This window comes from Rhopalosiphum padi, chromosome 1 (genome assembly GCF_020882245.1).
Source record: "Rhopalosiphum padi isolate XX-2018 chromosome 1, ASM2088224v1, whole genome shotgun sequence".
Classification (NCBI taxonomy): domain Eukaryota; kingdom Metazoa; phylum Arthropoda; class Insecta; order Hemiptera; family Aphididae; genus Rhopalosiphum; species Rhopalosiphum padi.
Window position 1 is genome coordinate 73087243 of NC_083597.1, and position 72089 is coordinate 73159331.

Consider the following 72089-nt stretch of genomic DNA (forward strand, 5'->3'; position numbering starts at 1 on the left):
CTCAGAATTTATAATACGAAATATGTAGAAACTTGCTCATTTTTTTTTTTATCATATCCGAGAAATCTACATTCAATATAATAAATTATGTATTTACTTAAAATTCACGCCCTAATTATTATTATAAGTTTATCGTTTATAATTTATACAAACGGGTTTTTCTGAGAATTTTAGGATCGCATCAGTCGTGGTTGCGTGATGGTTAGGTCGGCGGGCGGCGAGCAAATATCGCGGTTCATCGAATGTTTAATAATAGTAGTAATAATAATAATTATAATAATAATTATATGATTACGTTTATTATTATTATAAATTATAATAATAATAATAAGCATAATAGTCGTCGTCGTGCGCGCATAACATAAATAACATAATACAATAATCGCGTGGCAATTCATATATTTTCAGAAGACGTAAAACCGCGGCTAGTTTATGTATACAGCGTACGACGACGACGACGACGATATACATTTTGATCCCAGGCCATAAACCACGAGAAATTTCGCAGAGATTAAGCGGACCGACGGCGGTGGTACACACTATTTATTTAACATGTATATAATAACGACATTATAGCCGACTCCCTCCCCTCCCCAACCACACTTATACAAGTCCGGCTCTCGAACGTTCCCCATTGTTATGGATATATTATTATTATTATTATTATGACACCGTCGCCATCGCCGCTTGGCGCATTCGTCCGCTAAGCTATGTCCCGAGGCTATAGGAGTTATGAACGGTTAGCTCACTGTGTTTAAAAACGAAAATAATTTTCGGTCAAAAACTGTTGTATAGAAATGTTGAAAATCTAAATTTCGTCCGAGAACATATTTTTTGTGCACCTCTTTCTTGAGTAATATCCACTGCATGGTCGTGAATACATACAATTAAATTATTTATGGAAAAAAAGGATTTTTTTATATTTATTAATAAATTAAAATTAAGTATATAACACACAAGTGCATAGGATGTGATATATTATAGGATATATAAATAGTTTTCAGTTTTCACTATTTACAATAACATATTATTGATAGACTGTGATTGTTATTGAACAGCCACTAATACCATATTTATATTACGGAAATAAATGTCTATGCTTTTATACAAGTTTGCGTTTAAGATATAGTAAAAATTAATATATATATATTTATTTATCAACTTATTTATCTCTAGTTGTGGAGTATCACAATTTTAATTTCTTCTTTTTTTTATGTAATTGTATAATCTACGTATGTAAGTTAATGATAAATTTACTTCTTGATTAAATCAAATTGCACGTGAAACATCAATGAAATTATAATCATAAAATAAACTTTATTGTGGTTATTTAAAAAGATTTTTTACTTTTTAGCATTTGAGCGATGTGGTAGATGTATTGATTTTATAATGGCATGTGTTGATTATCATCATCTTTGGATAGTAAAAATGCTTCAATTTTTAACTTTGGTGGTTGTTTCTGGTAGTAAATGAGATCTTGTTAGTATTTTTGGGGGTTAAATGTAAAATTCTTAGTATTTTTCAAAATAATCGTGAAAAAACAAAGAATACAATTAGAAAAAGTGAAAATATTATGTGAAACCAGTATTTGACAAATTTGGTTTGGTTTTGTTGTTGTAAGTAATGCAAATATAAATAAACCTAAGTAGAGTTTATAAGTATATTGTCATTACCTGAACATGACAACATTTTTGAAAATATATTTTGGATGTTTTTGATGTAGTTAAATTTACAAATTATTATAATTTTTAAATAAAAATTAATAAAACTTTTTATATTATTATTTTTTTATATATATCTAGAATTTTAAAATTTAATAAGATTGCTGCACATTTGTTTCCTACTTAAAACAAAAATAAAAAGTTTACCTGAAAGTCGTATTAATATTTATGACTTTTTAAAGTTTGTAAGACAATATTAGATATTGACCTGTATAAGAACTATTTCTCGTCAAACTGTGTTTGTTGTCATTTAAAAATATATATCCGTAGATACTAAGAATTTTACAAAATATTAAATTAGTTATTTATGATTTTCTACACAGCATAATTTTCTAGGTATGATGAAATATACTTATTAATATAGGCTGATAAATGTCTCCGCTCAATTTAGTTTTTTATTATCATATGATAATATCATTCTAATTTAAAATATTCATTACAATTATTATACAGTATAGCGGACCTACTTGTGCATATTTTTTTAAACTATAATTAAAAACTGTTTTTAACTAAAGTGAAGAGGCGCAAATATTCAAAATTCTTTAGGAAGAGGTTAAAGGGTGAGGGTTAGGCTTTTTAACCTAAGGATAGTTTTAGGAGAGTGTATTTTTTGAGAAGGGTTGTTAAAATTTGTGGCGACTAAGCCCCTAATCATTCCTCCCAATTGGTGCACATATATTACATGTCACAAATATATACATATGTTTTTATATGAATGGCCATGTTATAGGTACCTGAAAACACTCCTTCTCTGAAGTGTTATGTTTTTTTTTATAAATTTCAGCGACCTATAGTATAGTCAGATAGAGGATCAATGCCATATCTATATATTTATTTATAGTCACAGGTCGTTTGTTAAAACTATCCTATCGGCGTCGAGTACTTTAATATTAATAATAAATTTGATTTTAATTTTCCATGCAGTTTTTAAGTGATTGCGATGGCTTGACGAATGGTATAGTATACGTTAATAAATGGAATAATTGTCTGAATAGATTATCACCCGCCACGGGTTTAAGCGACAATTATTTATATTATTATATATTATTATACCTATTCGTCGTCGGCTATGTGTATTGTTTTTATTATTATTGCATTTCTTATGTTCATCGGCGAAGTAAAATTAAAATGACTTACCTGCGTCGTCTTTGTCTGTTTCTGACTTATTGTCTAAGTCGTTGACAAATGCAGAACACATCTTTCGCACGCATCCCTCATCGTTAGAGATTCAGGCCTTTGTATAAATATTTCAAGTCTTGTCCACAATTACTGGCCTTTCTCTCCATTTACGCATAGAAGTTCTAAACTAATGTATTAGTTGGTTCACACGTACAACGGATAATGGTCGTAATCCGTAAAACGAATAATAATAATAATAATAATATGGTGCACCACCTGTACGACCATCGGTTGCAGACGACTGAAAAGTGAAAACCGATGCGAAATTTAAAATACGCGTAAAAAAGAATAATGATGATGATAATGATGATGACGATGTCCATAATGATAGCTGACTCTTAAATATATGACAACCGATATAATAGGTAGGAAATGTTATTATCAGCGAATGGTTCGCCTATACAATACGATTTTTATACGTACCACTGTCACAATGATGTTTTTCGGTTGACTTTTATAGCTGAAAAATAAAATGCTAAGGCGTGAAAAAAATAATAATATAACTGCAGTGATACACAAATACTTTTTTTTTCATTTTTTTTTTTTTGTTTTTTTTTATTAACTAGAATCGTTTATTAATGAAACAATGTAAAAAAAAAAAAGTTCACATGATATTGCTCATTATTATTGCCAAGAGGACATAATATTATATGTCGTTGTTATTATCATTATTACAATATACATATTAGACCGTCGTACAATATAATATTATTATTATCTATCGTACACACGTCGTGATACAATATTACAAACGATTTATTACATAATTCTATAGGTAGCGATCATTTTCTGTAAACGACATTGCAACTGCGGCATGTAAATATAATATAATAACAATGTTACGGATATACCTAAGCAGTTTTTTTTTTTAAATTATCGTTTTACAATACAATAATAATATTATATAATACGTATACATACGTTATATTATAATAGTAGAGGCATCAGCTCAAAACTTACAAACACAATATTGTTTTTGTATACATACACACTTTATACGTACCAAAACGCATCACAGATTATTATTATAATTATTTTTTTTTGATCAAAGAGTCGGATCTATTTTGTTTTAAAAAACGTTATTTTCCTAAACTGTACCCCATTCAATAATACGGTGTGCTATGTTGTTTACGATGGTGCTATTCAAACACTATTATACTCATATAATACTCATCGATTACTATCGCGATTTATTGTTATTAAATGTGATTTACAGTGTCGAAATTAACAGGATATTTTTCATCAGTAACTTAAACCGTCGTATTTCTATTAAAAGCGAATCCAAAGTATTTTAGATTTCCCAAGAATCTAAAAAAAAACGGGTGTTGATGCGACCTTTTATCGATGTTACCATACGTTCATCTTTTTCATAATTTAAGTGTGTACGTTTTTTCTTTATTTACTCTAGCCTGTTTAGGTCGGCTAGGTGAGCTATTAATAAATTGATATGACTTATAATAATTCTGAAACGAGTATGTATACGTCTTATATAATTTAATATGATTTTATTATTGTTATTTATTTTTTTGAATACAAGCGATAAAATAATATACAATTTATATAAAAAATAAAAAAAAACATTGAAAACCTACGATAATAATAAATTACAAGAATAAACACGTAAAAAATAAGGGGTAGAAAAAAAACACTTAAAACAAACGTAAAATGAGAATGGAAGTAATATAATATCTAACAATATTATAAAATCGTATATAATAATTACACGTGGCGCGCGTGTGTCGTACTTATATTTATTATTATATCATGATACACGCACGCCGATAAATTTAAAAACTATTGGATGTAAAGGACTAGATTAATTAAATTCTAGATGTTAATGACTAGACAAGTAAATGACTAGATGAGAATGACTAGACGAGTAAATGACTAGATGTTAATGACTAGACGAGTAAATGATTAGATGTTAATGACTAGACGAGTAAATGACTAGATTTAAATGAATATTTTTTAGGACGCGCGAGAAATGTCGTTAGAATAAGACTAAGACCGTAACAGATTTTATAATATTATATTATAAATACAATAAGCTAAAAAGCTGCACAAATTTATTGTCCTAACAATAATTTTTAGCAATTTCGAAGCTATAATAATTATTTAACATTTTTTACGAGTGGTACCGAAGACTGTCATTTAGAATATTGCCATCACCCGGGGTTATTACGGAGATATATTTTTAAGCTATGAGTTAGAAGACGACTGAAGGGCTTGCTACTAAAATCAGATGTAACCTGAAACTTTTTGGAATAATTAAAAACTCTTTTATGATTTTTAATTCGATGAAAGATGCTGGAAATATTGTATAGAACCTGTTGGTTTCAACTGTTTTCTATAAACATTTAAAAAAAAACCTAATGAACTTAAATCGTCATGTTCTTATTTGAAGAATTTTTTCCAACGTTTTCATCTTTTTTTTTTTATTGAATAATTATTCATTTAATTTTTAATGGAACAAAACTATATTTTACATTAACCAAGTAGTAGAATATGCATGTACGTATACGAATTATATTTGCTAATTATTGTGTTAAAATGTATTATAATTTGCAGTAATAAAAAGTAAACCAGATAAGTCTATTTACTGAGAAAACAATATTTGTACGTATAACGGATTAATCTGGTTGCTGCACCAACCTGTTGAGTATTTTTTCTTTGTTTTTTATTCCGTAAAAAAAGCGTATTTCAAAATAATTAGTGGAAGTGTTAGATTTTTTGCAGCATTCTATTATTCGTCTAATGCTCGTGAAATCGAGGGGATTAATAAAATAGTATGTAGTACATGATATTACGGCATTCGATACGAATAAATAATTTATTTTTATATTCGTTACATTTCATTATCTATAACTATGTTTTTATTTCGCCGAGAAGTTTTGCGTGACTCATAAGTTATTCAGTGGGAAACATTCAGGCTATTGCGCATCGGTCGTCCAATTGGACGAACATTATTTCGACAAAAATGACAGCCTCGTAATAGCAGCAAGTTTTGATGACGCGCGTCGGCGTTTTCGGTAAGTCCGCACTCGACATAGATATCTCCTCCAGGCGCATAGTCTATAACAATATAGAGGTACCTACGGTGTACGCCAAGTTATTGTCGTTCGGTTTTCGCGCGTCCTATGAGATTTAAAAAAAAAACTAATAAAATAATAATATTGTGATTCCGCGCGCGCGAAATCCAACCGTCGTTGGCGAAAATTAATTATTATTGTTCTTATAATATTTAACGATCGTGTTGTTTCATTTTGTTCTATTTAAAGATCGTTTTATCGTCGTCTCTTCGTTCGTCAGTGGATCAAATGCGCGCGCATAAAAGGAGGGGAACGTTTGTATTTGTATACAATAATAAATTATTTAGTCGCTAAAGACTATCTTAATATAAACCCTACGACCGCGATCAGCGGCACTATCGTCACAAGTATATGTAATACGAATTACAAATACCTATACGACTAAAGCGTGACTTAAAAACTAATGTATATTCAAATAAAAAATAAATAAATCGGCAAAAACCCGCTAGAAAAAATTACGTTAAAAAAAATTCTTAAATACGTCTAATTATAATAATAATAATAATAATAATAGTAATAATATTTATGATGGCGGTGGCGGTGTGACAATAAGCATCGTAATGAGGCTAGTCATAGTACGACGCGATTACTCACGATACAATAATATGATAAACATTACAGCTAAAACGGATATGAACGTATTTTGTTCTCGTTCACAAATCAGTACGATATATTATCTCATAAGAATAATAATAATAGTAATAATATTATATCGTTGCGTTATACAAAACTAAACATTTAAAATTTTATTGAGCATTACAAATCGTGGTTATATAAATGGTTTATAATATTATAGTCTCATAGATCATGTTCCGAAACCCTATCTATTAGTTAAACGTTAAATAATATAATCAATAATGATGATAATGATGACGATGATAATAATAAGTTATTACCACATACACTGCGCAATGTCAAATTGGTAAATACGCGCCGCGCCTAAATCTATATTTTCTTACGTAAATGCGTAGTGATTATTATATTATTATTATAATACTAAATTTATATACAGAGTACAATGATTAAACGGTAAAGCAAATACAACGTATACACATAATAATATAATAATATGTATTTGTGTATACGTATATTATAATATGTGAATTGATATCATATTAATACGTTTAGTACGATAATAATATTATTATATAAATTAAACTACTACCAAGAATAAAATACTAAAAAATACGATTCATCTCTCTCTCTCTACGTTTTAAATTAATAATAACATTATGATAATATTGCCAAAGTTATAATAATAATATATTATTTATATTATTATTATTATAAGTCTTTCTATATACGCCAACGCGTAGCGAGCACACCGTGCCGTACCTAAAAAATATTGGAAGCTTCGTGTGTATACTATTGCGCGCGTTTAATCCTAAAATACAAAATATAATGATAACGCGGTAACTTAGAATACCTAACATTATATCGTATAATATATAAAAATGTCTAATGATATATAAAAGTATTGCGATACTGTCGATCGCCGTGGTACGGATGGTCGTCGGAAACGATTTTCTGAAATCTCGAGATGAACATAATATTATTGCAATGTTGTGGCGTGATGATATTAGGATCAGCAGCGTATAAGCTCGGAATTGAAGAGAAATCATCTGTCATCGACCGAGACGGTATCAACACATGGAATAACTGACTTAAGACTTAAAATCTGTTAAAATATATTATGCAGTTACAAGGATTATAATAGTATATTATATTAGTTGCTTACTATTGTGCGGAATTAAATGCTGTAAAAAAAAAAAAAATATATAAAATAATAATAACAATGAAATACAATTCGACGCAATAAAAATGCATAATATGTACCTATGCGCTTGGATTTTCAGGAAAAAGTACTTGAAAAAAATAATTTGAAACAAAAAGTAGTTTTTTTATTGTGGTATTTGTACCACGACCATCGTACAACGTAGTGCTGGATGACGCTGCGAACGTCACTGACGGGAATTCAATTTCTAGACTGAAGTAATAATAATAATAATAATAGTAATAATAATTATGATAATAGAATATCGTCTCCGGAAACAATAACGTTGCGGCGGTTGCAGGTTTTAGACCTTTATTGGCCATATTCGATAACGAATATTTTGGTGTGCGATTAACGATCGGATCATTAATTCGGATGAGACACTGATACTGAACCACGGAGCATAATAACAATTAGTCTGAATCGTCGACCAAAGTCGTGCATTTCGTAAACGTCTTTTTAACGACGTCCCTCGTCGCCCGTCGTGTGATTTCGCTGAACGCCACACTTAGAAATAATACGGGCTCGAAATGATATCATTAAAAAAGCCGTTTTTTACAGATTTTCAAAAATTTATTTCGTGGTGTAAAATACTACTTTCATTATTAAGAATACGCAACCGCGTGTAGAAATAAATCCGATTTTTCATGTGACGGCCACCTACAATTTTCAGATAATCATCTCAACAGCGGGAAAGGACGGACCTACCTACCTAACTATTATTCACTATAATCTATACATATTATGTTTATACTCAGCCTTTGATTAAATTTAAAAATGGTAAAATTTATAATATTATGTATAATCACTCTAAAATACACTATCGTAAAAGTTTATAAGTAATAAAAATTTTGCTAAATAAACGCGTTTTCGTATTTTTTTATTATTTTTTTTTTTTTGAAACTTAAGTGTAAAAATCAAATTAAAATCTCTTTCGATATAGTACGAAAATCATTCAAACCATCAGTTAAAATTTTAAAATACTTGTTTAATCCAAAATCACAGCCTGCTAATGTATTATTCAATCCTATTTTGTCGTGTTCAAACAATGTAATGTAATAATGAAATATTTGTACATAATTTTGGTTGGTTTTTTTAGTTAAATTAATGTCCACAGAGTGGTATTATAATGATGATGACGCTAATCATATATTTTTATAATAATATATAGAAGTTTTATCGAAATACTACGACTTACTAAGTATACTTTTACCACGTGCGCGAACATAATTTTAAAAAACTTCTCCGTTAGATTTCAATTTTCAACTATCGAGCAATACACAAAATATATTATTACACCAAACGGTTTTTAAACATTCATCGCGCGTCTAATATTATGTAAAGGTTTGTATAAAAAGTAAAACGAAAAAAAAACATGATATATTTGTATTACGTATGTTCACCTTGCAATATTTGAGCAAATATTTTCCTGAATATCATATAACAATATTATTGAATTGTTACATAATATCCGCCCAATAGTCAAAAACCAAAAACGGCTCGAAAAGCATAGTAATATTATTGAAAAAAAAAGTCTATTAAAATCATATCGTTGTATCATTGGTCGAGCGCGATCGCTGTCGTACGGACATGTAATAATTCATATCAATCTGATAATATAATATTATTAAAGTCGTCGCCGTCGTCGTCAAACCGTAAAAATTGTCGTAGAAAAAAAAACCGTGTAATAAACATACACACGATGGGGATCGGCATATTATATAAAATCAATATGACGATGAGAAAAAAAAAACGTTTCTCTAAAAATATACTATCAGCCTAACACTGTTTAATGTTTACAAAACATTAATATTATTGCTTGTTTGAAAACACACACTAGTCTACCTATATATTATTATTTATAATATTATTATTACGATATTGGCGAACCGGTAAATAAATTGCGCGCGCTCGGAGGTACTGCTAGGCACAGGCTGTGGTGATGATGATGATGATGATAATAATAATAATATTGCGTTATCTTATAAACTAGGCGATAATACTGCTATCAACTATAGTAATATATAATAATAAAAAATACGTGAAACCTATCCTCATACACATGCCTATTATATATGTCCTTAATAATAATATTAAGTACCGTTACGTCGATACATTAAAAACTAAATTTACAATAATATCGTAGTCGTATCGCTACCATTACAATAATAATAAAAAATAATAATATAATTATTTTATATTTGGTGTCACAGTTGTCTGTTCCGTGTCTTTCGGGGGGTGATAGAAAATAATGAAAATAAAAATTGAAAAAAATCGTCAAAATCGTTTACGTTATTTATTAAACGTGTTTTTTTTACTTCGGAGGCGGCGGCGGCTGCTCCGTCGATCGTCGTCGTCGGTGTCATTAGTCCGACAACACTTGGATCTCGTCGGCGGCGTCGGCGACTGCGGCGGCGGCGAACCGTATGACCGACGTCCGCCGGGGCGTCTGCTGCTGCGGCGCCGCTCGACGACGTTATCCGTCCCGGGTGGCCGTGTCCCGGTCGTCCTGCTGCTGCGGCTGTTGCGGCGACGACGGTGACGACGGCGACGGTGAAGCGGCGGCGACCGCGGCCGCCGGCGCGCAGCCCGCCTCCAGGTGCTTGTTCAGGTACGACTTGAGCGCGAACGACTTGCGGCACCAGTGGCACGCGAAGTTTTTGTCGCCCGAGTGGGTCATCATGTGCGCGCGCAGGTTGGACCGGTCCGCGAACGCTTTGCCGCACTGCGCGCACGCGTACGGCTTCTCGCCGGTGTGCGACCTCAGGTGGCCCTGCAACAGCCACGGCCGGCTGAACATCTTGCCGCATACGCCGCATGCGTGCGACAGCTTGTGCGTGAGCAGGTGCATGGCGAGCGCGGGCATGCTGACGTACGCTTTGCCGCACGCGTTGCACCGCTTTGCCGACTGCGAGTCCAGGCTCCGGTGTGTCTGCTTGTGCCGCGACAAGTTCGACGACGTCGCGTAGTGCTTGCCGCAATCCGTGCACGTGTAACGGGCTGTGGTGTAGCACATAGATAAGGACAGAGAAACACATACGAGTTAGTTATTTTATATTTTGTCATAAACTCGTAACACAATTGTAGGTATTATACGGGCCAAACGTTCACACAGCATTTTTCGTTCAACAATACGTTTATTCACATTCTGAATGCTGGCATTTTTAAATATGAATTTAAATATTTTCAAAATGTTGACACTGTTTTTCTAAAAGTAGTGCACTACGTATACAGACTAGGAGTTCAAAGGAGGATGCCTTTTTTACGGAAAATTATATTTAATAGATTGTAGTTTTTTATTATTATTATATTTACTCGTATATGTACCCATAAAATTCCCTAATTCGACATTTTAACGAGTTGTTTTTAAGTTATTAAGATATTTGTATAATAATACATTAAAAATAATAAAAAAAAATTAAAATATGTGTGATAAAGAATAAAATATTTATTATAATTGGACCATTTTTATATATTATAAACATTGATAAATAGTTAATATAATTTACTAAAATTATTGTTAATTTTCCATAATGATTTCAAAAGTTTGACGCATAACTATGAGAAATATCGGTTTTGGTTTGGCAAAGGTGATAATAAGGCGTTATATAATTTCAAAACGTTTTATTACAAGTGTGAAGAAAACTATTACGATTTAAATATGCTCATAACTCAGTTATATAAAATAGACCAATTTTTTCTTGGGTTTTTCCTTGGTAAAAAAAAAATGGATTCAGGTCTACTGATTCATGCGAATGAAAAATTTAACTATAAATAATACCTACACTGGAGTCAGGCATCTCCCACGCACCGTCGCTTGCAGCGTATAACAGACACAGAGCTCGTAATCGGATGATATTTTTTCGCATAAATAATAATGAGAGTAAACATTTTTAAAACCATGGAGAATACCATTGTATACTACCAGAGAAAATTAATGTGGTGGAAAAATAAAAAGAAAAAAGTCGCAGGGAAAATTATTAACATAATAATATATTATTATATTATGTGCGCCACGGCCGACGAGAGGTTGAGAGTGAGAGAGAGAAAGATAGTTCGTGACTCGGTGTAGCAGGATGGATTGGAAACCGGGTGGAAAAAAAACAATTGATACGGCGTGGATCTTTACATAAAATATAATAATACATATTATGTGGCGCGAAATGACGAGTAGAAAAAAACCCTCAAAGAGTTCGACGTCAAAAGAAATACGCGTAACCCCGGTATAAATCTTAACGCCCTAGGTATAATTTAAAGGCAAATGTGATTAAAGAACTCCGTGGCCCGACGGTGGTAGCGGATTCGACACCGAGTCGAATCGGAAGTATAAAGTTCCACTTACAAAAATAACGATTGTATAGTCTAAACGATTTATCATTTATTATTATTTCGATATGGCTCGCGGTAAAATCGACGACCACGAACGGTGTGCGTGTTATACGCCCAATATTTATTATTATAATTATAGTCCAACCGACCATAATGCACTATAGGTAGAACGATTATTATTATTACAAAACGTTCATGAACCGGAATGTTTCTCATTTTATCCGTTCACCCCCACCCGAAACATTTTAAATTTGTAATAACAACTTGTACAAACAATAATTTTATGTTGTTCCATTCGCACACACACTCACAGCAGCTATAGCGATGTAAAATTTGTGCACCCAGATGTTAACGATGTTGATACAATATTTATAATCTTTTTATATTTTGAGCTCAGTTAATAATAATATTATCTTAATCGTTGTAATGAAAACCACTTAACCTACGTATTAAATAAATGTATTAATGTTTCAAAGCAAGCTAAAAATTGATTAATTTAAGATGTCTTTTATTTTTTATTTATTTGTTTTCAAAAATATAAGAAATATATTATCTGGAAATTTTTTTTTTAAATTTTAATCGTTTTTACGATTTTACAATGCTAGGTTTATTTTCAGTATTAAACCTAAAATAATAATACGTTAATAACGTAGCTGTATGATTGGAGATGCAATCGATTACGGTGGACGTTCGTGCAGTGGCCAAGGAAAATAACCACACCAAAAACGACGTAGAAAAACTCAATACTATTAATATTATTATATTACATTTTGTATCCCGTGATGGGATATGAAATTATCGAGTTTCCGAAATATTCGTGACCGCTCCATACACGTCCAAGGATCATCGTTTTTTCCAACTTATATATTATGAAAATATTTTGATGATGATGATAATAATAATAATTATTATAATTTGTAATGGTATAATAACAAATGATAATTCTCGCTATCCTCTTGATTTAATATAATTACGTATTGTTATATTATCAAAACAAATTGGGGCTCTAGATTGGCAGAAAACGTAAAAATAGTTGATAGATGAATCGATGTCAAATTATTTTTATCTACTTCATCTTTTGAGAGAACAATTTTGATCAATTGATAAAAATTAAAAATAATTTTGAATGATGTCCTCATGTTTTTGACAAATATTTAAACACCACCGCGATTGTCTATATATAGGTATATAGGACCGATTGCGTTAGAGTCTCTCGACAGAGCGCACTAAATAAATTAAAAAAAAATTAATAAGATTTCGATATAAATATAGTTTGAAAAGTAAAATCATAATATAATAGTCTGTGCAGTATGACTTCTCTCTATATTCGTTCCATTTTGCGCTTCTATTAATCACGCAGAGTAAAAATTTGAACTCTAAAATTTCAAATCCTTTACGTATAGGAACTGTATTTTTTGCAACTATTAAATTTTAATATTATTACATTTAGCTGTTTTTAATATAAAATTATGATTTTTAAATTATACTCGATCGGGCCATGTAAATATTTTCAAAACAAATGTACTCAATACTATCAACTTTAGAGTGTGGGTTGTGTTTACTGATTAAATTACAAGTTCTGGTTGATCCATATAAATTTAAATCCATAAAATATAGTAAATGATTATTTACCTCGCGAGACAAATTGAAATTTAAAGAATCACTATGTACTCGTAATATTATACAGTTTGAACCAAAAACTAAAATGGGAATTCATCGATTCGATCACCGAATTTGAATAAAATTACTGTATCAAATACGCGGAATACGATGTTTTCAATTACAGTAGTCGAAATGGCGTACAGTTAGTCTTTGCTAGTCAGTTGAATATTTTAATACTCTCTCCCTCTCTTTCTCTCTCTCTCTCTCACCCCTACTCTTTCTCTCTCTCTACCTCTTTAGACAACGATGTGCCTTTCCATCAACTCAAACGGCGAAAAGCCATTGGTTTGTTTTTGATATTTAACGATCGACGGTCGGTTGTCAGATCAGTGATGCTCATTTTGTGACCCGAATACAAATAGACATATTTAATTCCCTGGAAATAAATGTATCCCGATTCCTTCACCTTGGTTCACAAAATGCTATTTATAATTATTTAATTTATTTAAATTATTATTTAACAACATTTCAGCTATGAAATATTACTATGTTCTATAAAATTACAAATTAACAATATTAAATTTGACTTTATAATGATATAATAATAATAATTTAAAATTCAATACTTTTTGAGATCAAAAATGCATGTTAGTGGATTAAAATAATAATCTATACTAAGAAAATGTCCAAAACTCACTCATTCATCAACTCTCAGATCAAATTCAGTTAAACTGCTGGATTTAGATACTTGACATTTTGGTGATAAATATCTGTTATAGTATAGGAATGGAATAAGATGATATGAAAAAATTTAAAAATATTTGCATATTAGCTTACACAGGAATTTTGTTATTGAAATTTAAAATATTTTGTATAAATATAAAGTTTGCTAGTTATAGAAAATGTAGTCATTAATAGTTACCACACAACTTTTGAAAATGACTTTTTAGCTGTTGAAAATCGATTATTATTATTATTATTTATTATTTGTTGTTTTTTTTTATGTATATCTTGTGTATCACCAATGAAAGATATTTAGAATTTAGACAATTAATTATTATGATTTATAAATGTAACACAGATATATTTAGTTTTCTGTTTGTTTATCAAAGGCTTCGAAATGGTTCAACCAATTTGGATGAAGTTTTTACATATATTGAATTATTTGATAAATAAAGTTATTATTATGATTAAATACATAAATATGTATTTGATATTTAATCAAGACAACTTAAATAACTATGTTAAACATGTGTGCAGTTTACATTTAATAAAGTTTTAGACTGGCATAATTTATATGTCACAGACAATGCCATGAAAATTAATTAAAAAAATGTATCGACTACAGATTAACTTTATTCAAATCCGTAGTTTTTGAAAGATTTTCATAAAATGTATATAAATATATTTAGTATAGTACGTATAGTCGTATATGTTTATGAAAGGTAACTTTTTATTACTTATTTTTCAATTTCCAACTCATAAATGTCGAATATCACATAGCTGTTTCAAATACTGCTTCGAGTGTCCCCACGTTTCTCATTTTTAATTTTTATCTCGGAGGGAAGAGGTTATATTGTGTTTAATTTTACGGTTTTTCGGTGACGTGTTTAAATAATTTTATGTTTTTTTTCACAAAGTTGTTAAATTATGAAAATTATAGTATATTATAATATTATGTAAACAATTGCATTTCATTCGAAAACTGTGACGGACGAAACCGGTAAATTCAGACAGTATATTATTGTTAACAGACGGGCCTAGTAAAATAAGTAAAATGCATAAATAAATTTCGTATAGGTATCAAAATAAAATATAAACAATTGAATTCCGAAATCAATAGGTTAGAGTTTATGACTTTTTTTTATGTAAAACACGTAAGACGCACTCGGGTAATATATATTCAGTTATAACAACGACCGAAAACGCAGTATTTCCTATCTATACTGCGTACCTACGTGGGCTATTGCCATCGGGACGTGAAAAATGAATAGAGGTCACAATTGGCTACCGTAATCGGGCGATCCCTACCCTCCCGACCGATTACCACACAACGGTTTCCCGAAATTCATGTTGAACGAGAGGCGTGCATGCGCTTATATACGTGTTGTACATTATATTATTATATTATTGTATATATCGTATATATATAAATATATGATATATTATACGCACAACATGCATGTCATATGCGCCGTGCGCATAATGATATGCGGACAAAAAAAAATCGATAGTCCGCTGCGGTAATACAACGGACATCGCGACGACTACGGAGGTGTTGCGCGCTAAAAACGTCTCGGGGCCGCGCCCGGCTGCCACTGCGTATATATTTATACTGGAAAACGATATTAAGGGTATAATACGCGCGGATAAGGTCGCAAAGTTCGTTAGCGGAAAACGAAAACAAACTCTGGTGTTTTTTTTTTTTATTGGGAAACTTTTAATCGCGCGCGAAATGCGAATGCCGTCCCCAAACGCACGATCCCTTGTTTTCGACATAGAAATGGAAATAGGTTATGCACTTAATATTACGAAGTATTAAGCCTCACGTCGTTTCCGATAATAGTCCAAAGACACGGGCATCGACTAGGACTAGTGAAAAATTCAAAGCCGAGTCAAAAGTTAATCGTTTCAACTTTTAATTTATAACTGATTAGTCGATTTTGTAATAATATACTTAATAACTTGAAAGTTTAAGCATCAATTTTACATGACTTGGTTTTTCCCCCGTTTATTTGAAAAATAACACGTTGAGTTAAAATCATCTGTATACGTCATACACTCATACTATCTATACATATATAAGAACTGTAGTTAAAATTAATGAGTTTTTAAAATTTTTTTTTATGTTTAATCACTCTATACACGATGGTTTTAAGTAAAAATGAACACATAAAATATATTTCTCGCTTTAATATTATATAAGTTAATACAAACGCATAATTTCCAAAGCGTATGACGATTCTAAATAATAGTCTAGAATGCAATAAACATATATAATATGATATATTTGTAACAAATTTTGTTTAACTATTATTTACAAAAATAGTATGTTCCTCAATCACTATATCCACGTGACATCTCGGTAGATGATAGTTTAAAAAAAACAATTACATTATATTATTAACTTATTTTTAACCGACTTGATTTAATTGTTTTCTATATATTAAATTAAATATATTATTTCTTAACTTTTAATTTAGGACTTAAAGTTCTTAACCGTAACTAAGCTTAACTTTCTCAATTTAGTTTTCATGATTAGATTTTTCACCTTTAGATAATACAATATACGTTAATAAGGTTCTAGGAGTATCGCCTTATATTAAGTAGGTATTATAGGTCCCAGGCATGTACAAGTAATAAATTGCGATCCACGAAAATATTTTTAAAATAAAAATGTAAAATAATTCATCTCTGATAGCTCATACGTTTTACCAAGATCTCTAATATAATAAGGAGATATTTTCGTTTTTATTTTTTTTCAAACCGATCCTCTTTCTATTGTAATTTATGCGATATTCTCTGAAATCAAATTGGCATTCTTGCGTTTCCGCTCGCACCGCGGAATTAATTAAAAAAAATTCACTGCGACATTCCGACGTTTAACGCCGTCCGATTCCTCGTCAGTCACCGTTCGTATATTATTAAATTAATAAATTAATAAAATATTACAATCGAATATCGTTTCAGATATTATTATTATTTCTTTACGGTAGATTCTGTATGTACGCGAATCGCACCGAAGCACTGTTGATGAACGGTTTTTTCCTTCATATAATATATCGTATTTGTTGACGTTATACGTATATAATATAATAATAATATGAGTACAACTCTATAAGCGACGGTACGAAGGGGCCGCCGGCTCACACCGGTGCGCTGAATTATTGAAATTTTGCCGAGACAGGTCAATTTAATATACATGAAACGCGGCGACGGTAGCGGGCGGTTCAATTAATTATATCGCGAGCATATAACACGAGCTATCGTATATTATATGATATATATATATATATATATATATATACATATAATATTATAACGCACTCGGGTGCTGCCGGCGAAGAACGCGAATTATTCATGCACGGCGCCGACGAATTTCGAATGCTTTGATTAATAATGAAATAACTGAAACAGCGCACACACGCCTATACGGGTTACGAGTGTTATATACCGTGCGCGGTAATAATACCTAATACAAATGTGATGTGTTCGAGTCGGCAGTTCAACAAGTATTGTACGAAATAATGTATAACGTCACATTTCACGCGAATATCATTATTATATTAATCATCGTTACTACACGGTGTGCGAGTATACAATAGATTGTTATTGTTATTATAACTAAGACGGTGATGAAATATTGAGAAAACGCGATTTTTAGTTAAGTCCGTGAATTTCCATGGAGTATTGAAACCAAACTAGGAGACTTCTTTTTGGCTGACATTGAGCGGTTTGGACCCTATTTAGTTCGGTAGACAACATTTTTGAATAATATACGTGATGCTATAAGTTTTCGAAATATGCGGAAATCAAATAATTATATACATTTTTAATGTAATCATTTTAACACTGGAAGTCAGTAATTTTAACTCGATTATACAATGGATTTACGTTAATTATTTCAAAATTATTTCATCACAGTCATAAAACAATATATTTTTTTTCTATGTGGAAACTGGCAACAAATTGGCTAAGTACGAATATACTACACAATTACACAACTTTTTCTCAAATTTGCTTCTTCTCGATTTTAAAAAATATGAAGTCAATCAATTAAATAACAGTGGTATAAATTATTGTAAATGTTTAACTTAAAATAAGACCATTAATAAATTGTATTAAAATAAATATATTTAAGTCACGTTTTAAATAAAATTATATATAGGTATTCGACGAATTCAAATCATTAAATTTGTTTTTTTGCTTTATTTTTTATTGAATTATTTTTATCAATTAGCTAGCGTAATTGTATTTCTGGATGTATATTGTATAACAATAATATTCGTATTAAACGATTTCATAAAAATATTTTATACATTAAATAAAAAGTAAAAGCCCGTAATATTATGCTAATTATCGTAAATCAGACGCACAGGAAAAAACCATTCATATGATTGGGTTGTAACGATTTTTAATCTTTATCGGCCACACGCAATAAATTCGGATAAATCAATATAATACCCATACCTATACTAAATAAAATACAATAATTAAAATTAGTATTCTAACATTGTATGCATAATACATAAACAAGAACACAATATTTTATTTTAGTGTTAACGTTCCGCGTCAAATTATAATATTAATTATTTGGAAATAACTTTTGATTTGCACACGAATTAATGGAATATTTAAATTATAGATATGAGTATATGACGTAAATGATGGCATACAAATAGGGCGTGTCTGTTTATGTAGGTTTTATTTATATTATAGTTAAATTAAAGTATTATAAAATAATCATAAAGTCAGGGCTTTGGGCCCGGAAACGGTTCAGGTGTTTAAACACCAGAATACATAATTTTAACAAACGTTTAGGTGTTTATAACTGTTATTATCCGGGTTAATACGGATTAATATCGGCAGTGTTTAATAGTTAGGTTAAAACCAAAATAATTATAATAATAATAAGAGTAATCAGATAGGTGTAAATACTTATATACCACGAGAAATATTTTTATTAGCTTACTTAGCGTGTTGAGAATATTTTCGTCTAACTTATTTATCAAATATGATTGTCCCTTAATAATTATTGGTTGTTTGATTTTTTTTTCCGGAACGGTTACGAGTTCGGGTTAATTCGGTTGCAAATAATATATTCATACATAAAGTCATGCTATTACTATAATACCTAAATCCTAAGTCCATTCGAGAGTTTTGATTTTGACAATATTATTATACACTGACCTTTGTTGCCGGAGTTGCATCCAACCACGACCTGGGTGGTTGTGGTGGTAGTAGTGGTGGAGGTCGACCGACGGTGTTCCGCGGTCGTCGTCTTGCCGGTCTTGACGTTCAAGTCTCTGGACAGCAACGGATCGTACGCACCACCGTCGCTCCTCTCGATTACGTAATCGATCAGGCTGTAGACGGTGGTGGTAGCCGTGGCCGTGGCCACCACGACGGCCGAGGCGTTCGAAGTCCCACTTCCCGCGTCCGCTGGTATGTTTTCAGCATCCGACGAATACTCTGAAGCGGGCGGTGTAAGCGGCGCGGCCGATACAGCGGCGGACACGTACACGAATTGCGGAGACGCTGGGCACCCATCACCTACACCCGAGCCTAGAGGTGTCTCGGGTGGTGTAGGTGCGGCGATGGTCACAGTACTCGGAGGCGGCAGTGGCGGCAACGATCTGTGCGAGTAGGCAAACAACCAAAACGTTTAACGATATTATTTGTGTAAACACATAAGCAAAGCAGTGTAGTTATAAGTGGCCGCAGTGTTGTAGTGATAAAATATTGAAATATGTCATGTGAAGTATTAAATTTTGAAATAACTTTACATCGTAGTATGGAATAGTAGTCGTTAAGCAAAAATACGTTATAGAAATATTTGTTTATAATACTTTGGAGGACATCATTGTAAAATTATGTTTACGGTATATTTTGGTACAGAAATATTTATGGATTCCTATGTAGAAAAAGGTTGGTATACGAATTTCAGAAGTGATATATTTTTATAATTATTAACTTTTTAAAAGGACTTCAAATTAATACGACTATGGGTCCGAATGACAAACTTTAGTATTTTGTAAGATGATATTATATCATAGTAGAATACACTTTTTGTTTATTACGAAAAAAATGTTTCTACTAAGAATTAAATGATTTTGAAAATGTATATGAATTTACAAAAATGTGATAAAAAATCAAATTTGATTCATTATTTGTGAAACACCCTGTATAATACTATACGCTAAATCTTATAATTTGTCACATTTGAGTTGTGTTAATCACAAAAAAAACACCTACCACTGTAGATTCAGCAAGAAATTGTATCTACTCAACAATCTCGTATCCGTATTATAATGAAAAATCTAGATTATTTGGATTACATGAACGATTATTTTATTATTATTGTACTATATAATTTTGCGTCCGATATTCAAGATTAAGCTTTAATTTTATTTTTATTTTTCCAGTCGTTTTCGAGTTCGAGGAAATACGTTACACCGTATTTTTGATATCATTATATCTACTGAAATAAATCCCCTTAGTTTATTCAAAACGCAATTCCAGCCGTTTCATAATGGTATATATTATTTTCTCCGACAATTTTTCCAAGAAGCATCACAGACGTTTTTTTCCGCATGGAACATTACAACGTTTATATTATTATGATATTTTATAAAACAAATTATATATTATTACTACTACGAAAGTCAGTCGGTGCGTGTATAAACCTACCAAATTCTTTTATTTTTTATTATTTTTAATCATCATAACATTAAATTAACGAGTTAACGAATTTTATAATATATGCTATTTTTAAATATTGTTATTTACATATTATATCTAAATACTCGTCTATTTTTATATAACATATTAGTTTTAAAGCATACATTGAATTATAAATAGTAAATGTTTAAGACTATAACACCTAGCGAGCTAGCATAGATTAACAATATTAATTGTCATATTGTAACTATATAATATGTATGTAATAACTTTTATAATAATCATTTATTTTTAAATTTAACTATCATAATATTAAATTGTTAATAATAAATAGGGGACGGATTTAAATTCTCTAAAAACCAGAAAAATACCTTAAAAAATACCATTTAATGTACTTATAATAGAATTATTTTTTAAAATGTTGTAAAAATTAATTTTAATATTCAAAATATTCTTATTCTTATTAATTATTATTCGTATAACTACATGTATTTATATATTATATACATAAGTGTCTACTGTCTACAAGTCAACAATAATTTCGTCTGAAAAACCGTATTATAATAGTGGCGACGGCGTCATAAATATCAGATCGGTAAAAATATAACAAATAATAAAAATAGAAGACGACAAGGCAAAGTAAATAACAATATAATTATTATAATTTTAAAATTAATTTAATAAAATTTTTAAAAAAAATTCTCTAAAAAGTAATAAAATCTTAAGAATGCAAAAAATGCAATATAAAAGTTATGTTTTATAATTTCTTTGTGCTTGAAAAGCAATGTTTTTGGACATTATTTATTATTACGTTCAAATCCGTTCCATAATAATATATAATTATATTTATATTATATTTTATGAACAAAATAGTTAATGGCATATTTAATCATAATATATTTATTTTATTATATTACATAGGTATAAATCATCACGTAAAAAATATTTAAACGAAAGAGAAATCATTGATTTTTGACCAGAGACTCATTGTAAAATAATACAATTCATAGACTAAAGAAGAAAAAAAAATTATGAGGCTGTTATTGTACTCAACCCCCGCACAGACGTTCTTACATCTACGGCATACGCGATTTACCTAATAGGTGGATTCTTTCTTTATTTTAATACTTTTACGGTTAGTTTTCTTTCAACAACGGACACTATTTTTATTCCATTATCGCTTGGGGACGATTAAAAAAAAAAAAACAAAAACCACATCTGTCTTTGCAAAAGTTTTAAAGTTACCACAATGGGGAGTGAGTTTAACACGAAAGAATATGAAACCGACTGGAGTAAAGAGTATTATTGTCACAAATTTTTGTGGGTATGGTGAAATTCGTGTCGAAACGAAACTTTTTAACTGAGTTATTTCGATTTCAAAGAAGCCTTTCGTCGCGCCTCGTAAAATTCTCGCTACCACAATAATAATAATAATTTCAAAGAATTGTTTTAATTCAGAAGTTACTAGTCTTTACAAAATAAATTCTATGCGTTTTTTTTAAAAGGTTGTTTTTAAAATATTATTATTATATTTATTTTATTTTTATTTTATTTTATTAAACAATCGTATTGACTTGAAATATGTCAATAAATTATCGTTCGCAGGATATTTCTTGTGGGTGTGTCAGTTTTTTTTCGACGGTAAAACTTTGTTAACGAGTATCACATGTGGGTATTGCGTCCCCAAAGCAATAACAATAATATATTATAATTAAACGCCGCAAATTTTCCCGTTAACCTAACGATTGTGGTTTAACGATTGTCGATCATATATTTCATAATGTGCATGTTATAGGTATATATTATTATTTATTATATTTATTGTCCAATATTGTTCTAAGATAAAGTCAGTGGAAACAAATATAGAAAAATTTCAATAGTGTAATCGACACCATATTTTAGATATACACACAGAAATAGCGTATTTTGTGCAGGAGATATAATATATATTTTTTTAATATTACGATTTACATCAATGAAAAAAAACCGTACAGCTTACAAGTTACCAACGATCAGCTTTGATTCTTAAGCCGTAATAAAACTTAATCCATTACTATATAATACTTATATAGATTAATTGTAAATGAAATAGGTATTGAGGTTTTTTTTAATCCAGTAAAATATTGGAAGAATATGATTATTTCAAATTGTTAACTTCAATAGTTATAGTGAATTAGATTACATTTTATAAGTCATATCAGGTTTTTTTAGTATAATTTTATAAAGTAGGTACTTAATGAAATTATGCTGTATTTGAAATTTATAATTATATAATGTATTTACTATTTAGTAATAAATAATATTTGAATTAGTACTTACGTAAATTAATTTTTAAATAAAACAACTAACATTTTATTATAATAATTATTAAATTATAATAAAATGTTCAATAAAATATATTCTGTTATATCCCTAACAATAATATATAATTGGTAATTTAAATTTAAATTTTTTGTTTATATTGATTTGTATGTCTAATTATTTATTAATTATTTACATATCTGTATAATAATGTTTTATAATATGTTTTAACTTAATAATTGTTGATTTTAGAAGTAAGCCAATGACAGACAACGCCTGAAACTAGTAGTTACTATTTTCATTTTTATATTTCAATATTCCAAGGTGTAACCTTAATTTTGTTTTTATTTTATTCACAAATATTATATATACCAGGGTTATATTAGAAGAAGAGGTTCTTACCTGGAGAGTTCGAGCAAGTCATGAGCGGCTTCCGTTTCTTCTTTGCTTCGCTCCTTGAACAAATTTTGTTTTTGATCCAGCTCATAACAATACTTCAAATAATCTGCAAACGAAAATATGAAAAAAATTATTATCATACATATACGGACGCGGAAACAACGCGAATATGTAAATTAAAATGTGTACGAGTACGTGGAATGCACGCACATAAATTGAAACGGAGAAGAACGAGTTACGGTATTAAGGTCACGGCCAGTCCACTCTATCCCTAACTACCAGTTCATCGTTGGGTATATTTTGTGGAGCAGCTTTACTTGTGCCTTTGAGGGGTAAGAACTCGTTTTAATAAATAATAATGGCGCTCAAAGTAAATAAAAATAAACATCCACTACCGCGTATAATACAATGTAAATTACCTCATATAATATTATAATATACTGAAATATATCCATAGGCAAAAGCTGTTGCTCCAAACGCTGCGACGACGACTTTCTGACCTTACCACGGATGAGGTAATATAATCGTAAATTATATTTTTTCGTATTTGAAAACTTCATCTAATATTTCCCAAGTGTTTTAGTTTATTTTCTTCGAAAATGAAAACGTTCATGGCGCGTCTCGTGACACGTGGCTATAGACTATGCCAAGACCATTATTATTGTATGGTTGTATAATAGCGTGTTATTTTAAACGATAAATCCCCCAAAGATAACAACAGATATATATATATATATATATATATATATTTATAACAATTTTATTTTTTGAATGTTAATGAGATGCTAGACATAATATCCATACAACTACATATATTTATTTATTTATTAAACGTCCCGTATACCGTATGGGTTTAAGTGCAGTATAGTATGTATTATTTAACTATATAATATACAATAATATGCAAATGAGTAATGACTAATGAGTAGAAGTTCTTATACTTATTGTTATACATAATAATACATATTTATTATACTTAATAAGCATGAAGTACAATTTAAAGAAGCTTTAGTTAAATATTACAAATAAAAATAAAAATAAAATTTCAATGTGAAATATAGATAATCATTGGGAATAGAAAAATGTAAAAATATTTTATAAAGGTAATAGACATTTTTTTTATCAAATATATCAAAGTTAATTTTTCAATTCTCAGGAGATACAATCCATGGATTTATGAAGTACGGTAGGATTTTTTTTACTGAAAATGAAGTGGGATAAGAACAAACCCGGTGTCGAGGGACAGGAAAATGTATTAGTTTCAGTCATTCAGGACAAGTTATTATATAATTTAAATGTTTAGACATGAAATAAATGTTTTTAAATTAACGCCTAGAAGCAAAAGATTCAAAATTTAAAATATAATTTAGTGGTTGGTTAAATTAAGAAGTGTTAATTTCAACAGAGTTTTTTTTTATATTTTATAGAAAATATAGTGTATAAATCGTCTTTGAATGCTTGACCGACTTTATAAGACACCTATTCGCGAAAGGTTACATATTATATAATTGAAAATATTTTAAGTGTTGGCCAATAAAAGTGTAATACAATGTTTTGAGATAACGCTCATCTTTGAACTTATTTGTATTATTAGTATTAAAACCAATATTTATTTTTGAACAATATTATGCTCATTATAAGAAAAAAATAGGGGATTAGGTTAAGCTAAAATATGATCCCAAGATCTCTGAAATTGTAAACTACTTCTACAAGTTGATCACTAAGAAATACTGATTTTTTAGTGTTTTTAATAGAATAAAAAACGAGAATTGAACGCATTACCTCCAGCTCAGTTCATTTATGGTGCAATTTTTAATCTTCATTATTTTATTACCGAAATAAAAAAGAAGAATTTTATTTTACAAAAACACGTGTTACGATTAAACAAATTATTTTTAAATTTATTTTCTAATTATATACTCCTTCTAGTTTATTATTCGGACACGCTGTATACAAAATGTGTGTATGTATGCATGTATTGCATCATCCTGTCGAACGAGGGAATAGCACCGAATCTACCTCAAACTCCACCATCACCACCACTGTTGCCGCTAACGCTGCCAAACGGACTTACGGACGTGACGAATTCGCGTGTTGATTCAGTGACAACCTGTAGCGACGGCGACCCCGCGTACAGGTTGCTTTTGGCAGAGGCGTTGAGACCGACAGGTACATGGGTTCGATTTTATATTATAATATTAATAAAATGTTATTTGTGCAGCTCACAAAATACACTGCGATATCATCAGCAGTATAACAATTACGATGGTATTATTATAATATGGTGTTAATAATTAAATAACTGTGAATCTACCACTGCCGAAATAAATAAATAATTATTAAACATCCACTAAAATTCTTCATTAGTATAAAGTCCGTGTGATGAAGTAATTTTTACAATTTGTTTAAACTATATATCGTTTTGATATGATAATAATAGTACATATAATAACGTACATTCGGTCATTGTCATAGAACACTCCGTGTCAAATTTGTCTAGGTCACCCGGATGGATTTTATAACGATATATTAACGTGACCAGCGCTAAAATCATTAAGCTCAGTGTCCACCTGTTGTCACTGCGTATTACGATTTAATATCCGAAGCTTTTAGAAGTAAAATTACGTTACGTTTTTAACGAGATTTCCAAGAACGCGTTTCGTTCATATATTTCCACGTGCGTGATGTCGTACCCGACGAGAAAACTACATCCATCCTCTCTCCTTGCCAACCATTACACACACACATGCACGCAACTAAACGCCGAACAAACGATTGGGTGTTGGGGGAAAACCAATTTCGTCGAGCCAACACTGCCACGCCACAACCCAAGACAAATGTGAAACTTTAAAATATCGTTGAGAGGTTAAAAGGCGAAGAACATCACATCCGCACAGATGGTGTGTGTGGGTGCGTTTTCTGCGTCAAAATTAAAATGCCACTACTGTAACCGACTCGTTTGTCACAAGCAAAAGCCGTATTTCGACACACCACAGCGGAGCTAATACATGATCTAAAGTCTAAACGAAATGTTATTTATAGATGTTCAAAACCGTGTTCGTTTCGTTTAGCCGTGTTTGAGATGATCATCATCGTCGTCAGCATCATCGCTTTTCGTAAAGAAATCTTTAGAAACATCTGCTGAGTGATAGATGATTTACTATGGGTATAATAATTCTATATTAACGGTTTTAACTATTTTAAGTAAACATTTAAAATACATTTTAAGATTGGATCATACTATTGACTAATATAAAGAAGAAATAATTTCAACGTAATTAATATTATCGATCAACGTTTGACCATAATAAATTATTATACAGTATTATAATACTAAAATAATATTATAATAATATTATTATTTAAAAAAAAATTATAAAAAAAAGAACTGACCCACGACGGCTATGTACCTATATTGCCTATTCATGACGCCGGGCATTATTACACGATATTATACATAATAATAATTAATATTATAATACATAAACGTAACGTTGGGTGACGGCCGACGGGTGACATATTATATAATATACAGTATTGTGTTATCATAACATATTATACGAGTAGTACATCGGGATTGTATTGAAAACATACATTTCTAATAAGATAGTTTGTACACAAGTCTTCAATATATATATCAACATTATCAGTCAAAATAATAAAATATAACTAAGCGAGCACATTATATAATATATATTATTAATATAACGTCGTTTCATATAATTTGATTATTGACATAAATCTAAATTTGCATACCCTACGAATTATTTGCTCATGCTCAAATCTAAAATTATATAATTTATTCTATTCCTTTCGTTTGAAATATGGTTTTGCGATATAATACTGTTCTGCGCATGCAAATGTGTCAAGTCTTTGAGAACTGGATGTTTATTTTTATGGTGACTCCTCTAACCTAACCCTCTCTCTCACTAAATTTAAATTGTTAAAATATACATTTTATCGTTTTTATGTTATACATGATACACACGTCTTATGATACGATACACAATTTCATATTAAAATAAATTCAATGGAGACAACAAGATAAATAAACACTTTTTAACAGTTATTTAATTGCAATAACTTATAAAAATATTTTATATTCAACATTGGGTATTTCAGTATTTGCATTGATATAATATATGTATATAAAATAATTTATAATTATAATAATTAAGTCAATCAGGGCTAGATAGTGAAATTACAGATCTTGTATTGATGATATAAATTATATTATTATATAAAAAATATATAGGTAAGCAAATCTGGCTTCAAAAATATATGCAGCAACATACACGGACGTTTCTAATGTGTGAGGATACATATACAAATGTATATCTATACTATGGTATAAAATATGTTATAATAAACAAACAAGTCCTTGGTTTTACATAATTAATAAGAACCGAGAGGGGTGGTTTCAAAAGTCCACACCCGTTATGTATACACAACTAAACCCTTAAGTTATATTATAACTGAAATCTGATATCAATTTGACGTAATCGCAATTATGTTAATATTAGTATTATTTTTTGAAACTTAAATCAAATTAAATCCTACAATTAAATACTATAATGTATAAAATATAGTATTTTCATACTACTTTATAATTTATCTATGTATTTATAATTATTAAAGTATATTATTTATCTATATTGTTATTATTACCTATTGTTTATAAAAAAATATATTAAATATACTAATTATACATTTTATTATTCATATTGTTTTAGTATTTGGCATAAACAATATTATTTTATTGTTTTAATTTAGATTTCATTTAAATAGATAATAGTATAACTATCATGTTATAAATTATAATATTATTTTAATTTTATTCACATATTAACAATTGAACCAAAATATTATTTAATACAAACTTAATATTCTTTTTTCAAAATTATTATTAATATTTATGTGAAATGATTAGATTAATAATATCATCCTTTCAAGAATTTCATCTAGGAATATGTATCAAAATGTCAAATTTTAAAAAATATCCACCTGGTGCAGTGACCACCCCTACCTCTAAATACGTCTCTGAGGGTCATTCTATTTTCCCACTACTGTCTGAAAAGCTGCGGTTAAAACATCCCGGTGAGTACAATAGTTTGAGAAAAACCACTAGCTATATCATGGAGGTGGATTGTCGACATTGGATATGCTACTTTTTTCCCGCCACTCATGTACACGATTTTCGTTTTAACACGTTGCACTCGCTATACGACTACAACAACGACCTCTAAACACGATGAATCGAATATATATATACATTATATATGTATATATGTATTGATATATGTGTACATTTATAGTGTAGTCTGTTCAAGCGAAAACCGATTGACACGGCACTGGTGAGTAGGATGGCGAAAGAGAGCAGTAGGTAGAAACGGAAAGAGAGAGAATGGAAATCTCGCTCGACAAGCGGGCTCGTTACCGCGACGGAGCGTACGCGAATAAAAGTGGTCTTGATTGAGTGGTGCCGCCGTCGACTTAAACGAACCGTGTTAAAAAGTTTACGGTTGTGGAGGTATAGGGGTTACCGTGTCTGGTGGTGATGGAGGTATAGGAGGGAGCGTAGTTGTATATTTGGAGGATAGAGTAAGAGCTGTGTACGTTCGGAGGGGTAGAGAAAAAACGCAATACGTGGTTTGTTTATATTAAATTATTATTATTATTATTTAAAAGTGCATAAAGTACTTTGCCACTGCTAATATAAAAATATGGAGGGCATCTGAATTAAAATATTTATATAAATAAAACTAAAGTGCGTAGTATCAAAATCGAATCCATGTCGTGAAAAAAAAACTAAAAAAATGTATAATATAATGACATTTGAGATTGAAAAAGATCTTAACCAAACAAGTCATATGGATATTTTTGTCATTATAGTATATTAAGTTGGATAATATATTATTGGAAAAATATTTTAATAACTGATGATCGATCGTTTTGTATTTTTACACGATAAAAATATTCAAAGTGAAATTCAGGATTGGAAAAACCTAAATACAGTACGCTATCAAGAAATTTGAGCTCTAGAGAAACAGAACTACTGCAATTTTTCGTGGAAATAATAGTGTTCACCAAGCACATTAAATTATGATTTTTAAACTTTTATTTAAAGACTATATTTACAATTATTCAGTTTTTTATACTCTTCTAAGGTGATGAAAACTCTTTATAATCGAAAAGAGAATCTCCCATTTTTCCCTATGAATCCTTAATCAGAAGACTTTTTTAAAAATCTTGACGTATATAAATCAAAATTCAGTCGAATGATCTTCGAGTTATTTTATTTTGTGCAAAAACGATAATAATAGGGCCGTGATAATAGGTAGGTATGAAAGATATGGTGCTATAATGATTGGAAATCTTGAATAATCAATATTACCCTAAACACGCTTCATAATATTTTGGAAAATATCCTAGTGTAATAAATAATACTATATCCAATTTAACGCCTGGTTTATATTCTTAAGGACTATCATCTTTGAACAAATGTGACATTTTATATATTTTTACTTGTAGATTAAAAACTATTCAATTGAATCAAAATTAAAATAAAAAAAATCACCTACTTAATAATTTAAAGTAAAAATGGGTAGTACGGATTCGAAAAATATTGTGCTACTGCAGAACATTTCTTAAGTGGTATAAAAAATTCTTAAAATCAATAAAAAAATTCCAAAACAATTTAAAAAAAAAAATAAATAATTGCTAAAGAAAAAAAAATGAAGGTGAACCATTCTGTGTTGACAACGTCAAGACCGCAAAGGTTCACCTCGATTGATCCCGAAACATCCTATATACACTGTATAGTGTTATCATTTTCGACCGCTTAAAGTCAAATAAATGGCCAAACCGATGATAAGGGCTGTGTGGAGGTTAAATATATTGTTTGCTCGTCGTCCGAAAACGACGTTGATTTTGCGTATACTGCGGGCACCAACCAACGAATATAATATCGTACACAAGTCTATAACACATATTATTATTATTATTATTATTATTATTGTGTACTAAACGTGATGTTATACACAATCGCCTACCGCTCCCGCGGCCGTAGTGTTTTGCGCATATTTATTACAATATCTTGCGTTTCGTCAGGACTATTATTATATATTTTTACGCGTCCACCGAATCGCACCGGTTAACCACTGGGATTGAAAACAGATAATAATATAATAAACTCAAGTAAGCCAGTGTGCACATCCTGTGGTGAACATCGACAGAAGAAAAAGATAATCGTCTTAGAAATAATTCACAAGACAGACAAGAAATAAATGTACATAAGATCGTGTATCACGTGGCATGCGTCCACGTGCGTATCTACCGAATAACGGTATTATGGCTAAAGACCAGATTATCGTGTAAATCGCAACTTTTTACTGCGTGTTCCAAATCCTACGGAAACAAGTTATAAATCCGTATCAAGTGAAGTAGATTAATTCAACCAAAGTTTTATTTTGCACTAAATTACCGAACGTTTTGTAGTTTTTGCACGGATTTAAAATTGTACGTCATCATAATTCACTTTTTCTTTTTGCAATTACAGCCATTGCATATCATTTAAACATTGTATTATGTATAAATATTGTTTAAATTATTTTATCCATGTTATTACACTTATCATTTAATAAAATACAATAAAATAAAGATACCAAAAATGTGCCAAATATAATAATATTATGATCGGTACACTGTTATTATTATGGTAAAATTCATAAGCCGTAGTGAAAAGGGTTGGGTTAGCTGTGGAGGGAAAAACGTAAAAGTATCCATGCCAGTAAATTTAAATACAATGTTGAAAATTAAATCGAAACCAGTATGCTTTATACTATAATGAACATTCACAAACATTATGATAAAAAATAAATAGTAATGCACACATGATATTTTACATACCTACATTGAAAAATAGTGTTATTCTATGATCATTGCTATACCTTGTATACCTTCACAAACAATGAAATTTTTCACGTTTTGGCATTTTAATTTCACGTTTTTCATCATTTTTTCGATTAAAAATCCAATGTTTGGTTATATTATATATAACCATCATTCGCTAAAAGTAGTCATAAAAGTTTTTTCATCCAACACACTAAGTTGATCAACCGGATATAGTCGTATACCTAACTTACCACGAACGACGGTTCTATCGCGTTTACATGTCCGTAACGAACGGACATAATATTATTACTTTAAAATAAAAGTTCGAAAACTTCCTAAAAGATTTCGGTACAGCAAGTAGTATAAAATAATGTCCCCTTGAGAGCTACTCCGGCTACTCGTTAAATACTTGTATTTTATGTCACTTAAATTTTCTCAGAATATTTCAACCAGGTTACAAGACGTATATTTCTTCTTCTAAATACTCATCTTAAATAGAACTCTCAACTAGTGTTCATTAAAAACATAATATTAAAAAAAAATAAACTATCAATGATGCATACAAGTACCTATAGTTTATTTTTCTACAAAAATGAACGCAAAACATAATCAAATTTGTAAAGTCCATGATGTTTTTGTCTTACTTCATATAATTTACTATTACTATATTTGAACACTAAATTTAGAGATATTATATATTTTACTTTTTATAAAGCACCATTCTAAAAAAATAGGAATATTCTACTGCAGAGATTTAAAAAAGTTTTCCCTCGGCTGTTTCACGATTGTTATTATTATTATTATTATTATTATTATTAAAGCCGAAGGTAATTCAGCGCGAGTCAAGGATCTCTTTATTTAATGTTGGTGTGCGTTTTATTATTAAAATTTTTTAATCGAGTTTACTTAAATCACACGTATATAGTACAACGACTTTCTGAAGTATCCATTACGTAAGTTTTCAGCGTAGTTAAGTGTAATAATACCACGTCGAGTACGTATGAATAAAAATCTGATAAAAATATTAAATAATAAATTAAACACGCTATTTTTATTAATATTATTTGGGGATTGGTGAAATCATGATATTTATGGTATAAATAATAATAATAATGTGTATAATAAATGATTAATTTTAAAAGCATATAATTAAAGCTTAATTTTGACTGGAAATTACATTAAATTGAAAATAGTTATCTCAATATTCTGAATGAAATATTTAATTCGATTTCTAATACATTAAATATACTGGGACTATGTCTAATTTTTGAGATATACGTATTAGTTATATTATTTCTATTTCCTATAAATAGAACAAAAACATCACAGACTTTAAAAGAATTAGTCATATGAATCATTTCCAATAAACAAGCAATACATTTTCAAAATATAATTTATAATATAAAATATTTCAATTAAAAAAAAAATATGACATTCGACGGAAACACTGTGTTCTATATTTCTCAATGATTTATTGTTTTCACGCAAAATATACTCCAAATATTTGCCGTGTACTCCCAAAAGATTTAAGTGCGAGACGCTCGTAAAATCAGATTTATTGGTACCGAAATACAATTTTTACAGACACTCGTCCAGAGTACCCCTCTCTTTCTCCTCAAATAACTCTCAAAATTGTACCAAACCGATCGCATTTCGTCTGCCCGTCTAGACGTCGAGCATTTATAATAGCAATTTGACGATATAAACTTATACAATGATAACACTAGGACGCACTGGGTCATCGTTTATAGAAATATTATCTTACAAGGAAAACACTTCTACATCGAACTATCAAAATTAAAAACGGCGATTACCGCAAAAAGACGATACGAGATAAACAGTTATAAATTCATAATTTTTAAAGTACGTAAATATTATCGCTGTCATAATTCTTATTACACAATTATTATAGTGCCTTTTATTAATAAAATCACCACAGCTACATGAAATATTTTTTTATAATAAAAACATAAAGGATGATTTGTTCGAGAAAAACTTGACAAGACCTGTAAATATTTATTAAACATCATGTTATTGTTAATTATTTCATATGTGTTTTTATATTATATATTTACTTTAATTTGGAGTAATTTAAATGGTTACATATTTTATACAAATATTATTATAGAGTCTGTAGACTGTATACGACGTAAAAAAAAATAAGACAAAATGAAAACTTACGTGTTAAATGTATAATTTTTGTTTGAAACTAAACTTTTACTAGGTATTTATTTATTTTTTAAAACAATCATTATGTTAACGTGATGTCTATGAGATGCAAATAATTCACGTAATATTGTTTTTGATACGTTTAAGCGTACAATAACAAAGTACTGTACATGGTTTAACAAAATGAGTGAACTTAAAATTTAAAATGCAAAATATAATGGTAGGTAGGTACCTAGATACATTTATACGTAAATAACGGAACTTTTATCAGCCTAGATCCATTTGATTTACTAAAACTGAGTACCAGAGTCTGGTGGTGCACACAAATCTCCTACCAAATCAACGTGTGATATTTTTCAGAGAAAATTCGATTATATTTGACGGGTTTCAATAAACGCCCCCGAAAGTGAGTATAAGTATTTTATCGGTTAATCGAATTATTGTTGTTCGTAAAAGACTTATCATTCAAGCTAGAAAATACTACAGAAATAAAATGTTTTTTTTGTTATTTTTATTATAATTAATTAATTTAATTATAATTCTAAAAAATAAATAATTGAAATCGATTGGACTATGTCGATTTCCACAAGCGGTTTTAGTTAGACCGTATTCCCCGATCTTGGTAATAAAAATAAGTGAAATTTGCAGCGGTGGCCATTGGGCGATTATTCACATCGTAAATACCGTCACGTATATTATAAATTATTATAAAACGCTAGCTTGGGTAGTGAATACCGTTGTTAAAACGTTAAAATGTGGTCCAAACTCGACGCAATTGTATATTTGTGTTATAATAAATCGTATCGGATATTATAATATAATTATATAAATATACATATAATGGATTATAATTTAAAGCAGACACTCGACAGCAGCGGAGAGCGTTTTCAAAAAAAAAAAAAAATTATTTCGCCGTTTACTGCCGGCGCTAAAATGTATAAAAAAAGAATAATAAACACAAGTATACGAGGAAAACCTATCCTCCCGAAAGCACCGAAAGCCTTTTGTCCGTCCCGGGTCGACGACGACAATTTAATCGTGTGTATATACACGCCACCGGCGGTGAATCCGACTCCAACGATAATAACAACAGCAACAACAACAACAATACAATACACGACATTATTGTTATACGAGTTGAATTTACACACGCGCTCCCTTTGCATTTTGAAAGCCAACTCGCACGTTATTTATATTAAATTTAGAATATTATTGTGTTTGCGAAACTCACGCACCAGTGTATGTGTGAGCGCACGCTCGACCTACACAGTGTTGCAGCAGATAACCGACGCTGCCGCATATAAATTACAAGCGAAATAGGATCGGCGGGGTCAGAGTGGCTGAGTAGTACAATGTAAATTTCGCGAGGAGGTGCGAAAAACGAGTTTCGGCTTTTATTTTTTCAAACCATTGTGTGTCGTTTGTGCGAGACGCCTCTGTGTTGTAGCAGGTCTCTCTTCCACACCATATCTTTCTCGCTCCATCTCTGCCAGTTATTCTCTCTCGTTTATTATTGTATCCTCTATCTGCGTTAGGCGTGCGTTTATCATAATAATTATTGTGTGCCACGATAACGGGTCGTTTTTATATTATATTACAATAACGTGTGTAATTTGTTTCCCGACCACAGTACAATCGGTCCGCGGCATTAAACGTGTATATTATTATTCGCAATATCATAATGCGATCATTGTTACGACGCAGACCCGAACATCGGATACCGCATACCGGGTTTTGGTTCTGTTTGCCGTGCTGCGACAGTCCACTACATTTCTCAACGACCATTTTCTCGCATACACCCGATAGCAACGAAAACAAAATAAAAAAACTTTTTGAGCAAAACTCTAAGCTACATAATAAGTAACAATATTACGATAAAGGCAGCTGCCGAGACTCTAATGTCAATATTGCTTTAATCCTTTATCAAAAACCACGGAAAAAAAATATTTTTTATAAAACGTCCGTATCGTAAAATATTATTGGAAATTTATTTTTGCGGTTTCCGGTGGTCTTCCAATACGCCGTACGTCATTAAAAAAACTCGAGAATATTAAATAATGACTTTTTTAGAATACATACAATCTACAGTTGCGCCGGTAACAGGTGGTAACCACGAGGTCTCCAAATTATCAGCTCCTACCGGAAAATTACGTTTAACGAGAACCGACAATAAATCGGAGTTTTTATATCATTATTATAATATCGTAAAGTCAAATGCTATTTTATGTCAGTATCAACCTAACGTAAACATTAATGACAATATTTTTGTCAGAAGTCGATGCACAAACGGACACCGTTAGTGAATATGTTCACCGAAAGCATCATAAACAAGCCACAAAACGAATGTAAAATGTGTATATTATTGTTATAACATACGAAGTATTATAATTACACGAGCAAAATGGGTGTTATTGATGACTGCGATTTGTGAGTATCGAATTTAGAACACGCTTTACACGGGTTCGTCGGATATTGCATAATATTATATGATAATATATTATAAAATAATATGACATTATTTGCTATCGGTAGCATATTCACAACAAAAATAATAATAATAATAATAATAATAATAATAACAATAACAATATGTAACCGTGTGTTACTACCTTTCCGTGACGACACAACGCTCGAATCGGACCAAAAATATTGGCATTTGGCATGTTTAATAATATAATATACTTTATAAATAAAAATTTAGTTTTAATTCGGCTACAGACACTAAATAATAAATTTGTCTATATTTGATTTTTACAGTACCTACTAATCAAATTGCGTTAAATTGTATACATATATATTAACCATAAGCGTTTGTATTTATTTTGACAGCCTTCCCTCTTCCTCAGAAATTGTTGATGTGAGTACCAATGAATATATTGCATAATTCCAATCGTGCATTTACGTTATAGCTATTATTGTTTTTAGTGCTGCTATACTTTTTACTTGGCACATAAAAAGTTAAAACCTTGTTATCTGTACATCGTAAATACAAAAAAAGGCACAATAACCTTTAATATACACTGGCACCAGTATAATTTTGAGGCAATAATAATAATAACAATTGTCGATATTGGTGTGTATTGTCGATTTATCGATACATTCTATTTAATAACAACAGTAAGTCACGACGGTAATATCGTTCAAATCATTATATTTAATGCGTTAACTGACAACGTTCATACGATTTGAACGTCGTGCGTTAGACGAAATTATATGTGCAATTCATAATATTTTGTAGTAATTATTATAGTTGCGATCATCGTTATTAATATCGTCACGTCTATAAAATTTGTAAATCGGTATAGCACTCGAACTTTATCCACCAAACTGTTATTTTGGTGATTTTTATATTTATTTGTGCGCTACTCCAATACTGGAATCGATTGTTGAAAATATTGACAGCGTGCCAAAACAAAATATTATTTGCAACCATATTATTATATTGTAGCGGATATTTTTTAGTGTTTTTGGTTGTAAAATATATTATTCTATGTTTTTTGTTTGTTTCGTGTGCTCCATATATTATAATATTAAAATATACAACATTTCTTTTTTCTTTTTTCTCCACAAAAAAACAAAAAAAAATAAGAAAAAAAATCGGCCGTCCGTATAACAAACGTTCAATAGTATTCAAATATTCTCATATTTTTGAGGTTTGACAAAATATTGATAAAATAAAATGAACATAATACAACTTTAAGGTTTTTTTTATTCAAATATTAATGTAGTTCCGTCGAATATATTGATTAAATACTCGTACCCGAATCGCAGTATATATATTTTAATCATAATACTAGAATACCATAATTGCGTAAAAAGTATTTGGTACAACTACAATACATAATTAACATTTCGTAAGGAGATAAATTATATTAAACATAATTTTGAGTATTATGCCACGCCCGCTTTACATATTTCACGTAGAAAATCGTTTATTTTTTATTACGTCTACGGAATAATTTAAAATCCTGAGTTACCTATATTGTGTATAATAATAATAATAATAATATACATCGTTTTATTTACGACAATACAGCCCGTATGATTAACGATTTTTATTCTTTTGGAAAATTTGTTATTCGATAACTGTCTCGGCTGTCAGCGGGACGCGTCGCCGTGGTCGCCATCCCGCAAGAGAAATCTTTATTAAAAATATTTTATACTCTCAAATATTTTATATACGCTTTATATCTCACCGTTAACCTCCAAAGACACCGCAAACAACAAAGTTGAATTGGTATAATGCATATTGATATTGCTTATACTGTTACGGTGCTGTCAAATGTTATTCATAATTTTTTACATCCCCTCTCTATCATGATAATATATCGTCAAGAGTAAACCTCAATCCGTTGTGTGCGAAAATAATAATATTTGCACGGCCATGCATCGTATCAAACTTTGATGTATTGAAAAATCTGTTATGCAAACAACAGCGTATATAAATATAATAATTATTATCGTAATTTAGATTCATATAGTAATATAATTTAAATAACGTCAATATTATTATATTTATGTATACAAGATACAAACAATCGCCCAGTTGACATATGGAATTTATTGTTTCTGTGATATTCAATATCAATAAAAATCAATGTTTATATTTGCGTAAAAAATCCACAGACGAGTCAATTGCACTTATAATTTTGAAATTTTGTACACAGAGCATGTGCATATTAAAGCCCTATTTGTATTAACGAGAAGCTCACTCAGGGATTTTTTGGATCGCGTATAACAATTATATTTTGTTTGTACATAGTAACTGTTGATTAAAGAAGCCAAAACAGTTATTATAATTGGATATAATTTTAAATCTGTACTTTATTTACAGAAAAAACAACCCGAATCACTGTGTTAAATATCTTTGGAGTTATTAGATTTAATTTTACTGAGTTTAAGAATAGGTAAACATATACGAGCATTTAATTTTCCACGGACAACTTCGTGTAGAATTAGCTAGTAGATAATAGTGCAGATATTTGTATATTAAAGTACTTTGTACTATAATGTATTTTATGATTTCGTCGTAAGATTTTTTTTTTTATATCGCTCTTGTTCCAGACGTGTAAATCAAGATTGAAAATTATAAATTGAACCAGAGAAGCGCATACGTTGCGTTTTATGCAGTAATGCATTTTAGCAGTGACGCGTACGTATGTTTCGTTATTGACACTGCACTCGTCTAGTATCGACAGTATCGCCCATGGCGAACAATACATTATGCACTATGCAGTATGCACTGTCGCCGATTCGAGTAGTACCTATAAAAGTTTAAGTTATACGAGAATTGTTTCGAACAACAATCGACCCAGAAAACGATAACGATCTACCGTTAGTAGGAAGTAGCGTGTTGTCCATGTCTGCTTATACATTGTGCATATATGCATTCGGCGAGATAAATTTCGTGCCGTCAACTTAAAGTTTGATGTTATTATTCACTGTTCTAATATTATTAAATCTAACGACGCGAAATCGGTTCTTATTAAATCGAATTTGCTATTATTATACTATATCGTATACGTTCGTTAGACGAAAACAGCGCGCATGTGGGCGTGGCGTGTTTTTATCGTTACCGTTTCCTGTTCAGATCGAAGTTTGAAACAATATTTCGTACTGAGATAATATATACCACCGCAAAGCGCAATAGAAGAACCTCAACTGCGGTATACAACAATATAATATCATGTAATAATAATAAGGATTTTATGGTGGTATAACCACCAGAGACGCAGTGCACTCATTCCAGCTCTGATGTATCTCCAAGAGAGAGAATCATAGCATACTTAAATGCCACGGGAAACCATTATCAGTGAGCTTCCGTATAGTGCAAACAACTAACAGGTACAATAAAGTTTTTTTTTGTTTCCGGGATCGCAGTAAAAATATTATAATAATATTTAAACAAATCTATTATATAATTTATATTTTATTATTGCTATTATTATTATTTTTTTTTTTTTTTTATCAACAATATTGATCTGATTTTATGGCTACAAAATGTATACCGTTACTATAATTACTTTATGCTGAAAACGTCGAATAATAATTCAGGCATCTAATGTTTTGGAATGTCAACTTCACACGCAATAAATTACGAATTTAAGCACTTGCACTGCACCCACTAAATTACGATTTTATAATATAACATACAAATAGTGTACATAATATAAAAATTTAGACGTAAACTTATTATACGTACCACTACAAAATATTTTGTTATACTAATACAACATTATCATAAATTTGAAAGAAAAGCTATGATCGACTTAATTATTCAAATAGTTTTAAAATCAAAGTATATAACTTTGAAGTACTTATCGCTATAGTAGATAGAAATGAGTTTAAATTCATACAGCACAAATACGAGTGATAGTATTGAAAAAAAGTGATAGTTCGCCAAAAAAAAAAATATTAAAACACGATATACTATTTATTTTATAACACTATAAATCATAAGTTAAAACTAATATATTATTTGCAAGCCGATATCGATTTAGTTAATTATTCAAATCATTCGTTTGAATGTTAACATAAATATATAAAAATAAAAACAAAATGTTTTCATTAAGAGAATTTATAGCGCAATCGTTGGCCACTGAAATAATCACTCCGTTCAGTTAGTGATAGGTAAAAGCACCATTATATTAATTAATGTAATAGTAGTAGAGCCAGAATGGAAAGAGAGTCGAAGAGGGATGTATTTTTTCACTATATAATAATAAACGATTCAAAGATTATACTTAAAACGAGTGGTGTGGCTCTTTTTGTCGTCCCGTAATAAAAATGGCAATTATAGCTTTACTTTCGTGTTAAGTACGATGAAAAAAAGCGATTATTTTGCAAGGATTACAACGATATCTCCAAGGCACAGACTCTCCTACCGGACAAAAACTACCTATGTAAAATATATATAAATACACAATGATATCGTTATGTGACAGTGTCCTGAGTATATAATAATTATCGTATAATGCTATTGTGCAGTTCTCGGAAACGTCTGCCGCACATGCAAAAATAACGGGGAAAAAAATAACTTGTTTTTAGCTTTATTCGTAGTAAAAAATATTAATCGTAATAATAAATAGCCCTAGCTGTTGATATATAATCGGTTAACATTAAATCGTTATGATATCGAAATATTAGTTTAAAAATATGTTTTGGTTTGAGAGTTCATAATATTAGGTGCACGAAAAGAAATAAAATGATACCCTTAATAGCAATATAATGCATGAAAAATTCGTTCTAAAAATGTGTGTCTTCCGTACATCGTCGTATTTTTGTAAAATTACATAGATGATTAAAAATACAAATTTGTGTAATGGTAATTCCGTAACAAGACGGAACAGGAAAGAGACACTATTACAATCAAATAATTTATCGACAAATTTAGAAGTGGAAAATATATAAATCCATAATCAATTAAAGGGAATAGAAAAATAATTTTAATAAGATACGATGTTAGCAAATCGATTAACACCTTTTGATTACATTTTAATGTTTCAAAGTGTTTAATACTTCATGAATGGTTCAAACGTTATTCGTACACAATGCTTTATCATAAGTACGTGATAATAATAATATTACATAAATATTTTGCTGCAGTTAAAATCAATGGAAATATTGTCGAAATCATACGACGACAACAATAATAATGACATAATACATAATACGAATCCCCCCGAGGGAAAACCGATAAATTCACTGTGGCAGTCAGACTATCGTTAAGCGCTGAATTTATATGTTTTTATGAAACTCTATAGTATATACAAATACGATACTACGTTTATTTTATACTGACGTTTTGTTTTTTATAAAAGTGTAATATTTTTTACCGATTTAACTAGATGTCCGCGTGTGTGCGAGGATAATCTAGCGTTTTTCGCAGTCTCTGGCGAAATAAATGCGCATGATAATAATTAATGATACATTTACGTATGATATGGACACCAATTGTACAAATATTCTAATGTATTATTAGTTCATATCTAAAATTCGTTCATCATTGTTACCTATTCAAATTATAATTTGTTTTGTTTTTATATTTGATCTATAATGACTCGTTTGGGATTGACCGTAGGAACTGATTTCTTTTAATGACTTTTAATGATAACATGAATAAGAACACACATATCATCATTATTATGTCACTTAAAAATAAAGGGCCGCATATTTTAGGGTTTCATATTATGGACAATTTTTTACGGTGTCTTTGTCACTTTCTTTCTTGCTTCCAAAGTCGAAGGATAGCTGAAAACTAGACTTTTCAACGAAAAAAAAGGTAGTATTAGGAAGCGATAATCATTTAGTAATTGAGACAGTTTAGTCATACCGGACGTGAGTTGATCACCATGTGCGTACATGCAGAAGGTGAATCGCGATTATGTGTGTACATTTACTCGGCATGCAAGTAAGTTTCCGTATCCTAGTGCGAAAGGAAGTACGAATGAGCCTACTTAGCTTGTAAGCGTACCATCTAGTGTGAGTGTACACACTAACATTGTGCATTTTTCGGTCCTGCGTGCATTTAATAGGCTAGTCATCATACTCAGCGTATATTATGTACGTATTTTATTCATTCTTTGTCCCAAATTTATCACTATCACACGGAGTCATAATAATATAGTTCAAACGATAAATGCCCACGACTATAAATGAGATTTTTTTATATTTTATAGAATAATGAATTATGTATAGGTACGGCTATTGTTTAATTTCCGAGCACATGACCTCAAAAGCTATCCAAACGTCACGAAACGATGTTATTAAAATATTATTGGGTGTTACGACGGCGGGAAGCGCTGTAAATTTTTACGGATTAACACAGCCTGTATACGTGTCATCAGGTTAAATATTATTTCCATGCGAATGACTGCAATCAGTCGCGTGTTGGCAGGGCGCGGTGTTGACCCTTACCTTGAGTAGTCACGTATGCCGTATTAAAGGATTGTACAAAACGTAGTTTTAACGACTCTCGTCGACGTACACTATATTGTTATACAAAACCGTACAATAATAATCTATGGAGAGGGAATAAACGCTACGATATCATTATTAAGACAACATTTGTAACGATTTTATCTGGACATTATAACTGGAATGAATGTAAAAGGAAGAGGGACGATGAATAAGCCAATCGAGAAACACAACTACAACGTCCTAAAAACTGATATAATAATTAAGATGTGTAGACGAACATAAAATTAATAGGTATAAATAAAACCAATATAAAAAATCGTGATATTGGCAAAAAAACAAGGGTCTAAATCCAAAGACGATTAATAAATAATATGTTAGGCAGAAAAAAAAATAATTACTATCTATGTTTAAGACATAAGAACAAAAAGTGTAAATTAATGACAAACGACTTTTGCAATTAAAACTGAAAATCGATAAAAAAAAAATAACTATTAACAATCTGTGTTAATCGATCATTGGGTGGCAATTGATAATGTTCGATAATCGAGCGTCGTCGTTCCTATATCACTTACGTTCTATTCCGTATTCGACGGGTGGAACAAGACATTCAACAGCGACATCATCGCTGTGCGTATGTAACGTATTTATTGTTGACTCTAAAGAATAACTGTACACTAGTGATTGTTACTTCAGACGATTTGCGATGTACTAATGAGTATTTTCTGTTATTCATTACGCTCAAAATATTATAAAGTCTCGTTACGATATATACTTATCCGGGTAATTTCGCATCATAATCGTTTTGTATTTTGTAAAAGCGTGAGGTAAATATGAGATATTTTTTTGAAAAGCGTTTTGATCACAAGAAGATCATCAACTCGTTACCGAAGAAACCGAATTAATATTACACGTGACTCTGTAGTGATATTTCGGGATATGTCTACATTTGAGAATGTACATTCATCAATATATTTCAGTGGTTGAAACCAAAATTATTTTTAGTTTTAATTTTATTTTTAAACATTAGTATTGATTTTGTATGATTTCAATTTTTGTTTTGATTACTGGTATTGATTTTTTCCTATGTTTATTTCGTTTTCTATACTTATTTCAATTTTTAATGGTTCTTACCGGTATTTAAAACTTGTATTGAATACTGTTTTCAAGCCATAAATTATACTGGATCGTCAGACAAAAATAATTATAATCATAAAGACTACACTTTTTTTACACACTTTTCGGCATCGTATACATTTGCAATTCCAAGAATATTGTGACAATAATAATGCATTGGTGAAGAAAGTCTAATACACTCCGAGTATGCAATTTTGTTACATCAGCCTTTGCAATATAGTACACTTTTCTCCTATTTGACAAACCTGGCCTATGATTTCGATTTAAATTTAATATTATTATTATTTTATTAGTCAAACTTCCATAACAGTATTACGGTGCTGTCGAATTTACTAGTTTATAATTTGTTAAATTTGCATACAATTCAAAAAATTAGTTTAGGTTAGTTTTTACGAATAAAAAATGTATTTTTAAATTCCTCTAATAAAGTACGATTTAATAATTATATTATCATATCTATCCTTTTCAAAAGTGTTATTAAGTATATAAATTAGAATGTTTTTTTTTTTTTTTGAATATGTTCTACCTATTCTTAAAATATTATTATTAACTTAGTTAAAAAAAAAAAAATTACCAAATATATATTTATTTTATAATTACAGAATTCACATAAATTTAGTTTTACCTATAAAAATTTACTAAGTTTACATTTCTATGGTTTAATTATACCAAAAACACAGATATTACTTATATTACTAAATATATAGTCTAGGTAGTAGAAAGTTGGTACCTATGTCCTATATACTCATACCTTATGCATAGATAGTTACTTAAAACTTTGTTTTCAAAGAAATCTATAGCATTCGATTCATTATATTATATAAATATTTTTAATATTGTATAATTACTAACATCTTGCATTAGCATATTTTTATAGAATAGTCTCGAGTTATAAATTAATATATTTTTTTTTTTTTTTTGGTATAAATGTAAAATAATTAATTAAAATAAAACGTTTGAGTTTACACTCGTTTTTATATTTTATTTCCTGTATACAAAAAGAGGAGATTAGACGATTTTAAGAACTTTAAAATTATTATTATGCCATATTAAGGCATATTTATATATATATATATATATATATATATATATATATATATAATATACCCATTTTCTCCCCCTATAACTTTAATTATATATTTTAAAGTATTTTTAGTTATTCTAATTGCATATTCTCATGCATATTTCAAAAATGTTTTGAACCCCATAATAATTATTTATTTATATAAAAAAAAAAATAGCTGCATATTTTATAGCATTGCTTGGTAAATTTAATTGCATATTTTAAATATTTTAAGTACAATAATAAGTGTACCGAACCAAAGTTGTTGTTAACATATATTTTTAACATAAGTTGGTCGAAGCGCCGTGATATTTCAGAAAATATAAGTCCCTAAACCTAATAAAGGATTGCGAACCCACGAACAGCTTGACAAACACGCCAAACTTTAATAACTACCGACAAACATATAAAGGTTTCGACAACCGTCCGACGAAACCATTCCAAGCGGCAGTCGGTAATCCAACCGAAAGACTAAACACAAACTGACAAATATACCACGTACGCATATAGACACGATTTTTCTATACCGGTCAACGAACGCCAACGTCCAAATGTAAATATCGCTGTGAGCAATCGTTTTCTGTTGTAAATTATTATCGTACGGGTTGTGGAATTTATTTCGATTAAATATAAACATATACCTACGATATTTCCGTGTGGATATTTCTCTATCTGGACCATTCTGTATCATCCTTATATATTAAGCTATAGTTAAGTGGTTACCTATCGATAAAAGACAGATTTTATCCTCGACAGTTGTTTCAACAGATAATGGTTTATGTAAATATTTTAGGTATGCTTAAGAATACCATATTATAATGCAACGGTATCTCATATTACAGCAGTATATTTCAACACGTGACTTAATATTATTATTATCCAATTTGTTATGGAAACTCATTCATTTTAATATTTTTTTTCCTTATATAACTCGTATTATAATCATATTACTAAATATCATTATGGTAGCAGGTGGGAGAGGAAAAAATTTTTCTAACATAATATTTTACGAACAGTTCTTACCTTTGTGTTTAGACATGGTGACGGATTCCAGAGGCTTGTAGAGTTTCACCGACGTGGGATCGGTGAACGGTGGCGGAGATTCGGTACCAGATCTGGAACTGCTGCACTCATCGTCCTCTAGCTCGTCCTTGACCGTCTGGTTTTGTTGCTGGTGTATAAATAATATTTGTTGTTGTTGTTGCTGCTGTGGTTGTTGGTGCTGCTGTTGTTGGTGAAACATCAGTTTTGGTCCCAATTTCTTCACCGCGTAGTATCGGGGCATGGTAACGTAGTTGAATCGTCGTCGGAGTAAAGTGAGAAAAAAATTCTCCTCTTATATATAATATAAATATATAAAATAAAAAACAGATCTAGACTGAATTGAGCACTAATCGATTATCGCTCTGCAGATACTGTCTGTACTGATTATAATATTAATGTATACCGTACACTAATAGATTACCTATACCTAATACATATATTATTGCTTTTCGTTCGTTCGGGAAAAAAAAAATTCAATACTAACGTTCCGTTATCACTATAATATTGCTAATTATCATTATTATTGCCGTAATGGATACAGTAGTCGCGTTTTTGTGTATGCCTGTTCGGCGCTTTCGCAGATCCGTCAGGGAAGCCGACAAACGATTACCTACACAGGTAAATATTGCTTATCGCTCAAATTGAGCTTGTCGTTCAAACTGCAACAGAAGTCTCCTCGGGGCGAACGACTTTTATTGGCCAACCATGTCTGTTTCGACTCGTTTGGCGTCGACGTGAGGAGTACAATTCGATGGTAAATACCACTGTCTCGTCCACCGGTTGCACAACCACGACTTTGTCGAACCTGAAACACAAAGCGTAAATCGTACAATATCAGCACGGTTCACGTATGATAATTACGATTTCAGATGATCGTATAAAATGATTTATATATTATTTAATATTTATATTTATACTAAGATACTAGATAATAATACAAGTGCACTTAAAAAATATAAAATATAAAATGCACCGCACAAGGAGTATGCCGATTTTACTTTATTTTTGACGTGGTTTATGACAGCAATTACTTCAATGAGGATAAAAACATGATTAACTCTTTTTTTTTTTTATTAGACAAAAAAATCATCAAATAACAAATTTTTCGACAAACAGTTCAATAATGCCTTATCGCATTGTTTATAATATTATCAGTTAGGTACTCAATTTAAACATACGAGTACGAGAAAATAAAATACAATATTCTTCCTCAAATCAATTTTTATATTCTGACAAACGTCACGTGTTTAAGATATTTTTTTCGTGGGGAGGGATACCCCTCTTTTTAACTTTTTGCAATTTTTCGCATGTCGTACCGTTTTCTTTTCTTTCGTCCACATACAAATATACGTATACAATATAATAAATGAGACTGATACTATATATTATATCAATCTGTGTCGAAAGTTTTACAGCGGTTGCGATTGTAGCTGGTTCCTTGAAAAAAAGTTTAATTTCGTTCGGACAAATCGTGAAGTAATATTATTATATCTCGATACACTCGCAGGACCTGTAGCTACAATTTGAAACGTGTATTTTTATTTTGATATAAATACGTTTTGACATTTATTATATCAGTTATACATTATTGTATTGCAGGGATTTTGTAAAATATGTTTTTCATTCTTTACATAATTTTATTCGAACAATATTTTGGATTTCAAATAAGTACGCAATTCATGTATTTTTTTCACGTATGTTACAACTATGAAAATGTGATTGATTTGTCAAAAGAATTGAGACAAAAAACTTACCGAGAACAAAAATTATGCAATTTTTCAATTTTATTTTTTGAAAGTTACGACGCATGTCCCGAGTAATACAATACTTATCACGTCACAGATTTAAATTTCGTTGCCAACAACCACTACGAATCGATCTATATAATGTGAAAGTACGATCAATACATTCAACAATTTAACAGTTATTGAAAATCAATTGAATAATTATTTAAATACTTTTTTTAAATAAATATTTCAAAAATGTTTTAAATATTTTCTTAGACATATTCATACTTGAAAATACAATACTTTAATATAACTACTTTTCAAAATTCAAAATAATTATTCTTTACTATTAAGATTGTTTTTTAATAATCATTGTAATATTATTTTATTTATAGTTAAAATAAAATATTGAACATTTTTTTTTTTATTTCATTAACGATAGTTTATTTTTTAATATTGGTATACAATTATTTCAGAATACTCTAATATACCCTAATACGTTTTTTTTTTATTTTCGTTTAAAGTAAAATTTGAAATAGGTAGTACTAAATTCCAATGATACTTGAATGGTATATTGTAACGTTGAATTAGTAATTCCTTATTACCAACTAATTGGCTTACCTACTTGTATAATACCAAGTATTTCTATTTTTTCTTGAAAACTTTTTCTCAAAATTATTTAAAATTATTTTCAAATTAATATAATATTAGTATCTGTATTTAAGTATAATTTTAAAGTTATTTTTACAAAAGTGAAATTTAAATCACAAGTATCAGGAGAACCGATTAAAATTTAACGATATTTTTAACGTATGTCGTCGTTTAGGATGTACTCGTGACAGTCGGTTAGCTGTAACGCTGGCATAACATTTAACATATAACTCTGGACATTAAGCGTCACATAACCCAATTGCGGTGAGTAAACGGGGTGCCAGGGTGTGCCAACACGTTAAAGGTAACTCAGTATTATGGTGAAACGCTGCGACCCACTTTGTATATTTTAATGTAGACGGTGTAACGCGTGTACGCTATACACCCGCCGGACCGCGTTAATATTATTGTAATAATATTACAATATTATATTATGTTAATTGGTGCTCATTGCTCAAACGCGCACGTGCATAATACTATTATTATAATAATTGTTATGCGGCAGACTCCGCCGACACCGCAATTCGCGATCGCATGAAAGGTTATTGTATTAATAGCATTATTACACTACCTAGCTGACGCCGTCGTGGTGACTTCTATAATTTTTTTTTTTATCATCTTCGTCGTGTTAAAAACGAATAATTTTTAAACGGCTCCGCAGACGAGAACGTTCGTGATGCATGTAATAATCGGTAGACCACGCGTGTTGTAGTTTTAGCAACTGGCTGTTTTTTTGTTACATATATTATGTAAAGTACCTGTAACGCCGAATATTTTTAGGTTTTTTTTCGGCATTTACACGTTATTATTTAATTTTCTGTCTACCACCGCGCACTGGTTATCCACCCATTGAAAAAAAAAAACTATACTTGAGGGTTTTCATCATGTAAAAACGTTTGAACAACTATAGGTGCACAGGGAATTTTAATAATATAAAATAAATATAAAATAAATATACATATTAATTACTGTTAATCGTATTTCCCTAACTTACATATGATCTTAAAAATGAATTTGAAACAAACAAAACATTTTAAAATAGATATGAAATAAATATTTGTTGATTTAATTTGTATGTTATTATAACACATTATTCGTTTATACATATCGAATACCGAGGGTTTAAATATTAATCAAAATTATAATAGGTATATCAATACTTTTTATATATCAAATGTTATGTAGGACTTAATTAATTTTTAGGTCAATCGTATGAAGAAAAACTTAAAATAACTTTACTATTAGACGATATCATATAATATTTGATTGTCTATGGAATACTTTATTTCTATCAGTATTTTTAAGAATAAAAATACTGATATTTAATTAAGAATTTATATAATATTTATTCTTAATTTTCATTATGAAACAGTTAGATATAATATTATACAGTTCGAGTTAGTAGATAAATACAATATTTGAACTCCAAATATTTGTTACGATATCGTTACTAGATGATTATCGACTCAATTGTCAAAGCATAGGACGGATATATTAGCCGTACTAATAAATTTTTAGATTAACCATTAATCTTGCAACAATAAATTTTTCTAAAATAAGGTATTCATCACATTATAATAGTTTTTACCATAAACTATATAGTAATATTAAATATTTTTTATTTTAATTTTTAAGTTTTTATGAAAACAAAATTTTCAAAAATATATTAGTCACCTTATATTAGTGGTTAAATTATATTATAATAGTATACAAATTAGACAATCTAAAAATATATATATACTAAAGAATATTAACCAACATAAAATACACACTCAACATTTTTCAGATCCATCCAAATTATTATTGTATATTATTACCAGAATGACTTGCTGTAGCTTATTAATTCGATTTTACCATTAACCACATGAATATACCTTAAAACGTTGATTATACAACCATATTCAAAACATACGGTAATGTACTAATTAAAATATAAAAACAATAAATAAACAAAATCGTTTATCCTACTACTAATTATATAGGCTATTTGTTATAATAGAAGCTAAAATATTTTCACGACAATAAACGTTATATTCTTTCAAACAACATATAAGCAAAAAAAAAAACCGTCTAAAAATATTCTACTAGCAAGTATACCAAATGCCCACACTCAACCCAAAATAAAATCGTATGTTGCAGCGAAAAAAAACTAAAAACCACAACTGTCTATTTCTAATATTAATTTTAAATTAAATAATCAGTCCACTAATTTACATTTTTTCCTACGTTATAAATGCATTCAAGATACTACAATCCATTTTAGTTTAATATTTAAATTACCAGATCTTCAGTCCTTAATTTTGTTTTAACTTTATGTTATGTATTGTAAAAAAGTGTTAAAGTAACCAAATATGCTCTTATAGTAATTTTTGACCACTTTGACCTATATCTTATACTTAACTTTTGACAAATAAGATAATACCACACGTGGCCACTTTCAACTCGCTTTATATTGTATATATATATTTGTATTAAATTTTACAGTAAAACGTGCATGACCTGTATCAAGTCAAATGTTCCGAAAATATACAAAAAGTAAGGGTACTATTTGATTAAAAGTTTGCCTCCTTGTATAAAATACGAAGAAAATATGTTTAAGCAAAATTATGTGCAGTGATATGCGACAAACGCGCGTATTAGTACAGTTGGTATTTTTTTACAAGGTTTGGTTAATGTCATCGGAGTTTAGTAATAAATGTTTCATAAAATTAAAATAATAAAACAATGACAAACTCGAAAAAACGCTTTAATAATTTAATAATATTAGGTATTTACAGTCGGTTTGTACATGGTTGGCGTGCGAATCGTTTTATTCGAAACAGCCGAATTTCCGGGAAACGTATAAAAAAATAAAAAGACGCTTGTAATATTATTATATATACGACATGTGAAATCGCCGCCGACTTTGTTTTAAATTTCGTCTCTCGTAGTACAGTAACGATGGGTATACCGCGTCGTAACGGAACATCGCAATAATAATATGTTATTTCATGTACCTACGCTGCACGGTGTATCGCAAGTTTGCATGAATATTTCATTCGTCCTGGTGACATTTAAGTCTCCAACGTAATGTATTATGTATAAATAACGTGATCTACTCCGTAGATCTAAAAACGTAATAACAGCGAATTATTACGATAAAATAGATTCTAGAGAGAATAGATACGTCGAAAAAACCTCCCACTTTAGTAAATAACATTATTTCAACGAATTTTAGAGTCCTAAGCAGATCGGAAAACATTGAAGAGTTATATCACAAAGTTACGACATTTATCTTAAAAACAAAAACTATAACAACTATAAATGGAATATTATGTTTTATTATGGAACAATTTAAATGAAGGGAAAAATGGAAATTTAGAAAATTAAATATCATAAGATTTACTTATCGTTGAGTTTAACCAAAATAAAATGCTTTCAACAATGTTTTTGTCATTTTATTTTATTATGAGTATATTTACCATAAAATTCGCATAAGTTATAGTTATAGCCAAATTGCGTCAACATAAATTGTCGCCTTTATATTTTCATAACAAACACCGGACCACCCGTTAGTTACTTAGATTTAATATTTAAATAGTATACTTACATTTATAAGTTTAAATTGTACGTAAAAATGCCAAAAATCTGCAGTATTATTATTTATTATAAAATTAATCCATTTATATATATGTATATAACGAAGGTCTATTGTTAATGCTAACAAAAATAATTTGTTTTGTACATTACTCACGATTTAATGTAATAATGATTTTTCGAAGGTACACAGTTGCATGCACGTATGTAAATAAGAAGAAAACAATTTTAATCGAAATTATTTTAATTTTTTTTTTTTAATATTTAAAATCGAATTTGAATACCAAATATAATGCATATTCTAGTTAAATATATATATTTCGTTAGTGGTTTCGAGAAAAATATAAAGTAAAAACACTGTTAACATTTGAATTAAACCGCATTCAAAATGATAATATTATGTATTCAGTATTTTTATTTTGGTCTCGCCGTTCAACGGTAGTGTAGATTCGCACGGTGCATTATATTATACTGTTGCAGCCTCTGTGCGAACGACCCTTTAGTGAAATGTTTTGGGGGGAAAAAAGGGTCCGGAGTCTGCGGCAGTATACGTATATATAGTCAAATCGAACGCTTGCTTTCTTAAAATTTTCGATAATAATATATTCCCCAATCTAGTCGAACCACCTGCATCGCGGATACCTCCATTGATATTACTTCTACAACCGCTTGCGGGGCGTTTAACGCTGCAGATTGGTATTTCATACGATTAAATTGCAATATTTTTTTCAAATATCTGTATATTATAATAGATGAATTATTATTATCTCAGATAATCAGATTATCGTTTGTATACGTATAATTAATTCACACAGCAACCAAACTAACGATTTCGATAGAAAATTAAATAAAACTTTACCATTACACTTTAATAATATTATAAGTTTAATTGAAATTCCGATTAACACAGCCTTGATTTAAAGAAAGTTTATAAAATTATGTTCCATCTATTGATTGATTTATCTCCATATAATATTATAAATTAAAATAACGCAGTCACGACGGTTACTACGGTTGAATTATGTATAATGATTTATTATAGTTCCTAAATTACAGACCGCGTGGACGATAAATTATGCATAAATTTCATATTATCTGTATGACCAGTAAAATGTCTAAATACATTTGTGCGCACGAGTATGTCCACGAATTTAATAAAATACAGCTGTTGCCATCATAGCCAGTGTTATATATGTAGACATGGCAAAAATGTTAAGATTTGTGCGGCAATGGCGGCTACGGTAGCGGCTGACCTCGAAAAGTCACGTTGCTAGTGGAAACGAGGTTGACAGAAAAAAATTCAGAAAATCCCGGAAATGCGAATCGGCGACCAAAAAAAAAAAAAGTCATCGCCGGACAATATTCTACTGTTCGTTTCCGATTGCACGACATTTGGCATTCCACTCTTGTCAGAATAAGATAAATAATTTTAAATAATAAAACACATAAATACATATTCTATCTACTGTACGATTCATTATTTACCTTGTTTCATTTATTGTTTATGTTACCGTTTATACTAAGAAAATATTTAAAATCCTTTTTATTTTTTACAAAAAAATAAAAGTAATTGTTTTTCATAATGATTGTTTTAAATTTTATAAAATCAGAAATAGAACACTTCAAAATATTTTAGTGTTTTAGTCAACGAATGTCAATCAAATATTTGATTTTGTTTTATTATTCACAACAGCTAGTGTTTGGTTGTGGACAACTGTGGCTTTTTAAGTATATCTACTACTTTTTATTTAAAAAAAAAATCTGCAAAAACGAATCACTTTCTACATAAGATATAACACACAGGGTTAGGTTAACTTAAATGAAGTAGTAATCATATTGCCGTCTGCTATATACGTAATTCAGTCTTCTAAAATATACCTATTTATTTTTACCAGCTGGACTATTTATTTTTATATCATAGTAATATGGGTAATAATCGTATATAATAATACGATCGATATTCCATTCAAAAATCAAGTCCCTAATCCCTCACGTATGTGCACGCGCGAGATGGTAATAATAACGCATATTATATAATATGTATATGTATATTATAATAAATAATAATATCATCATCACCTACCTAATTTATACTAAAACACAAATATTATAATACTTCGTGTTTACGGTACTTCGCGTGATTCTTAAAGTACTTACACGTACACACACACACACACACACACACACAAACACAAACACAAACACACAAACTTACACATAACATAAAATATTACATTATAATAAAAAATACATGTTTAAAAAATAATATAATATAGTTTATACGGTATAATAATATTCGCCTCGTCGTCGTCGTGACGTACCTGGGTGCGACGATAATATTATATGCGTCATCGCCGGGACGAGGGATCGTGTGGTGGTTGCAGAGTAGGTGGTGTCGGTGGTGGTGATCGTCGTATTGTCGTGTGGGATGGTTATAGGTGGGGTGAAAGCGCGTTAAGGGTGAGAGTACGCTTACATTATATATATACATATAAATGTGTACGCGCGATAGGACATCCGGAGCCGCCCTCACGGGGTTGCGGAAACGCGCCGAAAACGGACTTTCGTGTATATATTATGTCATCGGTCTGACGATAAAGCGTCGTCGTCGGCGGTATAACGAAAACGTATTGAATAATATTCTTGTAATAATGAGGAGAACGGTTCGACTTGCCGTCAGGTCCGACAGCCACGAGAGACTACGGGCAGGTCTGCCGTCGGGGTGTCGAGATTCGAATTTAGAAATAATAACGTAGTACATTGTTCAGGTATCGAATATAAAATATATCACCATTAGGCGGACCGCGGTATACTCGTATCAACAATAACAAAAACAAAAACATAAATAACAACCAAAACAACGTTGGAGATGTGTATACCTACGGGGAGAACACGCGCCGCGGACGAGACTCGTGTAGTCGTGGCCCGCGTGTGCGGGTGCGTGCGCGCGTCAAAATCAATGCTGCCGGCGAACGAAGCGCGCGCGTGGGCGTGCTCGCGTGTGCGTGCCGCGCGCCGCGCGAGCGCAAACGCGCAAACTAATATTATATGGGTGCGTGTACGCTAGCTATTTCGCGTGCGTATACAAAACCGTTCGCGTATCGCGCGCGTACTCGCTGCAACGGCGGTGGTGGCGGCAGCGGCGTCGGCGTGACGACCACTTGTTTGTGGGTGCTCGCCGCAATGCGCTACCACCCACCGTCTGCTGCTACCGTTTTGCCTCCACCGCGCGCGCCTACGCACACGCCACCAAAACCTCCACCATCACTGCCGCCACAAAATTCCGCACCGCAATGGCGCACCCTTTTACCTGCGTCGTCCAAAGTCGTCGTTGTCGTCGCCGCCGCCGCCGCCGCCGCCGTCTGTGACCGTAGTTATACGCCCAAGCAGCGATCGCGTAGCGTTCCTGCAGGGTCTGACGGTTTCCACTTCCTCTTGATCGTGACGTCTCCTTCCGGGCTGATTTGGAAACGGGGAAGGTGTAGGACAGACGCGGACAGAACGAGTTACGAGAAATAGCGATGTGGACAGAGGCGGAGAGATGACGAGCGTGAGAGCGCGTGGATGGACGGAGACCGTCGTCGGGGAAGGTCAGAGGGGCGGGAAGCGAAACGCAAGGGACTGTGGAGGGGGGTGGGGGGAGAAAACGACGAGAGAAAAAGAGGTAAATGGAAATGAAAAAAAAAGAGAGCGCACCCGCGATCGGCGCCGAGCAACGGTCGTTGTGTTCGGTTTAGCGGGCACAACAATACAGAAGACACTTGTTGAGCGGACGCCGGGAGTCGCTCGGCACCGACGCTCCGGCGTAGGGACGCGGCGTCGTGGTCGTCGCCGTCGTCGTTGCGCGCCGCCGGTGGTGGTAGCGGTCGGCTGTAGTCGTTGGCAGCGCGTGCGCGTCCCTGCGGGATCGATGCGCGGCGCACCACCGCCGTGCGTATCACGCGCTGTCCGCCACTGCTGCCTCGCGCCCGCGACGCCGACACCTGTTACCGCGCCATCCCTCTCACCCTCGACTGTGGTGGTAGCAGTGGGTGACGGCCGTGGTGGGATAGGGTGACGAGTGTGGAGGTATAGGAAACGGTGGGGATGGTGGTGAGGATGGAGGTGGAGGTGGTACGGGGAGAGTAGTATCGATCGCGTTCAACCCCTGTCGGACGTTCGCCGCCGGCGAAGGGATAGGGTCGTTTCCCTCGTCCCTCCGCCGCCGCCACCGCAACCTCTACCACTGGTGTATTATTGCACATACTCGCGTTTTGCGCGGGGTACGTTCACCCTGGCGGGCGCGCGTAAGCCAAAAATCTTTTTCGCCGAAAGATTATTTTCACGCGTGAAGTTGGTTGTTTCCGATCGACTATTTTTTTAAGTTTATTACATTATTTTTTGTCATCTCTGCTCTGAGACAATTTGTTTTCCCGTAAACGTGATTCGCGATACACAGACATAAAAAATTACGAGCCAGTTTAATTTACTAGGTAGGCTTATACCAACCACTACCACCCATCTGGAACGCCACGTGATATTTTGAAGGTTTATTATTACACTTAAATTATTATATTATTTGTAATGAAATATAATACTATGATTGAATTATTATTGCATTCATTCATCGTCGTCGTTATTCGAGTTGTATTAATAACATACATCGTCCTCCTGCGATAGTGGCTGACCTTGAAAATTGTACGTAGTATTTCCCGGAAAATTCTGCAAGGTTTATTTTGAATTTTAATTCAATGCGTACAATAAAAGTATAATATTCAAATGTAGTCGTAACAACAGCAACAATAGTTATAGTCACGGGTGCTGTACTGCTGTGGTATCTCGTTGGTCGCGGGAAATTATTGTTTACATAACTTTGGGAGTGAAAAAAAATAAAACAGGACCCCAATAAAATCCGTCGAGTTTAATTTACAAATGATAACAACAACTTGCAACGGTTATGATCGATCGTTCAAAATATTGTTACCTCAGTCAACTCATGTATGAATGATTATAGTGATAATAACGCTACAGCGAGAATATTCACGTATTTGCATTCATCGAATTTTACCGTTAGATTCATGAATACGATTGTTTTATGTAATTTTGTCGCTCAGAATAATTGTGAGTTACTCATATTTATTCTTTACGATCAAATAATTTTGCTCTACGCATAATGCATCATCTGTATTAAATATTATGTTATAGAACAATAAGTCAATAGCTTCTAAGAATCATAGAAAAAACACGACTTTTTCTGAACGTAATAAATGCTTTAAAGACATACAAGTATTATAAAGGATTAGTTAAGTCATATGCCTTTTTAAGACCAGAGTCCCCAGATATTGACCATCCTATACCAAATTACATAAACTTAACGATTTCAATAATAATTGTATATTATATATATAATATAATTTCATAATCATGTCAGTAAAAAAACATTTGTACATAAAAGATGAGACATCATAGTCATAATTAACTCAACCTACATCCGTATGTCCACTAAATAATTTTCTTATAACCAAATTTCTTGAAGTTTAAAATAATATAATAATTACTCATTATAAATTTATAAATAAAGAAGTATGCTCTACTGGTGCGTCTCCGGAGAGTGATTTAATATTCGAAACGAAGTTAAGTATACATTTTTACACGATTTATAATATTTTTTGTAGCCATTTAACTGTTAAACTAATCATTTTACGCGTCGTTTTGCATCATTATACCTAACCTTGCAAGCACATATTATAATATCATCGATGGTTTAGGGAAGCGCTGAATAATGAACGTCCAATGAAGATAACGAAAATTATCATGTATCATATTATTATACGAAAATGAATAGAAACTTGCCGATTTTAGCCAAAACTTGCACATGTTGTCGACCGATTTTATGTTTAAATGTTCTAGAAATATGTACAACGCCTATACAAAACAGAAAAATAATAATTATTATTTACTCCAGTTAAAACATCAGGATAAACAACATTAAGATTGGTTAAAAAAAATAATCATAAATATACCTATGATAAGGTCAACTGACATTTTTATATCTGAACCTTATAACTAAAATTAATATTAGTATCATACAAGGTAATGTATATTGTTATAATATTATCGTGTGTATAATATATTTTCGTCTTATGGAAAACATACATTATTTGACTCACTAAAATATCGTAGAAAAAACATCACGATTTTTCGGATCATGTCAAATCGTCCTAGAACAAACAGTAAGTCTTTATTATAAAATTTTTATTTTCATTTTTATGTTTTCATGGTTGCGCTCGCGCATTATGTTTTACTAGTTGCACTGGTTCAGTCTTACATATTTTTACATAATTCGTTGAGCTTACGTAAGTTGATGCAAATGCATAAGACTAGTTTATATTAATTAACGATTGTTGTTGGTGGGGATTGCCGGAGTAATTATGATATTATAAGAAAAATAAAACTATAAACAACACGGAAACTGTTTAATACCATAACATATATTTTTATATATATAGTTTACGGTTTTAATTCTGTGATTAATTTGTTTTCCAAAAGTATTTTTTAATCATTTCTCCGAACTATTATTGTTACTTAAAATTATAAATAAATGTATATTAAACTATTTTTATAACAACAAAAACAACTACACTCGTATAATTATTTTTCCACCGCTACAATTGTATTCCTCTAGAAAAAAGAAGAATATCCGATTCATTATTTTGTTTTACACCACAAGAAATTATTGTATAAAAATATAAAAAAAAAAAAATTTTTAGAAATCTTTCGAAAAATGTTTTTTTTTGAAATTGTTATTTAAATTCTTACAAAAATCCTATGCAATAATTTTCTCGAAACATGTTTTAATAATATTACTACATCACACACAAAAATGTATATAATTCTCCCTTAAAAACAAAAATATTATCGTTAAATGCCTAAAATTATTATTTACAACCATAGTAAAACTATAAAACTATAATGTTTAGGATTTTAAAAATAACGAAAAAAGAATAATACTTTTAATTTTCTCGTATCGTAAATTCGTAATAAGCCATAACATTTATTTATTTTATTATACCTATACAATCACCGTATCGCATGTGGTGAGTCTTTTTATTTATTTATAATATATATATACATATTAAAGTAATATCTATAAAGACCATATGCAACTTTTTTTCCATACTATATAATAATATAGTAGGTACCATAACCCGCGTATTTATGCCAAGTTACGCGTACCGGCTATACCATCATAACTTGGCGCAAATCCAAACGGAATTTCTTTTATCTCCATTTTCAGCTACAGTGTTCATGTATACGTTTTCCCGCACTCGCATTTTACGGCTCATTAGCTTAAGACATTATTTATACGGCAATGGCGACGGTGTTACATACGCGTATATAATATTATATCATTTATATCATTATACATACACACACACACACACACACACACACACACACACATATATATATATATATATATTTATATTTGTCAGTAACCTCGTGCGTGCACTATTACCAAAAACCTACAATATTGTATTACTTTTTTTAGTACTGCGAAGGAGTAAAATAAATTTTAAACTGTATACAATGTAAGCGATTTACACCATGCGTATTGCTATTTACGAGATTGTTCGCGTAGGCACCTCCTTCGCCGGTAAACAGGATAATTCTATAATATTACTATAAATATCATGAATTTTTAGAAAATTTTGATTTGAAATATTTTTAAGTTTACTAATAGGCTATATTATATTTTCTTACACTTAAATGTTTTTATTTATCAGTATTCATATTTTTATTTTAATAAGAACATTCCATTTTTGCCATATAATATTAAACAGCTAGATGATTTATCAGAAAATTTAAATGAACCATTTATTATTAAATAGAAAATATGATTGTATAACTTATAAACTATTTTTCAAAATATTTTTATTTATCAAATATAAAAAAATGACCTGCGTGATAAACATTTTGCAGAAAAAAGAGCGATTTTCATTTAAAAAAAAAAATTATCATTAATTTTTGTCATTAATTACACATAGAATACTATTATTATATTACATTGAAAAAGTAAAAAAAAAAATACTTAAAAACGGATGTTATTTCATTTTTACCACAGATATAGTTTTCGATTTTAAAAATAAGCAATAAAAATGTGTATCATTATTATATTAAAATATATATAATTATAATAAATAGGTACATATTGTCAACGGGATGGTGTTAAACTCGATCGATCGAATACAAAAAAGTTATTTGAACAATAATGCACAATATCGAAAGCGATTATTATTAATAATAATATTATAAATCGGTATTTACCCAGTATAGTATAAAGTAACATTTTTTTGGGTATGTACGGCAAAGAAAGTGTATGCGCTCATATAATACAGTATAATATATCATAATATGCGCAGATTACGTGACACAAAACTGCGTAAAATTTTCAAAACGTTAATAATTAATTTTCACAACTTTCAACCCACAGAAATGGTGTATCAATATTATAACAGGACGTGGCGTCGTTCGTCCTAAAGTTTGGTAAATAACGCAAAAACCCGCGTAAAGTTGTGTCGATGAATACATGGGCACGTTAAAAGCGTACAAGCTATTATACATGATATTATAACATATTATACAAACATAGATTATTAGGTACATACATCTATTTCTTGTTGATAGTTATTATCATTACTTTTAAAAATTATTAACGTGCGTAGATATGCAGGACTTGTCTTGCTAGTGATCAAATATAATAATGGTTCTCAAACCTTTTTTGGTTCACGCATCCCTAAAAATATAAATAAATAATCACGCTTCCCATAAATAAATTAATTACGATTTCGTATTATTTAAATATTCAAATATTTTTAATTTTTCGGCGATAACCCAGTTATAAATATTATTTATGTTTAATATAATATTTTTTTATAAGCAAAAAATCAAAATGTGTTAAGTATACATTTTAATTTGTATTGTATTTTTTTTTTTTTTATAAAATTGAATATTTTTATTTACAAAACGAGACGGGTCGGTTAGAAACAAAATAAAAGTATTATTGACTCCAAAAATAGACACAAGTAATAGATTTAAAATTATAAATAATTTTAATATGATATAAAATATATAGTATGATAATTTAATAAATGCAGTTGTGAGTTTTTAGCAGCTACAATAATTGAATAGTGAGTATAATTATTCATAATTATTATTTAAGATAACATATTATATAGTGAACATCGCTGTTATAATAATAATTTGTAGTTAAATCCAATTCCAAGTTCTATTCTGATAGTTTCTATCCTGATAGTTTAAAACTATATATAGCTATTGGAAAAATCAGGGATATAAATATTTGATACAAACCGTTAGATTTCTGTGACTCGATAACAGGCATGTGAGTATTATTAATACCTATTTCGGGTGTGATATGAAACAAACTAAAAGAGATTTCACACAAACTTATGGCTTATAAGTAAGAGATAGATTTTTACGGATAACGTAACATTATTATTTTATTAAAATTATTATTACAAGTTGATGGACTTATAGATTCTCGATTGAAATTTATTATATACAACTAAATAAATATAACAACGTTGTCAAACGTGCATATATTTAGACGCAACGCTTGGAACGGTGAGATCGTTATTATTATCGTTAGGACGACGAGGGACAACGTATAATAATAATAATAATAATAATAACAATAAAAATAATAATAACAATAATCGTTTACGGAAAAGTTATTATTGCGGTCGGCGGGGGGGGGGGGGGAAATGTAACACGACTTACTAGCGATTCGTACGTAAAATATGCACTTGTACGCTACCCCCGGACACACCACTAGTCAACCCTTTCCCTCTGCAGTGTCTAGACGACTTGGAAGTAATCTGCGTGTTTATGGGAACATGGGTAGTACTGTAGTAGTGCTTTTCTTTTCTACAGTACAATGAAATGAAGACATACACGAGGTTTAGATGTTCATAACGATTCTTGCTAATAACTAGATATTAAATCTACGCGTCGTGCTTATACATCAAGATTTTGAAATATTATTGCATTTTTAAAGAATAACATTACGACTTAAAGTGAGTCAATATTGACGTTGACGATGATGTTTGACACGTTTCGTCAAAACCAATTTATCCGGAAGTCAATAAAAATTAATTTATGGCATTTATGTTTAACTGACATCGATTTAAACCATATTTAAAGATATATATATATATTTATATCCTGCATTTTCGGTTACTTTATAATCAGTCTATACATTATGGTTGTAATATATTTTTGTTATGTTTTTGGTAACACTTAAATCTAAAACGATTTCACTATGTACATTATTTCATCATAAACAATTATATAAACAGATTAAGTTGTAATAACAACTTTATAAAAAATGCAAAATACTATAATATATGCTCAAACGTTTCAAAAAGTATATACAATTTAAAGATTATCTACGTTTTTTATGAATCACTAAATTCATGATAAAATAATTGTCTTGTATATAATTATAAATAATCATAATAAAATAAATACATGCAAAATAGATATATAATTACATGATATTTTAAAAATATGAATTATATTTAAATGTTACCGAATATGAGTGATTTTTTTTTTTAATTTAAATCATTTCTGCACGATAGTATATTTTAAAAAGTATATCGGTGTATCATGTAATATTTTACATCAACCGTGTAATCGTGTAATTATTAAAGTTTAAAGTTTTGACAGGGAAACGGGCCGCATGACTACCCTGCCTACGCATGTCTCCGTCACTCGGCACCCTTATCTCTTTTTGAAAAGTAAAAATAAACGGGCTGTAATTAGAAAATCAAAAGTTTATGACGTTTTAGAAGACAAAAGGTAACGGAAACGGGTTCGAAAATGAAATGTTTATGGTGTTACGTATCTTAAATCCTTACTGCTGCCGCAGTTGCAATATAATAATAATATTATTATTATGTACCACCGTCCATCCATAGGCGTGCACATTGGGGGTCCGGGGTGTGCCTGGGCACCCTCCGACATGTAATTGGGGCCCTAAAATTTAAGTCCTATAGTATTTATATGGGTCCGTATTTTAACTAATGTTACTAGAATAAAAATGATATTTTTTCTAAAATATGTTGTAAACAATTATGTTTTGGGATAAAAAAAAAATACAACTTAAAATATTTTATCTGCGTGATGAAACTTAAAAAAATTGTAGGCACCCCTGAAATTCAGGTTTTTGCACGCCTATGCGTCCATCATGCGCGTAGTGTTTACGTCGGGACGATCGTGGTGTAAATAATATAGGTAGGTAGTATAAATAAATTATATTATAATTTATAATATATATTATACACAGTTAGTATACCTACATAATACCCCCACCCCGCAAGTAACTTAATACCTATATTTAATATTATCAAATTTAATAATTAATCATACATGGAGTAAACCGTTAAACCGGATTTTATACGTATTTATATGCATTTTAGCAAAATTATAAACATTTTTTATATACGATCTATGTACTTATTAATTTATGATTGCAGAAAACTAAACATTTTTCTGAATCTGTGTACATTTTAAATAACATTGAATAAACTTTATTTTTATTCTATTGACAAGCATTTAATGTTTAGACACTGCACTAGTGTGTCAATACATATTTAAACGCGTATTATAACAATATAATATGAATATTAAAAGTTGTAAGTTTCAGGAGGATAGACGGTTCAATGTTCGATAAAAATCTTGGATACTAATGTACAAACAAAATATATTCTGTAAATATAAAATATAAAATACAATTTATGGATGGAGATAGAGTAAACTAACCGTAAGTGCGACAGTTGTGTTGTCGTATAAACGAAGACGCAAACACGTCGTGGCAAACAAAATAGAAAAAATGAAAAAAAAACATGGTGGTTCGCGTGGTGCATTATAATATTATTATTATATATCATCCGAGCAAATAAATATTATTATTCACGATTCACAATGCTTCGTGCTTATTCGATGGTGTGTATACAGGGTGTATCTAGAATATTTAACGATTTGTCTCCTCCAAATATATAACCCACCCTTATATACGTATAAAGTACGCGTGAATCACGGGCCATGTTTTGAAAAACGAAAAAATAAATAGAACTTTTCACCAACCACTCAATAGTCAGTCACTATACACCACTTATCGAGATTGCAGGGATCTCGGGATATTATCGTCAAAATATTAAAGTTTAATATTTAAGACACGTGGTTCTCAATTTGAGTTTATATATATAGCTTGATTAAACGTTTAAAGTTTAAAATCTGTTGTCGATATAAAATAAGTCACCCGAAAAAAAGTTGATTATATATACGAAATTTTAATTCGATTCTTTTATTGGTTATTAATAATTTGAAAAGTAGTCTATGATAGGATTATCGTAATTATCGGGGAAACAATTATTATTATTTTTTCGAGTATAAGAAAATAATTTAGTAGTTATTTTTACGAAGAACGTTATACATTGAACGATATAACATAATAAATATACATACCGTTTATCCGACGGGACAAGAATAAGAGAAAATGATCCGCTGCAGAGTAATTTTAGTTTGGATCACTTGTACAAGTTTTCCGGAAAAGGAGTTAATCGGTTCTGGATGTTTAGGCCACATAGCCTATAAAGAGAAGTCAGCATAGTACTTGCTTTTTTTTTCATTTTTTTATTATTATATATTACTATTATTATCAAAATTTCCCCCTCGGGGACAATAATATTCTGCTCGGTTGAAATGTCGTCACTATAACTATTTCCTCCTCGTTGCTGGTACAGCGCGTGGTCGTCCGTATTATACGATGATTGAACGGTTTCGCGTGTCACGCACGAGCAGCCGAGCAACGACCCTTCGTGTCGTAATACGTCTATGTCGCAGACTCCCTACAAAAAAAAAAGTCGACTACTGCGGTCCTTTGCTGGTTTGTTCAGACGACGCTGCATGGGCTCAGGTAGTTGATGAGATCGCAAAAATGTTAAAATCTTATTCGACGAATTGGAAATACACCTATCTTTAGAAAGTGGTATATCGGGAAAAACGAAACAGCAAATATTTTCAAATAAAGTACCTATTTCAAATCCATTTAAAAAAGTCTTAATATTTTATAGTACCTGTATAATAATAATAATATGGATAATAAACATAATACAGCGAGTGATGGTTTTTTATAATGAAATAATAACGATGCGCGGGTATAAACAGCGCGGATAAACGTGAATTTTCAATTGTATCAGTCCCAAATTTCTACGATCGAATATCTAATGGTGATGAAACTTGAAAACCATTTCAGAAGCATTCATCATACTGTAACAATATTATGTTGTGTGACATTATACAAGTATACGACTAACTGTTGATCTATACAATCACATATTATTTACACATCAATTAATTGTTAAGGCCTATTGCCAATACACTACGAAAGAACGGCAATTCGCTATGTACATTAAACCACAACGCACTATACAGACTACCATACTCCGCCCGACTACGATGCACCCACCTATCACTATACAACTTAGGTTAAATATTTTGTAAGCATTAATTGTCATAAGTATTCAGTAGGCAATTAAACTAATAATAGCTATTATTGAGTCCTGCTTAATTAAATACATTTTAAATTCTTATATATATATGTGCGCACTTCCCTCGGCTACAGTAGTTATATCTACAGGGTTCTACGACTCTCCCTGGATAACTAGTACTTAACTGGTCGTTCCCATGACCACGTTACAATACGTTTTATCGATCTATCGATTATTACACATATTCCATTAAGTTATATACTATTGTGCATTATAAGTTCAGTTCAACTCGGAGGCTTTTTGAATCTTTAGATCCGAACGTGGGCAACGTCTGATATTGTATGATAAAAATGATTCGTTGTCGCTCAAAAAGAGGTGGATAATAATAATAATTTTAAGGATAAAAAAAATCTTAATTTTCAGCTTGGACTCACGTTGCGAACACCGAGCATGTAGTATATAATATATAGTATATACATAATATATTACTGCTGCAGCGATATAATATATTATATGTTCGAAACCCAACAATACTCCGAAACACATAACGCGCCGTGTTATATATTGTGTTAGAACGAAAATTTGCGAACTCGGCTTGAGCGCGGGGCTGGTGGTAAAGGGAGGTAAACGAAAATATTTATGGCCAGTCTGATCTCTAAATATATATATATATATATGTATATAAATCGGGTCTGAGATGATTATCGGGAATGCGCGAGAGTCAAAATAACGATTTATATTATTATACTTATATACCGAAAGTATTCCATCCTCTACACATCGCGCCCTCCCCCCTCCGTCAAACCAGGAGATATCACAGCAACTCCTTTTTTGACGTCGATTAAGCTCGTAACACGCCCACCCGCCAGCAGAGTCGATAAAACGGCGTTAACCGAACGATGACTCTATATACATAATATAATATAATTTTTAATTACTGACGATTGCAGCCAATGCCGCTACGACGATTTAGTTCGATATAATATTTGCTTAGCGATTGCGTTTTCCTATTATATTTACACAACGGCGGCGGCCGTTTCTCGTTAAACAAACGCTCGGAATGCGCCTCTTGTGCGTAGCAGCTACTCTCCGACCACACAATTTAGTATAAAGCTCGACGGTGGTATTGTCGTTCAAATGTATTTTACTAAGACCCATTCGACAGCTAACACAAACGATTAGTGACGATGATAACAATAATAATAAGAAGAAAACAGAGAATAGATAACGGCGATTTCGCTTTTGATTTTGTTTTTCGGGTGATTTTTACATATTATATCAGGCGTCGCATTTTAAACGACGACGATAAAGGTCGGATACAATCGATCGGCGAAAACCGTTTCATATAATATTATTTTATTATACAATTCGACGATTTATTAGAACTTCGAAAACCAATATTGTTAATAGTTTTAAAATTGTTCAAGCCAACATTTTTTGCAACTAAAAACTTTATCGTCGGCTCAGACACGGTTCGCAATTATTTCAACGGATTTTCTATTGATTTATTTAAAACGTAGGTATACCATTCACAAAAACTATGGCCTATTTTATAATCTCAAACAATTTTTTTTATGTGGTTTGGTAACTGATAATATGAGTGTAATAATTTTGATCAAACAAGACTATTTATTTCATATTATGAAAATCATCGTTCCAAACAAACAAGCATAATATTAACATTGCGTCGTTCATGACAGTAAATGCAAAGAAATTAAATCTTTAAAGTTTGAACAATTTACGCCTACTGGAAATGATCAGATTTCGATTAAGCGAACATCAGCTTATCGGATTACTGTAATGGTCATTTAATAGTTTACGAATACGTTGTATACTTACATAATTGAAGTTATTATTCGGTTACTAAATTAATAATCCAATATTAAAAAAATTTCTATTCATGCTTTTTGAAAAAAACAGTTCGTGTTCTCATTTCTCGTTGAATGCATAGAAAAATAAATAATCTTTTGACATTTCTACGAATCTGTGTTATCCATAATATTATATATGTCGTCGAATCCATATGAAATAATATAACAGTAAACTAAAACAAAAATATGATACATAAACTATAAAACTTATAATTTATTTGACAAAATTGTTTTTTACCATAAAAACGACAATAATAATATAGTATTAAGTATATTATATTATGTAATATATAACTAAACAAAAAAATATGATTTCACGTGCTATACTGTGAATCAAATTGTGATTGCATAAATATTTGCTCGTACATTCCTGCAAGTGTACCTACACATGTCGGATTGTAATATGAAATAGGATATAACAAATAATAAAAACTATAGTAGATTATATATTATGACTTAAAATGTATACCTGTTATTTAATAGTAAAGCACTAATTGAATTAAGAATTTAAAACTTAAAAAAATTAATGTTGGTCACTTAATAGTTAAGCAATATATTACATACAAAAATTTAACAGAAAAGAAAAAAATATTAATATTGCGGAGAGCTTTAGTAGAGTAATATTTTAGTCTTACGTGGAATTAAATTGTGCTGTTGGATCCACAAAATATCTTTTATATTACATATAGCCCAAAATATTACTGAATCGATTGTACCAATAGAATCATATTACTCGTATTACTGTACTATCGTGGATAGAATTAACCGATTTGTAGTTTGCTTCCTGGAAACTATAATATGATATCCAAATACGTCTATAATAATGTGCCAATAAAGACCGGGAACCTTGATAGAATGGTCGTCTTTCATTTCGTAACATGAATTTACTGTTCATTAATGTCCTCCAATGTGGTCAGGCGATTGCTAGTCTATTTTTTTTCAAACTGAATTCTCTCCGATGTAGTAAAAACACAACCTGACTTTTTACTTACACAATATTATATTCCACGATATCTTTTCCAGTGGTGTAGTGACAACACGATCAACATATCTAGACGTGGTCAATATAAATATAATATAATAGTTAATACGGCCAACAGAAATAACTGCCAGTCAACTTAGTTTAATTCATACAGACAACATATTACAAAATACGGAGCGGCGTTCATACCATAGGTTATGGTATAACATTTAAATTCTTGAACTCCCTCGTTAGGTGAATTCCGCCACAGGATGTGCTGGTATACCCAGTCTTTCTAACGTATTAATCTTCCGTTGAATTTTATCTATGTTAGCGACAAGAAAATATTTTTGAAACGACTCCACAACAACACCTTACTGATGTCGATTTATAATTTAATACCCGTTCCAAGCAATCGTTTAAGAACTTACTGGTGAATGTTTTTGCGGACACGTCAAAAAACCACGCGTATCTTATACTTCTTATTATTGTGTTTGACGACGGCGTGGTATGGAATACAATATTTTTCCAGAATGTTTGTGGATTGAATACAGCCAAGTGACAAGTATTCATTTATAAATTGTTTATAAACAAAGTATAATTCAGGGGGGGAAAAAAGGTTAAATGTGGTATCTGTAAAACGTTATTTTTTATTTTAAAACAACTGATATTGTATAATTTAAAAATGTTAATATAAAATAATAAATATTTTTTTATAATTTATTAAAACTTAAGCCAGCCATTGTTACTTCTTTTTTATTTATAATACAAATCTATACTCAAAATATGAGTATAATTAATACTCTTTCTTATTGCGTACCTAATACAACAATCCAACATGATCCTCAAATATTATCAAAATATTATTCAGAATTACGATTATTAGGATGGGGAATTATAGAAGAATCCAAATTTAATGAATCCTCAAATCCTTATCATTTTTTACATGTATCATCTTATGTATTTTGGACTATAAGCGTTATTTAAAAATCGTAAGATGATTTCCTATTACATTTATTGCTATGATGATATAATAAATTAATACGATGACTACATATATATTTTATATAATTATATAATTTCGTTACACTCGACCATGTTATCATCAGTTGTTATGGCGACTGCAATTCGTTACTATGATGAACGGATGTATACTGTAAAATATATTACTATAATTTTATATATTGCCTTGCAATTCAAAAGACATGTTCATTGTTCATGATCCAATAGAGCTTTGATGGAAATTCTCGTTTAGTTTTTTTTTTTTTTTTTTATTTAGCTTGATAAATAATACGTGGAATTGAAAAAGGTATGCGGTAAAGATATTGGAAGTACGGTTGATAACATATTATATTGAATCACGTATCATACCCAAAAAGAGTTACCTTTATAATATTTATAAAATTACGATATTCTGTCTAGGCCTGTCAATTGCCCGATAGACTACGTATCCTACGGTCCCCGAGTTTTCAACAAACATATTTTCTATTATTATTATTATTGATATTATTCTGGCTTATACATATAATATATGTAGGTAAATACGGTGGAGTGATGGCCGACCGAGCACGTAAAACTGAAGACCGCAAGCGTATAATAAATTCAACGCGCACGCCGCTGCGGTATAATACGAGTGCGCTAGAGTTTGTGGTGAAGGGAGGGGGGCGTTTTTCAAGATCCGAAAGGTCTGCTGGTTGCCAGATTTATGGCCGTCGGGCGATGTGCTCGTATTATTTCCCCTCGAGTGTTCTCTGTCCTGAAGTAGTAATAATAATGCGGATAGCGCAAAATGTCAACGAATAAAATTAAACGTTCGCCATCCCTCCTCGACCATCAGCCCTCCAGTCAAACCCGACGATATGAGCAACGTTGTAACCGACATAGGACGATGGAAGGGTTGGTAGAGAACTAGAAAGAGACAGTTACGGCAGAAATAAATAAAAATTTAAAATGAAAAACAAATAATGCGACACTTACGACATAATATATACATTCTAAATCGACCACCACGCCGCCACGTTCAACTGGTCGTGCCGGAAACAACAAGACGTACTGTCGTGTTAAAAGGGTAGCACGTTTTTAGGGGAATTGTTAAAAAATACACGATCATAAATTCAACAATATTTTTATAATCATTAACAAGTTAAGTTTTTACCTACCACAATTTGTTAGAGCTTGTAATTAAATATATTTAAATAGTATAATTAGTTTTGAAAAAGGAAGAAAGCTATATTATAAAAAGCGGTAAAACTGTTGACATGATAGACATATTATGGTACGTACTGCATCAATATCATTGACATTTATAATTATTAATTATAATATTATTTTAATATGCACTCACAGTTAATCTTGTGAAGTAGCTGTGATATCATCTGTTGATGCTGAGTAAAATTTTACTGGCATAAATGCAAAGTAGCTTAACCTTTACATAGTATGCACTATATAAAGTATTGAAAGTAATGCGTCTAAGTAAAAGGCTATTGAAGTACAAGATATTATTAAAGTACTATTATAGCTGAAATTAAACGATAACATTGTAATAGGACTACATTAGTGTGTATTACATACTCGACAATTTAAATCTAAACATATTTAGTATTATGAAAAACGAAATGAGCACAACATAATGATCGTAATGAAAGAAGTAATGAGTTTATAATAAAATCTACAGTAAAAACAACCTTGTTTAATACATTATTTTTGTTCGATTAGTCAATAGTTTTCATTTTTTATACCGATTGCTACCCATTTAAAACAACTTAATAACTAATTAATAGAATTAAAATTATATACATCAATTAGTTACAATTACTAATACCGATTAACTGTTATATGATTATGTTGATTATTTTCTTAACGATTTTTAGTAGCATATTTGTCGGTACAATTGCAATGAAAACCAAACATTAACAAATAAACAAATAGTATTTTGTTAAAAAAAAATTAAGTGATAAATCGTAAGTACGAAATAGAACGACGAATCATAAATGATCGCATTATTAATCATATTTTATCATTCAATATTTTGAATATTTTGATACAGAAAATATTAGGTTTTTAGTATTGAATTTTGCATAAAATATTAATATATTATTTAGTACGAGTTGCTATTTAAAATAGTAAAAGTAGTTAGTTTTTAATTATACGGATTTCTCATGCTATACATTTTACTACATTTTACAAGTAAAAAACTGATGTAATGTTTTCCAATATTAACATGCTACGTTGTATTATTCGTTTACTATTATTATTTGTAATACGCTCTTATGGTACTTATATAATAAACTGGGTGAATTTTACCGACATAATTTTAAGTTTAAACGATTTTAGTTTTCATAAATTTAGTACATAAAATACGTATATAATTTTTTACGAAATTGTTATATACATCTAAGTACATTTTCTATACATAATCGAAAAAGTTTTTAACAGTTTTACGTAAAATATAGGTACTTAAGTTACAAATTACAAACGTTTTCCTATAACAAAATCAATGTTAATCAAAAATATAACGATTAGGTAGTCTTATATCAAAAAATATTATACTTAATACATTACAGAACAACAAACAAATAAAATAAAATTTATGTTTAGCTGAATTTTGTTTTTTAATTTTGTCAAATCACAAGTTTAGTGTACTGTTCACTATTATTATGATACAATTAAATAATTCATTAAAATTATAGTTTTAAGAATGTCAATGTTTATAATATGTATAATATTATTTATA

At 30.4% G+C, this 72089-nt stretch overlaps 1 protein-coding gene across 3 annotated transcripts; it reads right to left on the reverse strand.

Moving 5' to 3' along the window:
• Nucleotides 1-4636: 4636 nt before the first annotated feature.
• Nucleotides 4637-55896, reverse strand: LOC132927604 (transcriptional repressor scratch 2). 3 transcript variants are annotated; one of them, XM_060992168.1, is made up of 5 exons: nucleotides 55282-55896; nucleotides 45997-46822; nucleotides 23799-23901; nucleotides 19605-20050; nucleotides 4637-10763 (listed from the first exon to the last, which is right to left on the reverse strand). In XM_060992168.1, the coding sequence occupies exons 2-5, from the start codon at nucleotides 46256-46258 to the stop codon at nucleotides 10240-10242; spliced, it is 1335 nt and encodes a 444-aa protein (XP_060848151.1). In that variant the 5' UTR covers nucleotides 46259-46822; nucleotides 55282-55896; the 3' UTR covers nucleotides 4637-10239. The 3 variants fall into 3 exon arrangements, with proteins under 3 accessions (XP_060848151.1, XP_060848157.1, XP_060848165.1); XM_060992174.1 differs by lacking the exon at nucleotides 55282-55896 and adding an exon at nucleotides 54293-54879; XM_060992182.1 differs by lacking the exon at nucleotides 55282-55896 and adding an exon at nucleotides 54055-54268.
• Nucleotides 55897-72089: the final 16193 nt, after the last annotated feature.

Excerpts from the sequence above, each read along its gene's own strand:
- LOC132927604 (XM_060992168.1), bottom strand. The coding sequence starts at position 46,258 with ATGCCCCGATACTACGCGGTGAAGAAATTGGGACCAAAACTGATGTTT. Across the intron at positions 23,902-45,996 it reads CACCATGTCTAAACACAAAG|ATTATTTGAAGTATTGTTAT; the intron begins GTAAGAACTGTT and ends TTTCGTTTGCAG. Across the intron at positions 10,764-19,604 it reads ATGCAACTCCGGCAACAAAG|CCCGTTACACGTGCACGGAT; the intron begins GTCAGTGTATAA and ends GCTACACCACAG.